Raw genomic sequence first — 71,645 nt, 5'->3', positions numbered from 1 at the left:
AATGGGCACTTAGGCTGTTTCTAAATGTTAGCTATTGTAAATTGTGCTGCTATGAACATAGGGGTGCATATATTCTTTCTGATGGTTGTTTCTGATTTCTTGGGATATATTCCTAGAAGTGGAATAACTGGGTCAGATGGGAGTTCCATATTTAAATTTTTGAGGAAACACCAAACTATTTTCCACAGAGGCTGCACTAGTTTGCATTCCCACCAGCAATGTACAAGGGTTCCCTTTTCTCCACATCCTCACCCACATTTGTTTGTTTACTTGTTGGGGATTGCCATTCTGACAGGAATGAGGTGGTACCTTATCATTTTGATTCGCATCTCTCAGATGATTAATTACTTTGAGCATTTTTTCATATGCCTGTTGGCCTTCCGTATGTCCACTTTTGAGAAGTGTATATTTAGGTCCTTTGCCCATTTTTAAAAACATAAACTTTGATAGTATAGTCAAACTTCTGAAAACTAAAGACAAAAATAAAATTTTTAAAGTGTCAAGAGAGAAATGACAGCATTCCTGTAAGGGGAAAAAAATCGAAGGACAACACCCAGAACCATGAAAGCCAGAAGCAAAGAGCACAACATTTTCCTAGTGCTGAAAGCAAAGAACTGTCAACTCAGAATTTGTCACGGGTTAAACTGCCCTCTGAGAATGGTTACAGAAAATCCTCTCAACAAAAAGGAGATTATAAAAGAAGGAATCTTAGAACATCAAGAAAGAAGAAAGAATGCAGAGAAAGTACAATGTGATCAATACAATAGGCTTTTCTTCTCCACTTGAGTTTTCTAAATTGTTTGATGGTTGCAGCAAAATTATAACATTGTATGATGTGTTTCTCAAATTATGTACTGTAAACATTTGAGATAAATAAAAATGTGGGAAAGTAAAGAGACCTAAATGAAGATAAGATTTCTACATTTCACACAAAGTGATAAAATATTTACAATAGATTCTGGGATGTTATATATGTACGTGTAATACCTAGAGCAATGATTTTTTAAAACTATACATAAAGATACACTGCAAAATTCTTGATATATCAAAATAAAATTCTAAAATATGTTCGTATAATCCACAGAGAGGCAAGATAAAGGAAATAGATGAATAGAAAACAGAGGAAACACATAAAATATTAAAATGACATATTTAAGCCCTAACATATCAATAATGACATTAAATGCCAGACTGACCTGCAGACCCTGATCGACAGATGAATGATTATTCTGACACATATGTCTGTGAAAGAGAGGCTAAGGGACTACTTAGCTGTAGCCACCAAGTAGCTTGCCTCCTTAGGCTTTTATTGTAACAACAGCTTGAACTAAAATTAACTATTAGATACTATCAGCAGGGTAAGCATCCTTGAGAAGACACATGCATCTGCAGTGTCCTTTAAGCAAGGATGCATCTAAGTAAACACCCGGGGGCTCAGACTTGTTTGGAAAAGTCAAGGCAGGGGCTGCCATCTTCGGCAAGGTTTCCGAGAGGCCTCCGACCTTTCAGAGATTCCTCCTTACAGACTTTCCAACCAAGTCCCGTGCTTCCTCACAATTAAATATAAAATGGTCTAATCACTAGTTAAAAGGCTGAGATTAGCCCAATGGCTAAAATAGTATGACCCAACTATATGCAGTCTACAAGAAATTCACTACAAATATAATGACATAGACAGGTTGAGTGTAAGAAGATACAAAAAATATCATGCAAACATTAATCAAAAGAAAGTAGGAGTGACTATATTAATACAGGTACAGTGGACTTTGGAGTAAATGAAATTACCAGAGACAAAGGAGAATATAACACACTGATTAAAAGGTCAGCCCACTAAGAAGACATAGCAATCCTAAATGTGCATGCATTGAATAACAGTGCTTTGAAATATATGAGGTAAAACTGATAGAACTAAAAGGAGAAACAGACAAATCCAAATTATAGGTAAGACACTAGCACCTCTTTCTCAACAATTGATAGAACTTCTGCTGGACAGAACATCAGCCACCAACAAGATTAAGTTGACATTTATAAACTAATCCACCAAGATGAATTCTGTGGTCCTAGATTTCAGTGAACACCATTCTTTCTGAGCTTGGCACCTTGCTTATTAGAAATCCTTTAATAAAGACTATACAAGAAGACAAACATTTTGCTAACTGCTAATTTTTTAATGATTATCTTACTTTTAAATGATTATTTCTATGGCTGTAAGAAAACAAGAAGGTATACCCCAATCAATTGGTTGAAAACCTTGGTACTGAACCATGGAAACTCCAGATGGATGCACAAGTGATTTTAAAAAAGAATAAAGCCCAGAAGCTACTCTGGCTGCCCGTGACTAATGCCAAGTGTATTAAAGGTGTACTAAAGTAAGCCTGAGGCCAAGCCCTTTGTAGAGTCAACTGCCAAGTTTATAAAGTTACATCATCAATATAAGGGACCAGATAGAGAATCTGAGAACATCAATACTAGTACTAATCTTGGTTCTAGCATATACTAGGTACTCAATAAACTTTTGTAGAAAAAAGATGAATGAATGGTTCCAACTTTGTTACTCTAACTATTGGGTGTTATCACCTTTCTGAGCTTTCTTATGTACCAGTGGAGTGAGAACTTGGATCCAATCATCTCTCCAGTCTCTTTTAGCTCTCATAGTCTATAACAGTGCCTCACATTGCAAAGCACTTTTACACATATGATACCACTCATAATGTTAGTGCCTCTCCACCACAGTGCAGAGAGTGAGCTGAGCCCATTTTAAAGATGAGAACACTTAGTGCTTAACACAGTGCCTGGCATATGCCTAATAATTGCTAGTTATGATTTGTTCTTCTTTAAAATCCTACTAGTCCTAGATGGTTAGGCTCAGTGGATAGAGCGTCAGCCTGTGGACCGAAGGCTCCTGGGTTCAATTCTTGTCAAGGGCACATGCCCGAGTTGCAAGCTCAATCCCCAGTAGGGGCCGGGCAGGAGGCAGCCGATCAAGGATTCTCTGTCATCATTGATGTTTCTATCGCTCTCTCCCTCTCGCTTCCTCTCTGAAATCAATAAAAAAAATATTTTTTTAAAAATCGTAGTAATTAGCAGAATATGTTATTTTTACTATTTTCCAGATATGGGGAATGAGAGGAATATTGCAATTTTCTCACCAAAGACAACATCCATCATTTTGTAAATCGACATGTTTTCACAGACCCCTCATTGTAAATTTTGGAGTGGCCAGTGACGGCCAAGGTGCTGATGTCCATCTTTCAGGCAAAGAATGACCTAATTACATGTTCATTGTTGTCACCTCATAAGGGTATAAGGGTACTTATTTAGCTTGACACTTTTTTTTTAAATCTAAAACAGTTATCAAGTCAGTTAACTACAGCTACAGAATCAGAAACTCAAAAGCAGATCAAAATGAATTACCCAAACTGAAGCATAAAAGGATAAAACAATGCATGAGAAAGAAAAAAACATAAAACTTCCCCCAAAATCTTGTACTAAATTGAATGTTCCATGTTCATTTTTGCACCTTCATCTGCCCCCTCCCCATGGCCACAGCACCGCATGCGGTGTAAGTCCCATCTGAGAAGCCCCTGCATTGTTATTAAGGCTCTTTCTGATGCTCGGGCTCAGCATCAGGCCAGAGTCATCTTTCAGGGAGGCATGCTTTTCAGCCTAGTGTCCATTGGATAGAAATGCATACAGGGAAGGTCTCTATGCATGTGGACAGTTCCGTTCTCTTGTTCTTATTTTTTACTGGGAAAGGGAAGGTGTAGGGAGGAAAGAGTTGACACAGGCAGAGCTCAGTTCACTTTCTATCCATAATCATGTAGGGCAGCGGTTCTCAACCTATGGGTCGCGACCCCTTTGGCGGTCAAACGATCATTTCACAGGGGTCGCCTAAGACCATCCTGCATATCAGATACTTACATTAAGATTCATAACAGTAGCAAAATTACAGTTCTGAAGTAGCAACGAAAATAATTTTATGGTTGGGTCACAACATGAGGAACTGTATTTAAAGGGCCAGAAGGTTGAGAACCACTGATGTAGGGTGTGAATACAGTCACCCAGGCCAGCAGTCCCAAAAGTTGGTCTGGCCCAGCATTTGCTGCTCAAGCTTCCCCTGTATCCCAGGCTTGACCTGGCGCTGCTGCACAGCTGTTTACTTTCATCTCCAGCCACGTAAGGAGGCAGCAGAACCCTCATTTTCAGGTACAGATACTGAAGTTCTGCAAGCCCAGGAAAGCTCACGAACCAGCGAACCTCAGGTGCTGAGCCTTCCGTCTGCCAACCTGCAATTTGCGCCACTGCTGCTCAGCTGCGAACTCAGGTGTGGACAAGCCAGGGGACAGGCCCTGCTCTGGCAAGAATGAACCCATTGTCTTCCGAGCAGACAGCATTTGAAAGGGTTTCTTTCTCAAATCAGCTCCCCAGTGGGCCCAGTGCATTGGCTGTGGTATTGAGCACCAGGGCCGGCCCTGAAGAAAGGGGTTCAAGCAGTGAGGCCTTGCCAAGTCCCTTGCTGGCCTCTTGACTAACATAATCCAAGGAGGTGGGGTTGGCCAGGCCCGGAGAACCGGCTGTGTATGCTAGAAGCACAGATGGCAGAAAGGCAGGGAGGTCCTAGTTCCCACCTGGGGAGAGAGGAGACTTCCCAGCAATTGCCCTGCACCCACCTGGAGGCAAAAGAGCAGCAGCTTAGCTCTGGCTCCACCTCCTCTCGAGTGGTGAGACCTCAGCCAAGTGGCCGCTTGCCATCTCTGAGGACATGGGGAAGTGACCTGTGATAGAGGCAAACAGAGAACCACAGATCCAGGCTCCAATCTGTGCAGCGTGGAACCTCATAACACAGCTGCACTGAGTCGGTTTCCTCACCCATCAGTCAACATAATCACACCACTTCCCCTGCCTCCCCCCTCAGTGTTGTGTTTTGTCCTGGGTTCTGCAGAGGCTTCCTCACAGGCTGGTCTTCTCTTCTGCATCTCTCCGAACTCAGCTGACCTCCTGTCATGGGTTGAATGGTGTCCCCTGAAAAGATACATGAAAATCCTAACCCCCAGACCTGTGGATGGGACCTTATTTGGAAATAGGGTCTTTGCAGAGGTAATCACATTAAGAGGAGGCCATTAGGGTGGGTCTTAATCCACTGGTATCTTTATAAGAAGAGGAAAATGCCAGGTGCAGATAGAGACACCAGGAGAAGGCCACCTGACAATAGAAGCAGAAACTTAAGTGATGCGGCTGCCAGCCACAGGCCAGCAAGGATGGCTGGCTAGCACCGAAGCTATGGAGAAGCTGGGAAGGATTCTGCCCAGAGTCTCAGAAGGAGTGTGGCCCTGCTGACACCTTCTTTTTAGGCTTCCAGCTCCAGAACTGTGAGAAAATGAAGTTCTCTTGTTTTAAGGCACTTAAGTTTGTGGTATTTTGTTATAGCAGCCCTAGGAAACTAACACACCTCCTCACAACGGAGCACACAGCTCCCCCATGGCTGCCCTCACCACACACACTGCCCAGTGTGCCACATTATGGGTGCCTGCCTCCTCCACCACTCACTGTCTCCTCCTGGTCAAAGGGGCACTGTCAGGGAACACAGCACAGATTCGGTGGAAGCAAGGAATACGCCTTCCTCTCTTCTTTCATTCATTCATTCAAAAACTAGTTTTGTGGTTTTTTAAAAATATATTTTATTGATTTTTTTACAGAGTACAGAGAGGAAGGGAGAAAGATAGTTAGAAACATCGATGAGAGAGAAACATCGATCAGCTGCCTCCCGCACATTTCCTACTGGGGATGTGCCCGCAACCCAGGTACATGCCCTTGACTGGAATCGAACCTGGGACCCTTCAGTCCACAAGCCGATGCTCTATCCACTGAGCCAAACCGGTTTTGGCCAAAAACTAGTTTTTGAGCATTGTTCTAGGCCAGTGATGGCGAGCCTTTTGAGCTCGGCGTGTCAGCATTTTGAAAAACCCTAACTTAACTCTGGTGCCGTGTCACATATAGAAATGTTTTGATATTTGCAACCATAGTAAAATGAAGACTTATATTTTTGATATTTATTGTATATATTTAAATGCCATTTTTTTTTCTTTTTTTTTTTTAATATATTTTATTGATTTTTTACAGAGAGGAAGGGAGAGAGATAGAGAGTTAGAAACATCGATGAGAGAGAAACATCGATCAGCTGCCTCCTGCACATCCCCCACTGGGGATATGCCCGCAACCCAGGCACATGCCCTTGACCGGAATCGAACCTGGAACCCTTCAGTCCGCAGGCCGACGCTCTATCCACTGAGCCAAACCAGTTTCGGCTTTAAATGCCATTTAACAAAGAAAACTCAACCAAAAAAAGGAGTTCGCGTGTCACCTCTGACACGCATGTCATAGGTTCGCCATCACTGTTCTAGGCCCACAGAATGCCATCACCAAACAAGACAAATGACACCCTTACCTTCAGGGAACTGCATTCTGGTGGCTTCTGGAGACACAGGAGCACCTCTCAACACGGCCAACAAACAAAGTCATGTTCCATGATGACAAGTCTCCGGAGGGAAATAACGGTCACGGGAAGAACCAGTCATGGAGAATGGGGAGGAATCGGGGGTCAACCAAAGGTAGGCAGCATGACAGGCTGGGACCCGAGTGACAGACACAGTCAGCCACACCCTGGCATGGAATGTGTTCTTCCTCATGAAAGGATGCACACACGGGATTTGGGATGCTGTCATTTTATTTCCAGCATCTGGCACTGACCCCCACCTAGAACAGGTGCCAGAAAAAGCCATGTTTTATTGAAGGAATGTCTGAATGGTGGATGTTGCAGAAAAATGCTAGAAACCACAGAAAGAGCCTGGTACTCCATGGGTGTTCCCTACATGCGTCCCCCATTTCTTCTCCCCACTTTTTGCAGCACAGGCGAACTTGGAGCCCATTGCCCCATACAACTTGTTCATCACCTCACCAAGGAGGCCCCTGTCCAGGAGGCTGCCAACCAGCACGACTCCCTTCTGCAACTCACACTCACAGCATAGGGCAATGGTTTCAGGCCCAGGTCCTCCCACTGTCCTACAGGCCCCACCCCCAGGCTGAGGCAGGCACGAGAAACAAGGGATGTCTGTGAGTGCCAAGCCCTGTGGCCAGAGCTGTCAGGTCCAGCACTCAGTGGATCCTCAGCAAATATTGTCATTGTTGGTGAAAGTGCTAGAAGCAGAGAAATTCCTTGCTGACTAGAAAGGTACCACTGAATTAAGGATCAGAAGCCCTGAGGGCAGAATTCTCCCAAAGCTGATTAGGTGGCCTCAGGCACATCAGGAAAAGTGTAATTTATTACTCTTTTGTTTATAAAACAAAATAACAAAACAAATTAAAACAAAAGGAAAAACAAGAATAAGTTCCCTTCCTCCTCTGACACTGGTGGCCAGTGAGGCTGGACTGCAGCTGAAAGCAGAACTCAGGTGTAAGGCGATGGTGTTGTGTACCTGGAGACTCACCGAGTACTTGACTAAAGAGAGTGTCTGTCCAACAAGGGAGAGACAGACAGACAGAGAGCTCCCCCTGAGATGAAATGTGGAGGCCGGCTGGTTCTCAAACTCTGTAGCTATAGCACCGACCTCCAGGGTTTGGTGTGTGTCTCTGTTCCTCCCTCAGCCAGGATCCACAGGCCTGGCCTCAGGGAAATGACACAGGAGTGGCTCCTCTCACTACTGTCCCTCGATCCGATCTATAGCCAGCATTTTGCTTCCCACCCCCAAAAACTTTGGGCCCCGCTGGTCAAGAGATGTTAATCCCCATGGGGGACACTTCCACGTGGAACACAGCAGGGCTCCACTGAAGTGGAAGTTGGGACTGCCACCTGGCACCCTGGGCTCCTCACTCCAGTGACAACAGGCAAGGGGGGTCACCGTACTGTTTGGGGTGACTGATCCTGACTCTCAAGAGGAAATCGGGCTGCAAACACACAGTGCAGGTCAGGAGGAGTCTGTCTGGAACACAGGCGTTTCCCTGGGCCAGCTCAGGACTCCACGTGCTGTGATAAAAGTCAGTGGAAACCAGGACAGCCAGGTCAGCCAGGCCTGCTGACGGCCAACGCTCTTCAGGACGAAAGGTTTAGGTCACATGCCAGGCAAGGGGGAACTCAGCTGAGGTGCCTGCTGAGGGCAGGTGGACTATGGGATGGGCAGTTGCAGAAGAGAATTATAAATATGAACTGCCATAAGACCAGCTGCAGAAACAAGGACTATAATATTTGTATTTTTTCCTTTTTTTAGATTATTTTTTATTTCTTAAAATTTATCTTTATTGTTGAAAGTATTACAGATATCCCCTTGTTGTTGTTTTTTTCCCCATTGACCCCCTCCTCCCCAAACCCACCCCTCTCAAGCCTTTGTCACACTATTGTCTGTGTCCATGGGCTCTGCATATATGCATATAAGTTCTCCAGTTAATCTCTCCACGCCCTAACCCCCACCTTTTCTCTGAAATTCATGAGCCTGCTCATGGTTCTGTATCTGGATCTATTTTGTATGAATATGCTGGCACATGTATTAACTAATTTTTTTTAAATCCTCACTTGAGGATATTTTTTCCAGTGATATTTTTTTAGAAATTGAAAGGGAGAGAGAGAGAGAGAGAGAGAGAGAGAGAAACATGATGTGAGAAAGACACATTGATTGGTTGCTTCTTGCATGGGCCCTGACCCAGGTATGTGCCCTTGATCAGGAATCAAATCCCCAACCCTTTGGAGCATGAGCCAACACTCCAATCACTGAGTCACATAGGCCAGGGCAGTATTAACTAATTTTTTTACCTCTTTCTTATTCTCCTACCATCTAACATAAGATGTGCTTACAGTACTAAACCTTATATCTCAGTATTTAATTGACAGGATATCAGAGGGAACATAGATGAGCTAGAACAGTGGTCGGCAAACTCATTAGTCAACAGAGCCAAATATCAACAGTACTTCAAAATAGACTCGCCCAGGCCAAAAACTGACTTCTGCGCATGGGCCACGAAGTTTCAATTGCATTGTACGCGCGCCCGCATGTGGTATTTTGTGGAAGAGCCACACTCAAGGGGCCAAAGAGCCACATGTGGCTCACGAGCCGCAGTTTGCCAACCACGGAGCTAGAAGAATGACCATCATCTAAAGATGGGAAGAAGTGTGCACGTCCCCAGTGGTGTGTGGAACAGCCACGCTGTGATGGATGGAAGCCTGACTTGTTAGGTGCGGCTGAAAGAGATGGATGAAAATGCTAAATTGACAAGGGGTGGACTATGTTGGCTTTGTATTGCGTCAGCTTGGCTAGGATGAGCTATGTTCCTCAGGTCCCCTTCCCCATGTTTTTGTTTAGGGCTGACTGCAAGAAAGGCTGTGCGTGTGTTTTGAAGGCTGAAATGCAGCAGCAGTCGCCATGTGTGTGAGGGGCAGGGCCACCAGCTGCGGTTACAGCTCACACTTGTCATTCTGCTGGCTCCTTTCACTGGTGTGGGCCGGCCTGCCCTGCAGCGGCTCCAGCCCCTTGGCTCTCCTTGGGCTTCTCCAGCTCAGGAGCTGGTCATGTTCAGCTTCATGAGAAAGGACACTAGCTGCTGTGGCAGGACATCCACACTGTGGCTGTGGGAGGCAGTAGGGCTTGTTGTGGACAAGATGTGCCCCCACCTCAATCACAAATTAATATGTTATACTAGCTTCCAGTATGACTGTGTGGGGACATGGCCTTTAAAAAGGTAATTGAGATTAGATGAGGTCATAAGGTGGGGCGCAATCCACCATGACTGATGTCCTTAAAAGATGAAGAAGAGAGAGACAGCAGGGATGTACTTGCACAGAGAAAAGGCCCCGTGAGCACACAGCCAGAGGAGGGCGGCCATCTGCAAGCCAAGGCAAGGCCTCAGGAGAAGCCAAACCTGCCAACACCTTGATCTTGGGTTTCCAGCCTCCAGAGCTGTGAGAAAATAAGTGTTGGTTCTTTAAGTCACCCTAGCAAACTATTCAAGGCCTGACCTGGGTTCCAGTGGGTGCCTCTGGCATTCAACCTGCCCTAGATGTTCCCCACTTTGCCCAACTGTCTGCCCCGTGGCCATCAAGCTCCAGCGTGAAAGACAAGTCTTCCAGACACTGCTGAGCCACTTGCACAGCTGTATGCATTCAAATCCTGTGACCAGACCTGAGCATAGCTCTCTGCTGAGGCCAGGCTCATACAGGAGGGCAGGTTCTTGCTTAAGCCTGTGGGCAGCCACTGTAGGACTGATCCCCTGCGTTGTGTGAAAGGACAGGCACTGGCCAAGTGTGCAGGCACGCTGACAACACGCCTCACGCAGGAGGTAGCCAGTCTGTCACCGGGGACCCTCCGGCAGCCTCCAGGGGAGGCAGGTGGCAGAGGTGAGGTAAGTAATGGAACCGGGCAAGCACCTAGTCCTCTGAGCAGATGCTGTGGCCCCACCAGCAAGCTGCCAGGCCCTGTGCAACTTCAAAACCCTGCAGCCCGCACCTGTGCCCCAGGCAACCTGCCCTCCTAAGGTGGACAGAGGCTGAGACAGAGCTGGGAGCCTACCGCTTCCAGGAATGAAGGTGCTCCCCTGGGGTTAAACACAGGCAGTTCACCCAAGACCCTCTCCTCTGGCTCTTTTCTCCGCCGCTCCCCTTTCTCCCAGCTATTGTGTGTACTGTGGGCTCTGGGACTGGGGCACTTGCTGGAGGGGAGGCCTTTTAACCAGGCCTCTGCTGCTTTTCGGGTTAATTTTTAAAAAACACACAGGCCTGGTAGAGAAGCAGAAATCAAAGAGAAGCTACTGCGTGCCAGACACAGGCTAACTGATTAATCAAGCTCCTACTATGCACCTGATGGTTTTATGGTTATACTCTCAGCCACTCTATGAAAGGTTTTAGCATATGCATGTCCTAGAAAATTCTGAGGCTCAGAGAAGTTAGGTGAGTTAAAGAAGGTTGTATGGAGACTAAAAAAACACACCCAGAAATGTCAAAACCCAGTTGGTCTGACTTCAAAGTCCTTTCTCATCTCACTCCCAGAGGCTGCTATTTGTTTAAATCCGCCTCTCAGCCCAGACACAGCTGGGTGTGAGAGGGGGCAGAAGTATGATGTAGTTCAGTGATTCTCCAAGTGTGGTCCAACTGGCAGCCTCTGCATCACTGGGACCTTGTTAGAAATGCAGATTCTCAGGCGGGCCTGCCTCAGCATCCCTGCATCAGACGCTGGAAGCAGGGCCCAGACATCCCCACATGAGAACCCTGCAGCTGGTTCAGAGGTGTGTTCCGGTTTGAGAACCACTGGTCCAGTGGGCTGTGGCCTGGCCTTGGGGCATCCTGGCTGCACACGTGGGGGCTCCCAGGTTGAAAGGGCTGAGCATAGACCCTGTAGCAGGGTGGTATGGCCCCTTTCATTCACAAAGCACCTCTCTACCTTCAGCTTTTTCACCCTCAAACCAGCCGCAAGGATGATGCATACCATTGCCCTACTTTTTCCTGACATTTTCTGGGAAGCACCAGGTTCAAATCCTGACTGCACCATTTCCTACCTGTGCGACCTCAGCCAAGTACATCCTTGGTCTGAGCCTTGTGGTCTACCTATAAAGTGAGATACCTGTGCCTCCACCTCCTAGGTGTGAGGGCCATGAGCTCAGTGCTGTGCCTGGCACACAGCATGTGCCTACGACAGCGGGAAGCAGTCCTGCTGTGGTTGGTCAGGGTTCTGAGAAGGGCATGAGGAGGCTGTGAGCCTCTCCAGCAGCCTGAGGTCTGACGCTCCAAGAATCCAGGAGGAGCAGTGTCCGCTGCACTCAGGAATTCCAGGGAGGACCAGGCGCTCCGAGGCCCTGCTCACGCCAATCTAGCTTGGAGATGCTGGACTAGTCATTCACCTTCTTTGCACCTAGGTTTCCTGTAAAGAGAAGGGGCAAGGTGTGCTCAGAGTCGATTCACTGATTTGAGGACTCCCTGGGCTCTGTGTGACACCAAGCGCCTAGTCTACTGCAGCAGGCCAGACTTCCTGCAGCGTGAGTCTCCCATCTGAGGAAATGTCCTTCTCCCTGGATCACTTGGCTCTCCCCTTCCAGCAGTTCTGCCCTGAGGCTCCTCAAGGAGGCAGCAGAAAAGATGGAGCCCAACCTCCTCCTGGACAGACAACTCAGGGAGGTGACCCGGGCCCCGGCCTCTAGGAGCAGGCAGTGAGGCTCACACTAAGTGTGCGATGGGACCTCACAGGTGCTTTCCTGCCACGTTCAATCACAGAATGAAAGCCTCCCTGTTTCGTAGTTATGGAGCTTTTTGGGGCTCACTGGCTCCTCAAAGCTGTTCTGAGAGCACAGTGTCACTGTTTCCATTTCCCAGAAGTTGGTGTCGCTAGAAAGCACCCCCATCCGCTTCTAACTACAGTGTGCTTTATTTTAGAACCAGAGTTCCTAAAAAGGGGACCATGAAGTTAAAATCCTTGGGCCTTCCGAGGGGCCTCCTAAAGGGGCCAGGGCTCTGCTACTGGAGGGAAGCTGCCTTGGCTGGGCTACTTTCCAGCTGCCTGTCCTTTGACAAGTCAATCAATTTCTCCAAATTAGGTGTTGAAAATGGGAACCCTAGCATTTTTATAGAAATCAGAAGCTCTTAATGGCTCTGATTTCATAAATAAAAATGAGTGGAGCTTCATTGTTTTATAATAAAAGTGGTTTACTTGGTGGTAGGGCAAAACCTTTGAGGAATAGAGCCACATAGTAGGGAGCAAATAACAGAAGGACTGCAAGCGATGGCCAGGTAGAGGACCCTGCCAGTGCACAGGTGCCAGCCAGGGCCCCCGCCCACCTTTGTGTGGAGACTGCTGGCCTCTCAGAAAAACGTGGGTCCATCCAAGTACTTCTGGTGGCAAGTTTTCCTGCAGGAAACCTCTCTGGGTGACCCCTGTGGGGTTCATCTGCCTGTCCTTGAAGGCTTCTGGCGATGGAAGCACCCCTGCCAGGATAAGCTCTTGCAGGTTGGATGGTTGGGTCTGAGCCCCTCGGCTAGGGCCCGGACCTCCTTGGGAGCTGGAAACTGGAAGAAGACACGAGCAGCCACAGGCAGATGGGACATGCTTTATTGCAAACAAAGCTTCCAGCCACCAGCTGTTCAGTAGCACCTTTTATACTAACTCAAACAAAAGAGGCTTGTTGGCAGTTAGTGACATCAGTGTTACACAAAACATGTGGTTTACATAAGAGTGCACCTGCGCAGTGCACATACTGATATTGCTGAGTCATTGCCTTCATGCATGTGTATGGCAAACAGGCCTTTAACATAGTGATACTGCTGAGTCATTGCCTTCATGTATGTGTATGGCAAATGGGCCTTTCACACCTGGTGTACTCTGGTCAGGGCCCCCCACAGATGGCTTTGATTATTATTAAGCTTCTCTGTAGAGCCCATCAAAACCAGCCTCTAGAACAGTGGTTCTCAACCTCGGCTGCACATTAGAATCACCTGGGAATCTCTTTAAAATCCTGATTTCTGGGCCTCATCCTCCGGAAATTCTGTTTCTTTGTTACTAATGTTGTGGCCCCACCCCATAACAAAAAAACAGAATTTCTGGAGGATGAGGCCCAGGAATCAGGATTTTAAAAAGATTCCCAAGTGATTCTAATGTGCAGCCAAGGTTGAGAACCACTGCTCTAGAACCTCAAGCTTTTGGCCACCTTCCAGCCTCTGAGGCCCCAGGGTAAGTCCAGGCCAAGAGCTCTCTGGATGTTTGCAGACAAGCCCTGGAGTCTCTGCCATCAAAATCTCATGTTTGTTTGGAGTCCACAGCCTGGCAGTAACCTATCATCTTACTCCCAGAATATTCCGGCATGGTTTAAAATTTAAAGTTAATTAAATTCATGTAGAGAATTTCATAACCACTCTCAGGCTTATATATCTGAAGGCTAATGAGAATACCATCACCCATTCCTCCATCTGGGTAGCTCTTCATTTTTTTCAAAGCACTCTTGCATTTTTATTTCAATTATCTCTGTAGCAATAGAGCAATGGGGATTAGTATCCTCATTTCATGGATGAGGAAACTGAGGCTCAGAGAGATCAAGTGAGGAGTCCAAGAGTGAGTGGTGAGCCATGTCATTACATTAGGGGCTCCTGAATCCAGGTTAGTGCCCTTTCTACTACAGCTCATTTTCAGAAGTAGTGCTAGGTTAAAAAACAATCTACTTCTAAGAATTTGTCCTCCAGGAATATTAATAAAAGAACAATGCACACATTTGTGTGCAAGAGTAATCCCTGTAACATTGTTGGCAAATGATTGCTTGATTTGTTTGGAAATTGTGGAACAGCCAGTACTGGAATTCCACGCAGCTTTCTTTTTTTTTTTTTTTTTAATTTCTTTATTGGTTAAGGTATTACAAATGTGTCCTCATCCTCCCATTAACCCCCAACCTCCCCCCCCCCGCCCCACTCATGCTCTCATCCCCCTGTTGTCCATGTCCATTGGTTTGGCTTATATGCATGCATACAAGTCCTTTGGTTGATCTCTTCCCCTTACCCCCACGCTCCCCTACTTTCCCTCTGGGGATTGATAGTCTGATCGCTGTTTCCCTGTCTTTGGATCTGTCCCTGTTCCACGCAGCTTTCAAAACAGAGGAGGTGACTCCATGTGTGCTCACAGGAGTGATGTATATGCCATTGGCTGAGCTGTGCAGCATTGAGTAGGGAAGAAATGCATTTTCAGAAGTGGATAAAATGTTCCATTTTTATTTCAGAAATATATATGCTTAGGGTCATAAAGGCTTGAAAGGACCCATGCCAGCTATCAACCAGGGTTATATTTTTTGTGTGGAAGGTGGGGAAAGTGAGTGATTATTGAGTAAAAAGGAGGTGTACTCTGTGCTTCTCTATTTTTTTACTTTTTAAAAACAATAAATGCAGAAAGATTAAAAAAAACATAGAAGTCTTTGACTTTTTACATTACAGATTTTTGTTTTGTAATAAAGATACTTTTTTTTGAAAATTATATATGTCCCAAAGCATTGCCAGAAAATTATTTTATTTCAAAGTAAGAAAATTTTAGAGTTGCAGACAAGTGCATGATAGCTTGGTCTTCACTGAGGCATCTGTCGCCTTCTCAGGACAGTATTTCACAGTCTCCAGGGAAGGCTCTCATATATCCATAAATAATCTTACATGTGGCAGGTGGGAACTCCATTAGGCTTGATGGTTAATGGAACTCATGGTGAATTCTTTCTAACAGGTGTTTACATTTTAAGGACAGGACAAAAACAGTTACTGATGATCTATTAGTTATAATATAATAATGGTGATATTGGTAATAACAAAAGCTATTATTATTGCCATTGTGTAATTTGAAACTCCCTGAGGCTGCCTCTGCTCTGCAGGAAGCAAGCCCATCTTGTCTCTTCCTACCTCCAGAATTTAAGACTGCCTGGAGTTCAGTAGATGCTCAATGAACATTTTTAGCAAACATCCATTGAAGGAATGAATAAAAACTATTTAGATTCTAACTGACATTTATCATAAAGATGCTTTGCCCTCGTGGTGCTGCTTCAGGAGTTCTAAAACTAAAGCTCCCTTGGTTTTCCAAAAATTAACTTTCATAATTTTCTCTAGTTATCAAAAATCTTGGCAGGTCAGTCCTTTTGATTCTGCTTCCATGGGGCAGAGCCTCCTTCTCTGCTGAGGCTGGAAGGTAAATGGCCAATCTGGAAGGGGAAGCATGTTGGCAGTCGATGCTGAGTGGTGAGCCTAGCCACCTATACAGCATCCTGCACAGCGTGGCCCCATGACAACTCTCTCCCCAAATCTCATGATGATGTTTACCAATTTGATGACTGACAAATGTTTAAACTTTTTCTATATCTACTGCATCTTTAATCTTACTGTCTTAAATTTCATAATCAAATCATTCTTTATATTCAGATGTTTGGGTGATGTTCTTTAACTTCTAGGTAGAGGTCCTAGCCCCCTGCTTCTTGCCCTTTTCAATTTCTCTAGGCTCCACTTTCTGAGGTGGTGGGACTGTCTGATCCAGGGTGGGGAGGGGTTTCTTTGAGATTAGAGGATGTCCACTGGGCAATAAGTGAGAGCAGCCTGGGAAGATGGGGAACTGTCTCAACCCCTGCCCCACATTTGGGATATTTCCCTGCTTCAGGAGCCTCAGTTCCACCCATGGGGCTGGTTTTGGCGAGGGGATAGAGCTAGATCAGGAACTGCTGCTGTCACATCAGGAGCAAGTTCCAGTCCCCAGCTATCATCTAACACCTAGCCAGACTCACCTGACTCAGCTGACTAAAGAGAGGCAAATTAGAACAGTTCACAGGATGAGCTTATACAGCATAAGCCCAAAGGAGTTTATGACCCTGGAAAAGATGGGTCAGAGAAAAGGATCCGGAGTGTGTGATTTGCATGATGGACTTTTTTTAATGGGGACCCCGTTCGATCCCTGCATGCACATGAATCACCTGGACTGTATAGATGAATAATCCATGGATCCTTCCCATGCCTGCCTGCATGGAGCAAGCTGATGCCACACTGCTTTCTTCCTACCAGACTCATTAAGCCAGGTTCTCTCATCTATCTTCAAGTGATCCATCATTTTTGGTGATGAATAGCAAGGATCTACAATCAAGATTACTCTACCCAGCAAAGCTATCATTTAGAATTGAAGGACAGATAAAGAGCTTCACAGACAAGAAAAAGCTAAAGGAGTACATCACCACCAAACCAGTATTACATGAAATGTTGAAGGGTCTTCTTTATGAAGAAAAAAAAATAACAAATATGAACAATAAATGGCAATAAATACATATCTATCAACAATTGAGTCTAAAATAAAAATAAACGAACAAGGAATCTAATGAACAAAATAAACTGATAAATAAAATAGAACCAGAGGCATGGAAACATGAAACAGACTGACAAATATCAGAGCTAGGGAAGAGATGGGTGCAGGAAGAGATCAACCAAAGAAAGAACTTATATGCATATATGCATTAACCATGGGCAGACAATAGGGTGGTGAAGGCCTGGGGTGGGGCAGGATCTGGGTGGAGGTAGGCAATAGGGTTGGGGGGGGGGAGTGGGGCATCTGTAATAATCTCAATAATAAAGATTTTTAAAAAGAGAGAGAAAATAAAGAAATTTTGTGTGTTGAAAATTAGGGAAAAGGGAATGATTGTTTTTCCTAAATGAAATAACTTTCTTCTTTCCCCTATCCAAATTCTTTTCTGAAGTTGCTGGCACTTGGGTCAAAGTTTTATTAACAGCTACATGTTATAACACTAGCACAAAGAAAAGTAAGTCACTCACTCAAGGGAGGGATTCCATAAAGACATGAAAACCAGCGTGACTCATGGGGCCATTTAGTCTGTCGACCACAGGGGTCAGCAAATTTCTGTGAAAGGCTCACAAGCGTACATTTTAGGCCTGCAATAGTGCTGGCTTTTGTCACAACTACTCATCTGTGACACTGGAGTGTAGAGCCAGCCTCAGACAGTGCACAGACAAAGGAGCATGTTCCAGTAGAGCTTCATTGATGGACACTAAAATCTGAGTTCATATAAGTTTTCCATGTACTGTTTATCTTTTGATTTTCCAACTATTTAAAATGTAAAAAACCATTTTTAACTTGCAGGCCATGCAAATCAGGCTCTACGCCAGATTTGGCCTGTGGGCCGTAGTTTGCCAACCCCTGCTCTAATTTAAATTAAATTTTTCCATATCCAGTTTTCTAAGTGTGAGTAATTCCCAAGTTGGAGGCCTCAGGGCAGCCTTTGTGAGTGGAGTAAATTTCGGCTGTAGCATTTTAGAGACTGTTCAGTTAGACACTCTGTCCCAAACCAGTGAAGCTCAGTTCCCTTCTCACTTCCATTTTGGTGGGTCGGGCAGGAGGAATGCACATTTGTCCTGAACTGATTGTTCTGAGACTAGAAAGCACCCTCTGACCAGAACACTGGGCCATAGACAAGGACATCCAAGCCCAGGGGGACAGAGTTGCTGCTCTCCTTCCATAGCTGCGATTGCACCCCATTTCTTGTCTTCCAGTCCATCACCTTCCTGTCTCCCACATCAGTTCACAGTGGTCTCTTTGCCTCCCTGCCTAACCCGCCCCAGTCCCTCCAGCAGACTGGAGCTTCCTGAGGTCTGGTAGAGTACCCCTCTCTTCCATCTGTCCAGCTCCCCTCCTCCTCTCACCCCTGCCACTGATGGGGAGGATGCACAGTGAGCAGGGGAGGAGGGCAGCAAGTCCTCATGGAGTCCACGTGAAGGCCAATGAGGTACCTTTAAAGAAAGTGTTTCGGACTTGCTGAAATACTTGCTGAGCCACTGGCTTTGAAGCTGCAAAAAATGTTTGACGCATATATTTTCCAGGGATGCCCATTTGACTGCAGGAGGCAACAAAGGCGGTTAGCGTTCAATTCTCATTCAAGGGCTTGTGAATAAAGAGTGAAATTATACCCAGGGGTTTAAAATAGAGTTTGGCTCTAGACTCTGGAGTCATCTTCTAAAGTGTTAATGGCATCACGCTTAGTATCTTGCTTAGTATCTTTAGAATAAAGTTCAACTCCTCCTTGCATCTCCCAGGCCCTGCTTGATCTGGTCCTGCTGATTCTTCCACCACTCCTCCCCCTGCCTCCTTTTGCTGGAGGCCCCTTTGTTCCCCCAACAACAAGGCACATGCCCATCTCAGGGTAGCTGCATTTGCTGTTCCTTCTGCCTGGTAGGTTCTTCTCCGGAGCCCTTGAAAGAGTCAAGTCCTCCTCATTCAGGTCCTCATTAAATGTTGCCTCCTCCAGGGGTCCCCACCAAGCTAGTCTGGAGAAGCCCCATGCAGTGCACTGTGCCAGTCCATTTATTTTCTTCAGATCCCTATCAATCCTGCAATCACCCTTTGTTTACAGGGTTGTCTTTCTCTTCTTTATTGCTATGTCACCAGTACTTACTGTAGAACCAGATGAATGGGGCAACTCCATAAATATTTATTGAATGGACCAATAAATGCTTCTTTTAAAAAAAAAATAAAGAAAATTGCAACCCAAAATGTCCAGTGGGTGAGTGGTGAAACAAACCATGGTACAGCCACACTGTCAATACCCCTCAGAAAACAAAAGATATGAACTATATGGCAGTGCAGCAACCTGCATGGACTTCAGGGCAAGTAAGTGAGTGGAAAAAGCCACTTTCAAAAGGCCACATACTCTTTGATTCCATTTATGTAACATTCATGAAATATCAAAACTGTAGTGATAGGGAGCAGAGTAGTGGTTGCCAGGGGTTGGGTTGAGTGGAGGGCAGCAGGAGGGAGCCCTGTGGTGACGGGGCATTCCGGGTTTTGATAGTGGACATGGTTACACAAAACTGCATGTGTGATAGAATATCGCAGGACTGTACACACATACACAAACGAGTATATGGGAGGCTGGTTACATGTGAACAGGTTCCTGGTTGGCCGGTGTGTTGCAATCATGGGAGGGAGGCTGTGGGAAGGTGCACAGACCTTCCTGCACATTTCATTTCTGCATCTTCCTCTGAATCTATGGCTGTTTCAAAATAAAAAGTCAAGAAACCACTCTGCACCATTAGAAAAAAACAAGTCAAAAGATTGTAATATTAAATCTATTTCTATTGTTATTGCCATGTGATAGAAAGCATATTGAGTTCAACTAATAGCCTTTTTCAAAAATAATTGTGAAACATGTTTGCTTCTCACGTCAATAAAGGATTCTTTTGCCTTATTTTAGGATTGGTGTTTCTCCCTGATTAACCCTGAGCATGGAGACTGCTTCACAGACTGCATGGGCCTTTCACAGGCGTCGGTCATTGAAGATTCTGGCACTGAGGCATTGGTTTGATTGGTATCTCCATTTTATCAGTGAGGAAGCCAAGGCTCAGGTATAAAAATTACACAATCTTAACCAAGAGATAGAGTATGAGTGATTTAAGACTGGAGTCTCTAACTCTACTTTTCCCCTCTTCCCCTTTTCCTCCGACATTCGTTTGAGCGACTGGAAATCCTAACTTAATCTAAATCTATGCTGATATTTAGACTCTGAAGCCTGTACCCATTCTCTCCTCTGGAGGGGTGACGGCCTCCCAGCCCCAACCAACTCCCAAAGGCTAATTAACACAGCTTTTAATAAACTCAGGTGGACTAAGAGAGAAAAAAGACTGTTGGTTGTTGCTCATTTGCAGATGTTTTTCTTGCAAAACCACATCAAAGCAAGGAAGCCCACCATGGACTTGGCCAGAAACCAAAGCTCACTGGCCAATCTGAGAAGCGGCAAGTTCCATCAGGCAGGAAACATTTTATCTTCTGGGCCCAGATTCCTCACTTAGAACTGATGGCGGTAGAGTGCCCCCCAAGCAGCAAAGCTCTCCCTGAGCCCCAGCTGGCTCAGGATGCCCCACATGAGGAGCCCCACCCTGCACAGGCCTAAGTGGGATGGAGCTGAGCCTCTGCACAAACCCCACAGATGGTCCTCACAGCGCCTACAGAGTGCTCGCCAGGAGCAGGGCCCATGGTAAGTGTGACTCTGGAGAGCCATCTCATCACTTCAGGCACTGAAGAATAAAAACGTGCTTTCACCTTCCTGAAAGGCATCACCAAATGTATGTTGACTTTTTTGGAAGACAAGTCAGAGGAGTCATCCTGTTAGACACTAAGAATGTGTTCTGGGCATTGCAGGACACACAGTAAAAATGCTGTGGCTCCCACCTTCTCCTTTTACAGCTCTCCAGGAGATTCCAGCATTCAGAACACACAGAGAAGCACCTAAGGTCTCCCAGGGAGGAGTCTAGATTAGATTTGAAGGAGGCAAAGGAGTTACAGGGTACAGGAATGGGAGGCGGGTGGGGTGGGGCTGCTGTGCTGGGGAGGACATTTTAGCAAAAGACCCCATGGAGACAGAGCCACATGCACTCCCACCTTCCAGATGTGAGCATGCTCATGCCCTTTCCTTGGCTACAACCTGAGTTCCTGGGGGCTGGGCCCATGGCTTTTATCGTTACAGCTCAAGTGCCTAGCACTGTACCTACCACATAATAGGCACTAATACACTTGAGTGAGTGAATGAATGAATGAATGAATGAATGAATGGGTTAGTCTCTGAGTAATAAAGATTAATTAATGATTTCTGAGCTGTGGAGGTGACAATTTTGCATTTGTTTTAGGAATATCACCTTGACAGTCCTGGGTAAGCCCTAACAGTAGGATGGCAGTTTGGGAATTTAGGCTGAGCATTCTGAATCTGAAAGGCTAAGGTAAGTCACTTTAATCCTTCCTTACTCTCCAGTTTGACCTCTAGTCTTGTAAATAAAGAGCACAGTTATGGCTTGGTGTATGCAGGAACCAAAAGACCTTGATCTCTTTAGAGATCGGAGTATGTTCTTTTTCTTTAATTGATGAGAGAGAGAGAGGAAGAGGGAGAGAGAGAGAGAGAGAGAGAGAGAGAGAGAGAGAGAGAGAGAGAGAATATAAATTTGTTCTACTTATCTATGCATTCATTGCTTGTCTCTTGTGTGTGCCCTGACTGGAGATCAAATGCACAACGTTGGCTTATTGGGACAGTGCTCTAACCAACTGGACTACCGGGCCAGGGCTGGAGATCTTAGTTTTAACTAAATGTGACATCATTTTCCATTGACTATGCCTTACAGTGACCTTACACTTGATAAATGTGTGTTGATTCAATAAATGAAAAGACCTGGGGAATTTCATAACTATGGAGGCATGGACACTTTTCAATGCATTGCACTTAATCTCTCTTTCTAGTTGGATGAACTCCCCACCTCTTGGTGAGAAGAAAAGTCCATACCACCGTAAGAAAGCAGCAACTCATGAATTGCTCCCCTCTCCCCACACCCACCTTCCTTACAGTCAGAACACTGATGTGGCACCAAAGCTAGCTTACCAGAAGCCCCTACCTCCTTTGGCTTTAATGCGGTGCCAATGACCCTATCCCATACCTCAGTCATGAACTTCCTGTCAGGAAAATCTCACCCAGGTGGATGGGAGATAGGAGCAGATACCAGTGATGACCTCAGGCATTCAGCAGACCCAAGAACTCTGCCCTGCCACCCAAGGCCATAGCAAGCTGCTCTGATGCCCTGCCCCTGCGCCTCACAGATGCCTCTTTAAAGGAGAATCTATCCAACTCAGGGGCAGGGCCTTTGATTGGCAAGTGAAGACTCGTCGACTGAATACTTCAGATTCCAGATGATACTTCATTGTCAAAGTATGAGGGGTACTTAAAATTTTCCCCCATCCTGGTTGTTCCTGAATGTTCTAAAGAGACAACACTTTGAGATTTGTTTCATACTAGGTGGGAGGGTAAAATCATAAAGTAGAAGCTAGATACCTAGACCCCAGAATCAGACAAACCAGCATTTGGCTGTAGAATTCTCCAGCTGTGTGACTGTGGCATCTGGCATGTGGTGAGTTCCTTGACTTGTGGCCGTGATTATCGTTACTATTGGGGAGACTATTTGAGGAGTCAGGATTAGACTGGCTGACCCTGTGAATTCCACCCAAGGCCCTGAGCCCAGGCAGACAGTGGGAGGGGCTTAAACGTGTTCAGTGTAGCACTGAAGACAGTGAAAGAACCAGGTGGAGGTTAGAAGATGACATGGTTGGCCTCCATGTAAGATTTTCTAATACTAATCTGAAGGTGTGCCAGGGCCACTCAGCAGGTGTGAATCTCTGGAATGGAAAGTGTTTAAGCCCAAATTGGAGAAATGCTTGGTGAGCTAATGGAGAGGGGATTTAAGAGACATTAGATTTGATCAAAAGTTTAACAATGAAACTTCCTTTTCAAATGAAATGTTCTGTGAACCCCAGTCAATGCCGTGATTACCCAAAAGGCATATAAACACATCCTCTGAACACCAGTAAAGTATGAAAAGGGAGAGAGAAGAGTTCCACTTAAATGAACACAGCTACTATTTTTCTATTAGCAATGCTAAAAATGAGCTACTTAAATGCCAGTAATTACAAACAAGGCGTGTGTAAGGATGGAGGCATTATGATCTCTTCAATATTCAGGCCTTTAAAGCCTTCATCTGGTCCTGAGCACATTATAACAGAGATCAAAGCAGAGTTGCTTTAGAGGCAGCAGGAGCAAGAGCTGGGAGCCTCCTCCCACAGTACCCCCACACCCCCCCACCCCCTGTTCCCTCGCCACCCCCCAGGCTTCTGCAGGACTGAAACCCCTGGAGAGTGCGAGAGCCAGCCTGGAAACCCAGAGTCCTTCTTGGAATTAGGGAAAATTCTTCCTGTCTTTACCACTGGCTCAAGTCAAGCCCTCTTCAGAGTTTTATCTATGATATTATTTAATTTTAAATTCTTAGTAATTTTAACTTTTCAATGCTTTTTCCATACCGATTATTTTAGTTTACTCTCTCAACATTCCCTGAGGTAAGTTGCAGGATGTCTCTTTTATCCTATTTTATAAGTTAGGAAACAGGTCTAGATCAGACAACTTTTTTTTTTAAGTGGAGAATTTCTAGTATATAAAAGTAGACAGGAGACAATAAACCCGCAAGTATCCATTATCCAACCCCAATAACCATCAGCCTACAGCCAGTCAACCTTATCTAAACCTCATTCAGACCTCCTCTGGTTTTATTTGAAACAAATACCAACCATCATATCATTTCATCCATAAATATTTAGATATATATGTATTTTAAAGGTTAGGATTCTTTTTTTTCTCCCTTTTAAAAACATAACCACAATACCATCATCATATCCAAAAAAATAAATATATTTAATATCATGGCATATCTGTTTGTCATTTACATTTCCAAATGTTTGATGAATGTCAGGGTGTTTTTTTCCCCCATTAAAAATATTACAATCCAAGTAAAGGCCATAGTTTGCAATTTGTTAAATTTTAGAATACTCTTTCAGTCTATACTCTCATCTTGCAGCTTTACTTATTGAGGACATTCAGGCATGTAGTAGAGTCCCTCACAGTTGGGGTTTTGCTGATTGCACCGCTCTGGTGTGACGATGTTTTCTTCTCTCCTATCGCTTCTGTGTGTCATGTAAATTAGTATTTGGATCTAAAGGCTTGATCAGATTTAGGTCATGCAGCTATTTATGGAAAGCGGGAAATAGCCCTGGTGTGATTGAGTCCATGAATCCATGAGCCCCATGCCTGACCTCAAGCTCCACCACCCAGGGTTACTCTGTTCAGGAGCCATCGGCAAACACTGGGGTGCTGAGTACAGAGGTGGGCTGAGCCGATTGGCTGAGTCATCCTAAGCCCTCAGGTGCTTGTTCCCTCTTCTGCAGTAGATGTTCTCTGATGGCATTAATAGGTCAATAGAAGATTCTCACACTTGGCGCTCATTCCCAGAGGTCTAGCCGCAGGCCTCTTTTCCAACGTCTTTGTCTTTGGTCTTTTAATTTTGCTCCTTTCAGGCCCCTGACAAATCAGCTAAGCCATTCGCCACAGCCTACCATTCTATGTTGTCTCTTTCCTCACACAACTCTATCTACACAAAGAGGATGCCTCCTTCCTGCTGCCTTTTAGAGCCACCGCTGGGCAAGGCTGTGCCATGGCAGCAGTCCACTTAGAGCTGCACTTGCCACTTAACTGGCCCATCTATGAACCATACTCTTTTCTTGCTATGCTAGTGGGTCATAGGGAGCACCCCTCCCCTGCATAAGCAGGAGCTGAGGGAGCTGTGTTAGAGCAATAGTGATAAGTGCTACCAGTGTCTGGATCACCCATCTGTGCAGCTCACTTGTTCCCCTGGACTTGCCTAAGCCAAGTTCCCAATGCATCACTTCCATTACAGACTAGGGGCCCGGTGCATAAAATTCATGCATGGGGGTGGAGGTGTCTTTTAGCCTGGTCTGCACCCTCTCACAACCTGGGACCCCTCGGGGGATGTCCAACAGCTGGTTTTAGGCCTGATCTCGCAAGGTTATGGGCCTAAACTGGCAGTTAGACATCCCTCTCACGATCCAGGACCTCTGGCTCCTAACCGCTCACCTGCCTGCCTGCTTGATTGCCCCTAACCACTTTCCTGCCTGCCTGATCACCCCTAACTGCCTCTGCCTGTCCCCCGCTGCTGCAGCTTTGTCTGGAAGGTTGTCCAGAAGGATGTCTGGAATGATGTCTGGAAGGTCATTTGGCTGTCTGGTCTTATTAGCATATTAAGCTTTTATTATTATAGATTCTATGGCTCCCTCCCCAGCCTATGACTGGTGACTCTAACAGTATCCTTCTCATGGCCTTATGGCCACCTGACTTTTCACAGTCATAGGATAAGTTTCTGTAAGGGCCCAGTAACATATCAGGAGTTGTTTTTGCAATAACAGTACAGAGTTCTCTGCTGCTGATGCCTTTATCTTGTTCTAGAACACTAAGGATTGCCTTCTTCCTTCATCATTGGGATGTGTAGGAGATTTACCTGGCTTCTTTCTCTACCACAGACAGGTCCAATGCCATGTGAGTTCCCAGGTTGTATGAGCCAAGAGGCAGGGCTGCTTGTATTATAGTGTAGACCTGCTGCAGTACCTTCTTTTGCTCTGGGCCCCACTCAAAGCTAGCAACTTTCTGCATCACCAATGAATGGATCACAGTGGGATTGCTAAGTGTAGGATATGTAGCTTCCAAAACTCAACAAAGCCAAGTGCTATTTCTTTCTCAGTAGTAGGCATTTTAAGGAGCAATAAACTCTTTTACATTGGAGGAGGGATCTGGACCCCTCAAAACTTTATCAAGATTACAAGTCTCTGAATATGATGATTCTCTAGAACGCATGTCCAGAACATGTCTTTCATCAAGGCATCCAAAATATTTGCAACTTTGTTGAGCATTGGGTCAAATTAGCATGATTTCACCAACTTATCATGGAGAAAGGTGCAGCCTATGAACTGTGAGATGTAAGAGATGTTTCACAAAAAAAGCTCACAGTGCTATATTTTTGCTCTAAAATATTTAAAGTATGAACTTAAGTTGCCATTCATATATAAAGAGCCAGAGTCTGTAACGTCCAAAATGACTGAAGGGATGACTGAACGCCAGGCTGCATGCACAGCTTGGGGGGGGGGGGGGGGCTGGCGAGTGGGCTGAACTGCTGACCTCTCAGAGAGAGAGAGAGAGAGAGAGAGAGAGAGAGAGAGAGAGAGAGAGGCGGGGCTGATCAGCAGCTGCCATGGCTGCTGGTGAGGCCCAGAGAGAGAAGCAGGGTCTGATCTGCAGCCTCTGTGGCAGCTGCTGATCAGCCCTTGCCTCTCTCTCTCTCTGAGAGGTCAGGAGGTCAGCCTGCTTGCCAGCAGCCTGGGGCAGCTGCTGATCAGCCTTACCTCTATGATCAGGCCTGAAGATAGACCCAGAGATGCTGACTGGCATAGAAACTGACCAATCAGAACCTAATCTGAGTGAACTATGAAGGCAGAACCTAAGATGGGGGCTGAGAAGGGGTTTTAAAGGCAACAGCTCTTTGGTGTAAGGTGTAGAAAGAGGTTCAACTTTTTAATGATTGGTTTGGCAGTATAGTGCATATGGCTGGCTATCAGTCCAGATATAGGGATTATGTATTTTTGTCTGCAAAGAGCATCTCCTCCTGCTGAAAAAGGGCCCCCCCCCCCACGATTTAAGTAATCCTATCCTATATAATCTATCTATACTACTAAAAGGGTAATATGCTAATTAGACCAGTTCGACCGGCCATCTTCCGGATGTCTGACTTCCTTCTGAACAAAGCCATGGTGGTGGAGGCTGAGGCAGAGGCAGTTAGGGGCACTCAGGCCGTCAGAGAAGGGCCGTTAGGGGTGAGATCAGGCCTGCAGGGGAGGGCAGTTGGAGGTGAGATCAGGTCGGCAGGGGAGGGCAGTTAGGGGTGATTAGGCAGGCAGGCAGAGGCAGTTAGGGGAAATCAGGCAGGCAGGCAGAGGCAGTTAGAAGTGACCAGGCAGGCAGGCAGGTGAGTGCTTAGGAGCCAGTGTCCCAGATTGTGAGAGGGATGTCTGACTGCCAGTTTAGGCCCGATCCCCCAAAGGGTCCCCGATTAGAGAGGGTGCAGGCTGGGCTGAGGGACCCCTCCCCTCAAGCACTGGGCCACTAGTATATGATAATTTGCCTTTTAAAAAATGATGTGCCTTATTGAAGAACACAGGGAGTTCCCTGATCACACACACCTGACAGCTAAAATAGCCTCCTTCAATGTGTTTAACAACTGGCCTTTGTGCTGTGTGATTCATTCAATGACCACTATCAGCCTATGTTATATGTTCAAAGTTATAAGGTCCAAATATATTCGTGATGTGAGTTAATATTTTTGTATCCTAAACATACCTACTACCCCTAGTCATCTAAATGAATTCAGAAGGAAGAAGTTTCCAGTTAAAAGCAGAATCCTGTGCTTCCAGCAGGTTTGAATCATACAACCACAAACCAGGCAGCTCCCAAACAGAGAGAAGCCCTTTTGCTTCTAAGAAGTTGGGGGAAGAGTTGTTCAAATGAAATAATTAATAATAATTATTGCCAATACTAATAGCTCCAATAAAACACTCTACAAATTCTACAAAAAATGGATCATCTCTTCTTTGTGACATTGGACTGGTGACAGAAATAGGATATGGAATAGACTTGATGTTGAACCTTGATAACAAAGAGCCAGCCAAGCACCTGCTCCCAATAGTATGCAAAGCAGCCGTTTTTAAGTAATGCAAAGATAATTGCTTCAATTGAAAAAATTTTAGTCACATCCTATCTAATAAAAGAGAAACATGGTAATTAGCCGTAACTTTGCTACCCTTCCCATTAGCTAATCAGCGAGATATGCACATTAACTGCCAACCAAGATGGCGGCCGGCAGCCAGGCAGCTGACTGACGCGAACATGGAGGCTTGCTTGCCCCAGTGACGGAGGAAGCCAGGTTCCCTGCCTGCCTGCTGGGCTCTGAGCTGCTCTCTAAGAAACATTGTTACAAATATAGAAGCTAAACAAAACCCCAGAAACCTGCTTTAAGCAGCCGAGGTCTCAGAGCTGGAGCTGAGCCTCAGAGCTAAAGATGGCTCTCAGCTCCAGTGACAGCCATAGAAGGTAAATAAAATCCCAGAATAAAAAAGAAAAAAGAAATAAAAGAGAGGTTGGGAACTTCAGTCACCTGCCAGCCTGAAAACAGCCCTCAGCCCCTCATCCAGGCTGGCCAGGCACCCAAGCGGGACCCCCACCCTGATCCAGGACACCCCTCAGGGCAAACCAGCAGGCCCCCACACGTGCACCAGGCCTCTATCCTATATAGTAAAATGGTAATATGCCTCCCAGCACCAGGATCAGCAAAGCAGCGAGGCCTCCCAGCACCAGGATCAACGGAGCCACAAGGCCTCCCAGCACCGGGATCAGCAGAGCCGCGAGGCCTCACTGCCCCTGTGTCAAGTGGAGCTGCAAGGCCTCCCAGCACCGGGATCAGTGGAGCCATGAGGCCTCCCGGCACCGGGATCAGCAGAGCCGCGAGGCCTTTTGGCACTGGAATCAGCAGAGCAGTGAGGCCTCACTGCTCTGGTGTCAAGCAGAGCCACGAGGCCTCCCAGCACTGGGATCAGAGGAGCCACGAGGCCTCCTAGCACTGGGATCAGAGGAGCCGCGAGGCCTCCTGGACCCTGGAGCAGCATGACAGGAGGCAGCGCCCAAACCCCCTGATCACCCTACGGCTCTGTGTGTGACAGGGGAAGGCGCCCCAACCCCCTGATCGGCCCTGCCTTGAGTGTGACATGGGGTGGCGCCCCAACCCCTCAGTCAGCCCTACCCTGAGCGTGACTTAGGGTGGCATCACAACTTCCTGATCCGCCCTGCTCTGTGCATGGCAGGGGGATCTCCCCAACCCCCTGATCAGCCCTGCTCTGGGGGTGACAGGGGGGAGCTCCCCAACCCCTTGATCGACCCTGCTCTGTGTGTGACAGGGGGGAGCGCCCCAACCCCCCTGATCCGCCCTGCTCTGTGCATGACAGGGGGCGGCGCCCCAACTCCCCAATCGGCCCTGCTCTGAGCCCAACCAGGGGCTGCAGGACAGGTACCTAGGGATTGGGCCTGCCCTCTGCCACCCGGGAGTGGGCCTAAGCCAGCAGGTCGTTATCTCCCGAGGGGTCCCAGACTGTGAGAGGGCACAAGTGGGGCTGAGGGATGCCCCCCCTCCCGGCCAGTGCACAAATTTTTGTGCACTGGGCCTCTAGTTTTATAATAAAAATATAAAATAGCCCTAACTGGTTTGGCTCAGTGGATAGAGCACCTGCCCCTCAGGCTAAAGGGTCCCAGATTGACTCTGGTCAAGGGCATATACCTTTGTTGCAGGCTTGATTCCCCAGTAGGGGGCATGCAGGAGGCAGCTGATCTATGTTTCTCATTGAATGTTTCTAACTCTCTATCCCTGTCCCTTCCTCTCAGTAAAATCAATAAAAATATACTTAAAATATATATATAAAATACATATTTAAAATCTTGATCTATTTAATTATTAACAAAATAAAGATGACTTAAGTTCTAGAATTTGCCATTTCTGTTTGAAATTAAAAATATAAATCTCCTTTTGGTACTTTCTTGCTACAGTTAGTTAATATGTTCTGCTGTCTGTTGTGATCCAAGCACCTTAATGCCTTTTCATTATCCTGGTGTCCACTCTATCATTATTCTTCAAAAAGCCTTTCGTGATGACGGGAGTGGAGAAGCAGGGTCTCAGGAGCTGGTGGGTGTGTGGAGGACACCTGGGTTGGAACCTCCTTTTTACCATTTTCTCCCAGTGAGTCTGGGCAAGTTCCTCAACCTCCCTTAGTGTCCACTTTCTAGGTTTAGTACAGGGGCAGAGCCCTAGTTTCTTGGGGGATAAGGCGGCCATGCTAAATTAATGGGAGCCATTCATGTTTGCCAGGTATCTGCCAAGCCTGTGAGAGGAAAGACCCCGTCCAGGAGCGGAGCGGCGGGGTGTGGAGCCCTGGCCTCTGCTCCCCCGGAACATCTTGCTCTGGACTCCATCCTCACTCTGCCTGATGGTGCTTCATTCCCCTGTCCCCACGCTGCTCCATTGTGCCATGGCTGTGGTGCTGTCTCCATGAGCGGCAGGACAGCCAGCTATTGTCTCTTCCCTGCATTTGTCTTCACAGCTGCACCTTCCAACTGCCTGGCAAGTGCTCAAGTGTCTCCAGAGCAGCTGCCTTTACTGGTTTTAGATTTTTGACTCAGTGATTGCCAGCAAACCTCTCTCTCTCTCTCTCTCTCTCTCTCTCTCTCTCCCCTGCACCCTCCCCAGGACTGAAAGCCATCCCCCCTTCGACCCCCCCCCCCCACACACACACACACACACTGCTGCAGGTAGCCTGAGCCCTAGCCCTAGCCCTATGTGGACATTTTCTCAGCTGAGGAGTCACATAAGGCCCAGTGATCCTGGGCTAGACCGCATTCAGTGACTGGCTGGTGTGCGGGGGAAGGCCATGCTAGAATTACTCTTCTCTGTTACCCTTCTCACCCCACTCCCTCCCCAACCAGGATTTCCCTACTCTGAGCCCCTTTTATGAAGCTGCCCTGCCAGCATTATTTTTGGAAATGTTCTTGGGCCAAAATCTCTGTTCCTGATCTTCATATGTCAAAGCTCCATCCTGCCTGTTTCGTTTTCCATGGGGAAGGAAAGAGCGAGAGCAAGAAACTCCCAAAGAGAAGGGGGAAAGGGAAGGGTAGGGAGCAGGAGAAGAATCAACCTGTGGCTTGCAAAGCCCATCCCTTGTCTCAGAGAGGGAATGCACTCCCACCTTCAGGCAGGGGATCCAGGTCAGCTTTGTCTGCTTGTTTGCTTTCCTATATTTTTAGCATGTTTTTTTCTGCAACAAAACTAATGAAGCAGAGGAGGAAGACCCAGGGCTGGCAGGCTGATCTCCTCTCCCTTCTCCCTTCCCAAGCGCGGCACAGTCCGAGGGTGGCTGTGGGCAGAGGAAGTGAGACTGAACCTCGCAGAGGAGCTCAAAGCCAGGATTTCTGGCAGAGCAGATTCCCCTATTCTTTGCTTCCAGCCCCAAATCCCACGCTTACTCACTTCACAGCACCTACTTTTAACCTGCCAAATGCCACTAAACCTGCAAATTAAACCTCTGATTACAGATTTCCTTTTGATGTAAAAAAATGTGGGGATTTTTAAAATGTAATTATTCATACACTAAGATTTTAATTGTGCTGCCTTTCTCCCTCTCACTGTTGTTTTTCTGTTGTTCCCCATCCCCTCCCCCCCCAGGGCAGGGTGATTCCCCCATGTGGGCCTGCCCAGGCAGTGCCAAGCGGCCTGGCGGGCGGGGCACAGAGAGGACCCAGCAAGAGCTGTCTGCAAATCTGGATGCTGGGGGAAGCGTCTAGGGCAGCCATGGGCAAACTACGGCCCGCAGGCCGGATCCGGCCGGTTTGAAATGAATAAAACTAAAAAAAAAAAGACCGTACCCTTTTATGTAATGATGTTTACTTTGAATTTATATTAGTTCACACAAACACTCCATCCATGCTTTTGTTCCGGCCCTCCGGTCCAGTTTAAGAACCCATTGTGGCCCTCAAGTCAAAAAGTTTGCCCACCCCTGGTAGGGTCTGGGCAGCAGCTGGCCCTGGGCCTCCACCTGCAGCCTCCCCACCTCAGCAACAAAATGACAACCAAATGCCAGGCCACAGTGTGATTCCCCAAGTCATGGCCTCTGGGCGCTGGATGCCCATGGCACTGGGGCTCGGAAAGCTCTTAGGGTGGAAGGTCCCGAACCTCCTGAAAGGGCGCAGGGACCCGGCCCGGCTGCCCCCTGTCTTCTAGCCTGCTCTGGCCTTCCCTCCTGAGCTACAGTGAGACTGGCCTTTTTTTGAAATTTACCATTTTAAACATCTTTAAGGCCATAATTCAGTGGCCTTAAGTACATTCACCATGTTATGCGACTTCACCATTATGCATTTTCAGAATTTTCCATAATCTCAAACTAAAATCCTGGACTCATTAAACACTAACTCCCCATTCTCTCCTCCCTTGACCACCCCCCCCCCCATTCTCCCCCAGGCAACCACTACTGCCTTTTTGTCTCTGTGATCTATGATATGTACCTCATGAAAGTAGAATCATATGACATTTGTCCTTTGGTGTCTGCCTCTGTCGCTGAGCATAATGTCTTCAAGGCTTGTCTAATGTTCTGATGTCTATCAAGATTTCCTTCCTTTTTAGGTTGGTTAATAGTCCATTGTATGGATATACCATATCTTGTTTATCTATTCATCTGTCCACAGACACTTGGGTAATTTCCTCCGTTTGACTACTATGAACATGGGTGTGCAAATAGCTGTTGAAGTTTCTGCTTTTAATTGTTTGGGGTATGTACTTAGAAGTGAAATTGCTGGATCGTATAGTACAGACTACTCTTTTAAACATGCAAACTACCATTTTGTCCCAAGCTTCTATTGGGACCCTGAAGGGTCTGCATGATGGGGTCCCTGCCACACACGGGTTGTTCATCTCATCACACTGTCCCCTTGCACACCCCACCACAACCACATTTACCTCCTCGGGGTTCTCAAACATCCAAGCACATCGCACCTCCTAGCTTCTGCTCTGGCTTGTGCCTTCCCCCTTGGAATGCTCTTGAGCTTGGCTATTCTTGGGGTGGCAGCTCCTCAGAGAGCCTTCCCTGACCACCCCACCTGTGCCTGGTCCTCCCCCTCCCATCTCCACCACATCTTCACCCTTTGCTTGTTTTCTTCCACAGCCTATCACAGTCTGGAATTACCTTGCTTATTTATTACCTGTCCCTGCCTTCCCCAAAATGAAAGCTCCAAAGACACAGGTACTTTATCTGTTATCTCTCTGAGCCTAAAACCAAACCTGACTTATAGCCTGTGATCCTTAAAAGAGTGTTAAATGAGTAGAACTAAGTCCATGCCTTTCCATGTCTGTAGAGTGGGCTGCACATGGACTTTGGGCCTTAGACTAAGCATGGCTATCTTCCAGGAACATAACATTATTTCAAGACTTGAGGGGAAAATGTTATATTTATATTTACTAAGACAAAAAAGGTACTTTAAGGAATATATTAATTTCCTGGGGCTGCCATAACTATCACTAACTGTGGCTCAAACAATAGAAATTTATTGTCTCCCAGTTCTGGAGGCTGGAAGTCTGAGATCATGGTGGGCGGGGCTGACTTCCCTGTGTCCTCACATGGCTTTCCACTATACGTTGGCTGTGTCCTAATCTCTTCTCATAACCACACCCGTCTCATATTGGATTAGGGTCAACCCTAATTATCCCTTTTTATTTTAATTACCTTTTAAAAGACCTTATCTCCAAATACAGTTACATTCTCAGGTATTGGGGTTTTGAACTTTAACATAGGTATAGTTGGGGAGAGCACCCTATTTGGTCCATAACAGTTGAGAAGTATTCTCTTAGCCAACCACCCTTTGGCAATGTACTTGGGTCACTGCCTCTAGGTAGCCTTCGTTAACTGCCCCATACTGCACCAGTGACTCCCCTCCCCAACCACCAAGAAAATTACCGAGTGCTCCCACCAATTCACGTGTGTGTGTGTGTGTGGATGTGTGCGTGTGTACATGTGCGCACGTGTGTGTACACAGGCCTTCTGGCAACTACTGGGGCGCAGGGCTACCTTCTTCAGCAGGACGCCTCCTCGTGCCTGGGTAGTACCTAGTACATGGTAGGGGCTTTATAAATACTAAATGTTCAGCTGGCCACTGACACTGAACCTGAAACTGAGAACAAAATGCTTTTCTCTGAGGAACCCACTCCTGCCCCTGAAGGACCAGTGTCTGTGCAGGATGCAGCCCAACATGCCCTCCCCTGACAGAGCTGTCAGAGCTCCGGGTGTGAGGACCAGGACAAACACAGAGAACGTGGGCCAACCCCACTAGCACAGATCAGGGCCCTGCAGGGACGGGGAGAGGGATGTCTGAGGGCACCAGTGAAAGAGCAGCAGGACCAGAAATGGGGCCTCCTGACACACAGGCCATGCCTCTGCCCCAAGCACTGGTCTCAAGGCCCAGAGCCATCTGCTCCACCCCTGGGCTGACTGTGGCCCAGACCCACATACCAGCTTGCTTAGGGGCATGCTGGCTTGCTGAGAGAATCCTCCATGTCATAAGAAGGTGATCAATTCTCAAAGAATTTGCAGTGTAAGGGAGGATTCCTGGTCCTAGCTGGCCAGAGCCAGGCCAATCCTTTCCTGGGTGGAGCTGCCAGATGGCTGGTTCTGGCAGGGCCTCGTCGTCACCATGGTGAACATCGTCCCCACAGCCTGTCCTCGGGGAGGCCCAGGAGGTTGGATATACTTAGAGGTTTTCCCTGAAAGTGGAACGTTGAACTTCAATATGCTTACATATTCCATTTCTCTTTTCATCAGGCTGAGACTAGATTCAAGCTCATCCAATTTGCTTATTTACAATATTTGCATTGCCTTACCATTTTATTTATTAACCACTTGCACTGTCCCATCCTCCACATTGTCACCAAAGTATTCTAGAGCATCAATCCATCACTTCAGCCCCTTTCCCCATCATTTAACCTCCCGCCCCGCCAACCACGCCACCACCTCTAGGGATAAACCACAGACTCCCTAGAAAAACAGTGAGGAAGTACTTCCTGACATGGCCTGCCTTCCTCCTCACACACACTCTCTCATAAGGACACCTCTACCTGCAGGTACAGAAAACTCAACTAACAGGTATTTAGATAAAACTCTCCCGTTGTCATGGAGGGAGCTCAGCGCTGCTCAGGTCAGAGGGTCATAGCATCGCTGAGTCCCAGGGCCTTGCTCATACTCTACTCTGCCATCCTCCTGGGAACAAGATGGCTGCAGTGGCTCCAGGTGGCTCTGCTTCCCATGCCAATGTCAAGAGGCAAAGCCAGTCCTGATGAGCTTTCCCTTGTGCTTCATGGGCCAGGAGCAGGTTACAGGCCCTTCCAGAGACTGGCATGAGGAATGGAGAACCATGATTGGTCTATACCAGCCTGCATTTCCCCACAGCCCAGGGCTCATCCCAACCCTCACATTTCCTTGGGAACATCCCCCACCCCTAACAGGGCTTCATGCTTGCTTCTCATCTAGTCATTCACTGAGCATCTGGAGGTGCTGGGCACAGGAGACACGGCAGTAAACAAACAGGCACTGTGCTGCCTTCATTCTGTTCTGTTTCTATGATAGTACTGCACATACTTACTTAGTATATTTTGTGGAGTATATGATACTAGGTACCTCTCTGAGCCTCAGTTTCTTCATGTATAAAAGGGGGTAATAATGTCCACTTTACTGTTGCAAAATTTAAAGATAGTGAGCATACAGCACCCAGGATGTGCCCAGTTGATGCCCAAGAAATGGTAGCTCTTGAAATATTTGTTTTCCCCATTTGAGGGATGATTTTCTTGTGCTGTGAACTACTTTAATAGTCTGGAGTATTTTCAAGTACATTAAATAAAATACATGGGATAAGAAATGCAACCAATTATATCAAAAGACTATTATCAAAATATTTAAAAATATTTATAATATAGAACAGTGATGGCGAACCTTTTGAGCTTGGCGTGTCAGCATTTTGAAAAAAACCTAACTTAACTCTGGTGCCGTGTCACATATAGAAGTTTTTTGATATTTGCAACCATAGTAAAACAAAGATTTATATTTTGATATTTATTTTATATATTTAAATGCAATTTAACAAAGAAAATCAACCAAAAAAATGAGTTCGCGTGTTACCTCTGACACGCGTGTCATAGGTTCGCCATCACTGATATAGAAGTATGTTCCTTATTGATAAATGACAACATAGCATCAGATCTAATATTATTTCAAAGGCATGATGGTGGAGACCTGCAGCTGCTACAGCCCCAGGGCAAGTGCCTGCCTCCACACTGCTGACCACGTCCCCGGCTGCTGGGAGCAAGTTGTTTGTCGCCAACATTCATATTTTAAGCAAGTGCTAGGCTAGGAAAAGTAAAGATGCAGTATTTCCTAGTCAGGTCTCAGCCCCACCCCTACTCCAATTCTTTCCATGGACCCTTTGGGAGCTAAGGGGCCTCAAATTAAAAACCTTCCCTAGAGTTGGGGCAGAGATGGCCTATTTTCCCCAGGCCCTAAAAAGAGCATCCAATAAGATCTCCATACCCGAAAGACCTACGGAGTGAGTGTGTGTTCTCATTTCCGGATACATATTGGAAACCATGTACGCACACAGGGAGGTGCAGGCTGGGCATTCTTTTCAGACCACAGAGTCTGGCAGGGCTTTAGACAAGTTCTTCCTGTCAGTGGCAGTGGCTGTGTATATCCAGTCTCTCTTCTATTCCAAGCTGAAATACGTGGAATCTTCAGGAAGCTCTACTCAGATGGCAGTGGCTGATCCCTAAAAGAATCCGGATTCCTTTCCTTGGGCCAGGCCTAAGGGCTGCCTGGGGGTGTTGACGGGAGGCAGTGCCTAGCGAAGTGGGAGTCCAGAGTTCTCAAACTGCACCACCAGATAAGCTGTGTGACCTTAGCTAGGCGGACCTTCTCTCTGAGCTTGTTTGCACATCTATAAAAAGCAAAGGTTGGGGGAGATATTTGTCAGATCGGACTCCAGACATGCATTCTTGGAGTTTAAGAATTTTCGACAAATGGTGTGCTTCTCTTTCTGTGTGTGATTTCATCTGGATAATTTTTAAAAGACATTTTCGGTACACCTTCCAACTAAGTCTTATATATTTCAGCATCTGAATTTGCATTGGTATTTACAATTGTAGGCAACAATACTATCTCAATTGTCACAAGCCAGTAAGGAGAGGCAGCAGGCAGGTATGGCACACATAGGATGAGCTGGTACCAAATAAAGGCCACATGACATCACAGTGTGCTGTGCTTGGGATGTTTCCCTGTGGTTAGAATATAAAAAGTGATGGGAGAGCAGTTATTCCACACATGGAAAATAAATATATTCAACGAGCAATGACAACAAAAACCATGCCTTGGAATGAAGTGCCACAGTTCTATGTGCTGGAGATTTGCATGGGCACACGATGTATCACATATATTAACTGGATGACTTTGAATTGTATTGATTTTGTTTGCTGACTCGTTCTCATTTAATTTGAATTTTTATTTCTGTTTATCCTTGTATGGCAGTTATCAGTATAAGGAGCTTATAGGTAGTTTTATGTTTGCATGTTTAAGTAGCATTACCAGAAAACAGAAAAGCTATTTAAAACAACATTGGGTATATTCCTAGAAGTGGGATCACTGGGTCAAATGGCAGTTCGACTTTTAATTTTTTGAGACAACTCCATACTGCTTTCCACAGTGGCTGCACCAGTCTGCATTCCCATCAGCAGTGCACGAGGGTTTCCTTTTCTCCACATTCTTGCCAGCACTTATTTGTTGATGGTAGACAATCTGGCAGAGAGCTTTTCAAACTCTCTAAAGAGTTCCCAATGTTACATTCAAGAAGCAATGAACTAATAAAAATATTTGGAGCTTGTCTCTGCCTCTGACCTTCAGGGACTCAAATTCCCAGAGAACAAAGTCAGCCCAGAGTGCTTTCAAAGTATGGGAGGGGGAGAACTTTGGGTGTGCTCTGCTGCTCTCTGCTGGCCATGAGGATCATTGGCTGGGCTCATCTGGGCTCCAAAAGTTTGGAAGGATGCATTTACTAGTATTTGCCCACAGGTGGTGGGGACAGAAGGAAGGTGGGGTGATTACAGCTCCAAATAACCTTTATTTAGCTGGGCCTCTACTCTTCTCAACCCTTAAGATCTACATTGAATAAATTTCACAAGCAAGTATTTTTCCTGTGTGTGGCTGAGGCCTGGGTAAGGCATGGTAGAAAGAAGCAAGTGATGAAAGGGAGACCCCAGAGGTGACACGCCTGTGTCCCCCTAGCGGCCAATCATGGGGAGGCGGGTTTGAGACTCAGGGCACTGCCTCAGGCCTCGGTTCTGTACCTGTTACAGGGCCTTGTCCTGAGCTTCTGCTCAGAGCTGAGGAGCCTGGCCCTACGCACACGCTGTTCTGTTCCAGGAGGTCCCACCTCCTCTAGGGCACTGGTTTACGAGAGACCTCTGTGATGACCAGACCATCGGGAAACAGTGCTGAACCTGGGACCCAGGCACCCAGCGGACCCTTGGAGACCCAGTCTGGCCTTCTTCCCCCACCACTTCCCCCTCGCCCAATTAGCTTTCCTCCCGGCAGCTCCTCTGCCAGCTCCGTCCCAGTCAACCATTCTCAGGGGCCACACTCACTGAAGGCTGGGTTTCCTGGCTAGATGCTGGGATGGGGGGCATTCGACAGCAGACTTTAAGGAATGTGTAAGGAATGGGAAAGCAGACCCCTAAACTGAACACAAGGACTCTGTGGGTCAGTGCTGAAGTGGGGCGGGGACGAGGGGTCAAAGGAGGGCTTACTGGGCTCTTGCATTCAAGAACCAGTTGCTTAGAGTCCTAGAGCAGCGCCAGGGTGTTGCCCAGACATTTACCCTTCTCATCAACTACAGCCACATCTTCCCCTACTTTTTTATCTATTCCTTGGTATACAATGTAGTGCCCAGCACTTGGTAGGAAGTCACCACACTGCTCCTCAGCATTTGCCCAGGCCCTGGCACCCAGGAGGCACCCAGGTTGTGGAATTGATCGCCTGAGATCTTGGAAGATGCTTTTTTGGGCAAAGGCAACAGGAAGGACAGCAAAAGGTCCTCTTCTCTTTCCAGGAGGCTAATGGCCCAGCCCTGTCTGTGTTGCTCTCCCTTTGTTTATTCGGGGACACAGAAGATGCAGTCAAATCTTCCTGGTTCATCCAGCTGCAATCTGCGTCTTCCCAGTGGGGCTGACCGGGCTCAGCCTCCTTGTCAGCAGCTGGAATCCCACAGAACAGCTCTAACTCCACTCTGTACTCTAACACCCACTCCGCGCAGCAGACACCTGTGCCCAGCCAGGCCCAGTGAGGAACCCAGCTCCAAGGGAGAGCCCGAGCCAGAGAAAAACCCCCCGCAAAGGTACCAGCTCTGTGCCCCTACAGAGCAACTGGTCCACCTCCTGATGTTGGGCCCTCTTCTCCCCCCTCTACCTCAGACATGGCCAGCTCCCTGCCTCACCTGCAGACTCTGATTGGAAGACTTGGAGGCCATCTGAACCAAAGCGCCTCTCCTAGTCTAGTCGTGATTAAGCTCAGAGACCCTACACCCAGCCTCGTATATCTCCTCCATCACCACTGCCTGGGTGACCTTGGGCACGTTACTTAACGTCTCCGACTCCCTTTCCTCATCTCTAAAATGGGGATCTAGTCATATTTTTCATACAGTCCTCATGGGGATTGAAGGCATCTATGTCTGAAGAGTGCTTTAAAGGGCTCAGCACATTAGTGCTCAAGAAAGGGAACCGTTCCGCCATCTTCCTTGCAATGAACAAGGCCTGTTACCTCTGGCAGAGCCACCACTGACTAACCCATGACCCCCACCCCCAGCAGCCCTTGCAGAGCCTGTTGCCGGGTTCGAGGGCTCCGTGATGGCCCCTCCAGCCCTGCGCCAGGCTGTGCTGGCACTCTGAGGCCACACACAACTGTCTTCTGGGAAGTGGCAATCTCACTAGCAAGATAAGACTAATTCTTGAAGCAATTAGTAAAATATACAAGATAGCTTAAAAGTACTAAACTGATTGGTGCAGACTATAATTGTGCTAATAATCAGAACCATTTGTATGGCATTTTAGCATTTACCCAGCACTTGGAAATGCATTACCTTATGTAATTCTCAGAACAAACCAGCAGGGTTAAGTATTGTACTGTAATTAGTAGGCGGGAAAACAGGCTCGTGGAGGTGAAATGCTGGTCTGTAATAGCACCAGCAGTGAGTGAATGAGAGGACAACTTCAACCTGGTTCTGACTTCAGTTGTATGAGGCTTCTTCCTTCTTCTACTGAGTGGGACGTGTGTGTGCGCCTGGGTGTATGTTTACACAGACGGGTACTTCTTCAGGCTTCATCTCACTCCTCTCCTTCTTCCACACTTGGCCCCAAGACCGCTGTGGCCAGAATATCCTATAGTTCACGTTTCATGTCTATTTGTGCTGTGTCCAATGGCTCTGTTCTGGGCCCCTTTCACAGGTGTCAGGGGTGGCCTCTCAGAGCTACTAGGTTTCTGAACTACAAAGAGGACAGGGCATTTGGTAACCCTGTGGCCCTCACACTGACCTGAGGCCCTCAGAAAACGGAGCAAAGGAGCAGGTGGCTTGGGTGCAGGTCACAGAGCCCCGGAAGGCAGGGCTGCAGCAGCCATCCGGTGGGGCTCCCGGAGAAGCACTGCCAGGCTCCCAGGTCCACCCACAGAAAGGGCCACGGCCTGGGGAAGGATGCCGAGTGCAGACCGCAGCAGAAGGTGGCCAGCTCCCTATAATGTGGTGTGATGAAAACTACACTTTGGGTTTGAAGTCACATGCTTGGCTCAAGTCCAGTCTCTGCTCCCTGGTGGTGCCACCCTGGCCAGTCCCCTTACTTCAGCTCCTTAGTCTCCCCTTTCTAAAATGCAGACAATAGTAACGCCTACTCCACAGGTTGCTGTCAGAATTAAAGTAAATTTTGTCAAGTATTGCTTGGCACATAGTAGGTGCTCTCAGTGCCACATCATTACATCTGTGGGCCCTAGGCACTTCTGCTTTTCCTTTCAAAGAAATGACACTTTTATGCCCTCAAACTGCACCATGACACAAAGCTCCAGGCCTCTTGCGCTGATGGGTTTATCATGCATGCTCTTGTGGATGTTCAAGTATCTTGGGGACCAACAAGTGCTGTGCTGTAGGGTCACAGTCATCCCTTCAGGGATGCTCCCCATCCTCCCATGTATCCAGCATCATTATATTGAATGCCATGCTGTGACACCAAATTTCCCAGCACAAGAGTAGTCTCTGGCCTCTCCCTTCCATCCCTGGGCACACAGGGATGCAGGGTGGCATGTTCAATGTGGAGATGGCATGCAGAGATTAGCCTGGGTGACTGACTCATTTAGACCTCAGGGCAGGGGAAAGGGCCTCTGGAGGCCAGATACCCACTGGGTCCTTTCACAGCGACCCTCAGAGTGGTAGTAACAGTAGCTTCTAATGGCCCCAAATCTCCCTCCACGCGGTGCCAGCCTCACCTGCCTCCCAGGGGGCCCCCAGAGTCCAGGGCATGACTGAGGCTTGTGCTGACATTCACGTATTTGTGTTTGCATAAATCCCCCTCAATCAACACAGGATTTGAATCCAGTAACAGAACTAAACCCACAACTATGTGCGGTGTGTTCATGTGTGCACAAAGCCAAGGCTATGCTCCAGATCACTGCTGGCCATAAATACAGGGTGAGCCACAAGATGAGCCACATGTATAACTTCAAATGACCTTGTAAGTGAAACCCGATGAAATTGATTTAATGTTTTATTTAATCCAAAACATCAAAATATTATCCTCTACATGCGATCAATATAAAATTATTAATGAAAAATTTTCAATATTTTTCATTCAGAGTCTTTGAAGTTCCATATGTATTTGATAATGTGGCATATCTCAGTTCTAATGTAGTGTTCCAACTAATTTCATTGGAAATATCATCTGTACTTTTTGTACTTCATAAAATTTACAGCTGAAAAGCAGATTCACATACCAGCATTTCCCAACCGCACTGCAAAGTTTTCCAATAACCAATTCAAGTAATAGTTTTGAAATTTAAATGCAAATTAATTAAACATTAAATAAAATTTAAAATTCAGTTCCTTAGTTATACTTATTCCCATTTCAAGTACTCAACAGCCACATGTGGCTAGTGGTTACTGAACTGGACAACGCAGGCTAGATGGTAAAACAGCAGAGGAATCAAGCACGCCTTTGTGAGAGGGAGCACTCTGCACGTGGAAGAACACTATTTGTCAGCAAAGTCCTCACTTTCAGGTACAGGAGTCATTTCCAGCTGGGCTGACAGATGGACAGGACACAGGACGGAGCCTCCAGCAGCCTGAGGAGGGTCTGTGGCCTCATCCAAGGACGGGCTGCCGGAGGCCAGTGCAGCGTCAGAGGCATGCGGAGGGGAGAGCAGTCATGTGCTCAGAGGAGGATCTGACTTCTCTGGCGCTGTGACCATGGCACCATGGAAATGCAGGCGTCTGGACTCCTCTTAGTGCTCAATGAGGGATCCCTGCTTCTTGCTGCTCTGACACCTGCCCTGGGTTAATAAAGCAGGTGAACCAGTACTTGTACTGGTTCTCAGTCTGCACCGTGAGGAGCATTTCCCACACGCTTCCACCTGGTGATCCCACATCTCAACCTTGCCCCCCACCTGTGCCACCTGCCCACTGACTGCTCTGCTGCCCCTCCATGCTGGGCCAATGGAAAGCAGCTGAAGGATGTAGCACATACCATGCATCACTACCACCCCTGGCAGCCACTGTCCTCGGCCGCAGGCCAGCACAGTGACCATCACGCTGGGCATGCACTTGTATTCTCAGGGTTCCGACACTGCAGCAGGGTGGGAAGGCCAGCCGATGCCTCTGGATAAACAGGTGCCGACAGCGGAGCCCCAGGCCTGTGCTTCTGGAGTGTGCAGCCCTGCCTGCACAGACTTAGGGTCTGAGGTCCCAGACCCTGGGGCCAAGGTCAGCTCTGTGCCCAGGATCTTCATTTGCAGGCCCTGCGCTGTCCAGCGGTGGGGGTGCACCTCCAGGAGCCCAGGAAGGCAGGGCTGCAGCAGCCTCCCGGTGGGGCCCCCGGAGAAGCACTACCAGGCTCCCAGGTCCACCCACAGAAAGGGCCACGGCCTGGGGAAGGATGCCAAGTGCAGACCGCAGCAGAAGGTGGCCAGCTCCCTATAATGTGGTGTGGTTGGTGGCCAACACTCCCAGTGTTGTGTGGTTGGTGCACCCTGGTCCTGTGGGCATGAGACCACAGCACCATGGCGAGAGCACAGAGCAGCTGTGGGAATGAGCAAAGCCAGCTGGCTCCAGACCCCACTGAGCAGCCTCCTGAGAACCTCCCACATCAACTCTTAACAGAGAGAAGGTGCTCAAGGTAGCTCCGAGGGCACCCCACCCCCCACCCTGGGGTCTGAAGCTTAAAGGGAGCCAGCTGCAGCTAGGATACTTGGGAGCACTCAGGACATGGCCCTCCACCGCCGGCCCATGTTCTCAATTGTGTCCCGGAGCATCACTGTCCAGTCGTCACTCTTCCGCATTGGGGTGCAGCGCGTCTCCTTTCCCTCCAGGGCTAGTATCTCCATGGGAGTTTCTGGACTCAATCCAGCAGCCATGACAGCTTCTGGAAACTTGGCTGCAGAGGCAGGGGCCAGACAACACCGGGGAGGGCTGTGGGAGTGGGGCAGGTGGAAACAAGTATGTGGGAGACAACAGATGGAGGGACAGGTACAGAAAGGGGAGGGGGAGGAGAAGGAACAGGGATGGTTAGGGGTAGTGTGGGGCATGGAGAAGAAAGAGAGAGGCAGACCTTAAACTTGTCTTTACAATGACTGCTAAGCAAATTGCTTCTTCCTGTGGAAGGCCCAGCTCACCCACCACCTCCCATGTGGGCTGTCCTGGGACACCTATCATGTACCCTCTTCTGGGACCACGGTTCTTGAGGTACAGTTCCACAGAGCACCCATTATGCTCATTCAAGCCATTTGTTCACATTCCTGTGTTCCCTGCTTGGGGAAGAAGAGGGTCCCTGAAAGCCAAAGTCGCCCCCCACCCCTGCCCAGTGACCCAGGTGCCTACGGCCATACCTGGGGGTCTGCCTGAGCATCTGCTGGTAATGGTAGCTCACGGCCACAGCCGTGTGAGGGCACAGCAAGGACTGGTTCTCTTGCCAGCAGCGGGCCATGGTCTGCATGATGGCCTCATCTGACACTGACTCAGATGTCACTGCCGCTGAAAGCTGATGGTCCCAGGGCCAGGGGGGTGGTAATCATGGTTGGGGAAAGCAGGGAGAAAGGTGACAAAAAACACAGTAAATAACAAGAGACTCAGTTCGGATGGAATAGCTTAGATTTAGCTCAGAGGAAAATCTGTTTTCCCACATTTCCCAGTTGTAAGCTGACTCACTCAACTTGAGGAAAGGATGCATTTGACTTCCAGGTCAATAAACTTAGGATTTAGCTCATGAATCGGCAAATATAGAGTCTGGTTCAACAACCTCAAGAACACAGAAGGTTAAGGGCATTCAAACACTCCCAGTGTTGTGTGGATGGTGCACCCTGGTCCTGTGGGCATGAGACCCCTTCATGTCTGTTTCCACCTGGCTCAGCAGCAGCTCCTCAGGGAAACCTCCCTGCCACCCCAGCAGAGAACACCTCCCTTCTCGGTGTGCCCTGGTGCAGATGGCTTATTTGATCATACTCTGAAAAGCTATTGCATGCCTACCATGTGCCAAACACCCTGCATACACTCGATGGCAACAGAAGTCAGAGGGTGTTATAAGCCTCTTCCATTAGGGCTCATGGAAGACAATGAGTGCATTCTATTTGTATTGTTATCTCCAGCACCACGCACAGTCTCTGGCTCAAAATATATATGGAATGAATGAATGAATGCTATTCTAGCGATGAAGTGTCTTCTACATGCATAGACAGGGAGAGAACAAAGAACAGGTGGATACTGTGTCTGTGCTCCTGCAGCACCTCATTCACACAAGGAGAAGGAAAGTGGAGGTCAAAACAAACCATTAACCTAACAAGCTTATCTGTGCTTGTGTTACGGTCTGAATGTGTGTCACCCCAATTTCATATGCTAAAAATGTGATGGCCTTAGGGGGTGGGCTTTTGGGAAGTATTTAGGTCACAAGGGTAGAGTCCCCATGAATGGAATTAGTGACTTGATAAAAAGAGGGCAGAGATCTGGCTAAGTCTCTTTTCTCCTGTGTGAGAGTACAAGGTACCACGTGCAACCTGGCAGAAGGCTCAGCAGAACCCATCTACACTGACCCAGACTTTCAGCCTCTCCCCATAACTGTCAGAAATGAATTGGCTTTGTTTATAAGCCACACAGTCCATGGCACTTCGATATAGCAGCCCAGGTTAAGACAGATTACATCAAAAGCAGCATAGATTCTGAAGACAGAAATTCCACTCTGCTCTGCATGGGTGGCTAAGCCCAGAGAGCTGTGTCTAGTTCTGGGACCAATCCTTTAAGATGGACAGTGACCACTCAAAGCTATGTCACATAAGACACAGTGAAAGGAACCAGGAAGGCTTAGTGGGTGAATAAAGATCTTTCTCAAATATGGGAATCGGACTGCCCGCTGGTGTGCAAGCTAGGAGCAGCTTCCACTCAACATGAAGAACTGTGCAATGCTTGAAATGGTGGGAGGTGGTGAGGCCCTGATCCCTGGGGATAGAGTCCAGATGACCACTCAGTGGGAATGTGGTAGAGAAAACTAAATGCAGCTTCAACATATAAAATCCTATTTTTTTTATATTAAACTAGAGGCCCAGTGCACGAAATTCGTAGATGGGGGGTTCCCTCAGCCCAGCCTGCACCCTCTCCAATCAGGAACCCCTTGGGAATGTCCAACTGCCACACGGATTAGGCCTAAACCAGCAGTCGGACATCCCTTTTGCAATCTGGGACCGCTGGCTCCTAACTGCTCACCAGCCTGCCTGCATGATAGCCCCTAATCACTCTGCCTGCCTGCCTGATTGCCTCTAACTGCCTCTGCCTGCCTGCCTGATCACCCCCAACTGCCCTCCCCTGCCGGCCTGGTCACTCCCAACAACCCTCCCCTGCAAGCCTGATCTCGCCCCCAACTGCTGGCCTGATCACCCCTAACTGCCTCTGCCTTGGCCCCCGCCACCATGGCTTTATCTGGAAGGAAGATGGACGTCCGGAAGATGGCTGGTCGACCCGGTATAATTAGCATATTACCCTTTTATTAGTATAGATAGATTATATAGGATAGGATTACTTAAATGTGGCGGGGGGTGGGGGGGAGACTTTTTCAGCAGGAGGAGATACTCTTGGCAGACAAAACTACATAATCCCTATATCTGGACTGATAGTCAGCCATATGCACTATACTGCCGAACTGGTTATTAAAAAATTGAACTGCTTTCTTACACCTTACACCAAATAGCTGTTGTCCTTAAAAGCCCTCCTCAGGCCCCACTTTAGGTTCTGCCTTCTCAGTTCACCCAGATTAGGTTCTGATTAGTCGGTTTCTATGCCAGTCAGCATCAAAAGCTCCGCCTCCTAGGCAGCCATTGGCTCCTTGCAGTTCACCCAGGTTTGGTTCTGATCAGTCAGTTTCTATGCCAGTCAGTGTCAAAAGTTCTGCCTCCTAGGCAGCGATTGGCTCTTCTTGGAAATCCAGAATGGCCCCACTGACAGCTCTCTCTCTCTCTCGGGGCCTATCCCCAGGCCTGATCTGCAGCCTCCTCAGTGGCTGCTGATCAGGCCCTGCCTTTCTCTCCAGGCCTATCTCTGGGACTGATCCACAGCCTCTGCAGCAGCTGCAGATAAGGCCCTGCCTCTCTCTCTCTCTGGGACTCAACAGCAGCCGCAGCAGCTGCTGATCAGGCCCTGCCTCTCTCTCTGGGCCTCTCTCTGGGCCTGATCTGCAGTTGCAGCGCCTGCCTTGTCCCGCCCTCTTCAGTCCCCCCCCCCCCACCACCACCCTGCCCACTGGCCTGCCGCCATCCTTGCTGTGATAGGAGCCTGGGGGCCATGGGGGAGGGACCGAGAGGTGCTTCATGCACTTCCTGGTCGTCCATCTGGTCATTTAGGTCGTGATGGCCCTTGGCTATTATTAATATAGATAAGTGACCATCACCAAGGTGGCATTAAAATGAAAGCAATCACTCCCAACTAGATTCCTATCACTCTGAGGAGATAAAATTGCACCTCCTTTTAAAATAAAGCTAACAGGACAGTGGTCTCTGCTCATACTGGATGGACAAAGTGACTTCCAGTTGTGACTACTGGAAATCAACAATGATAAAAATTAAAATAATAACAGTTAATATATCAAGCCCTATATTGCCTGGAAGTATTAAAAATGCTTCATAAATATTATTTGTCTTAAATTTTCAAGGCTGTAGCATAGGCATTCTTATTATCCCCAATGTACAGATAAGAAAATCAAAGCACTGAGTTTGAGTAACTGGGCCCTATCTGACTCCAAGCCAGCACGCTCTGTTGCCTCTCCACATTCAATAAACACGTCCATATAAAGTGACTGAAAAGTGCCAGGCTCAGAGCAGATGCTCAAGAAACAGGTGTCTCCATCCCTTAAACAGATTTTCAAACCCCAAGTTTTAGTGGTGTTTTGGGGCTGCACTCTTTCCTTTCTCGGTGGTGTGTGGGTGGTGACTGACCTTGCTTTGCAGTTCCTCAGGCAGACTCACACTTTGGGTCCTTTCAAACTGCTCCATGAGGCCTCTTGTCATCTGGCTGTCAAAGCCAGATAGCAGCCAGAAAATCCTCTCCATGTTGTAGGGCACCTGCACAGAAAGGAGGAACCGGGGGCAGGGGTTACTCTGATCTCAGCCCTGTCCATCCCACCCACCCAACACCTGACTGCATGCCTCCCCACAGGTCCCACCTGGATGTCCATAGCTGATGCTAAGGTTGGCTTGACAGTCTCAGACAGAGAGAAGTCTCCTCGCTGGACAGTCCTATGGATGATATCATTGCAGTTCACCGCTGCGACCAGGTGGATGGGCAGGCCCATCTTCTGAGCAATGCACCCAGCTTAAGACAAGAGAGGAGAACAACAATGGCTTCTTAGGCATGACTTTAAGAGCACACTCACACACAAAAAAATGATAAATTGTACTTTATCAAAATTATGAAACTTCTGGTGTTTTTTGGAGCTTTAATGCTTCAGAGGACACTATTAAGAAAATGAAAAGGCAACCCTGAATGGGAAAACTATTTGCAAATCATCCCGCTAATAAGAGATTTATGTCTAGAATATATAAAAAACACTTACAACCCAACATTTAAAACACAAATAACCCAATTTAAAAATGGGCAAAGGACTTGAAAAGACATTTCTCCAAAGATATACAAATGGCAAATGAACACATGTAAAGTCACTCAATATCATTGGTCACCAGAAAAGTGCAAAACAACACTACAATGACATACCACTTCATACCCACTAGGATGGCTAGAAGAGAACAAAACAGATAATTCCAAGTCTTACTCAGGATGTGAATTAACTGCAGCCCTCATATACTGCTAGTGAGAATGTAAAATGGTGCAGCCACTTTGGAAAACAGTCTGGCAGTTCCTTAAAAATTAAGCATAGAGTTGCCATATGACCCAGAAATTCACTCCTACATATATACACTCAAAAATAAAAACAAGTTTATACAAAAACTTTTACACAAATGTTCATAGCAGCATTATTAATAATAGCTAAAAAAAATGAAACTATCCAAATGTCTATTAATTGATAAATGGATAAATAAATTGTGGCCTATCCATACAACGTGGTATTATCCTATATAATAAAAGCCTAATATGCAAATTGCCCCCTCGATTGGGTGTTTGACTGCGAGTTCCACTGCTTGCTATGACATGCCCTGACCACCAGGGGGTGGCGCAGAACATGGTGGGCGTTGGTTACGCGGCATTGGCAGTGGGTGGCAGCGGAGGTGCTGCTGGCCCTGATGGGCCCTGAGAAGAGCAGGACCGCAGCAGGATGGTGGAGCAGTTGAGTGGGCAGCACTAGGCCAAGGCGGATGCGAGTGAGAGCCAATCGCCCCACCGACTGCTCCACAGATGGTGACCAGTGGGCAGCAGGCCCTGATGGCCTGATGTGGGGGGGGGGGGGTGGTCTCTGGGCTGGGAGTGGGTGGCGGCGACCAACCTCCTGCAACACCTGGGCGAGGGCGGGGTGATGGGGATAGAGGTGCAGTGAGAATGTGGGGTGTCCACCAAGCTTGCTCTCACTCTGCCTGCTACCCTCTCCCAGGATGCTAGGGCTTGTGCACTGGGGAAGCCCCCACACTCAGGTTCCAGGCACCTGCGAGGAGCCCACCCTGCACCTGGGCAGCCTCTTCTGGGTAAGCCAGGCCGCAGTCGCAGGGACCGCAGGGGCTGGTTAGGCCCCCTGTGGGTTTGCACAGGGGCTGGTCTTTGAGGCCAGCTGGGAGAAAGCACACTGCCTGCATGGCTTCTATGTGGCGCCACTGGGTGGTCCAGAGGCCCACTGGCTCTGCCATGGACCCATGTAGAAGCAGGGGCGAGCCAACTAACTTCTCTGTGCCTGGTGACAACCCAAAACGGAAGCAACAGTATCAACCTTCTCATGGGCACACGTGAATATCAAATGAGTTAATAAGCAAAAGGCACTTATAGCAATGCCTGCTACAGCCGGTGCTTGATGTTAATTATTATTGAAAATGATTTTAATATCATGCAGCTGTACAAAGGTCATGTGCACACAAACCAATCTCACCATCCTCACAGCCGTCCTGAGACATGAGTGACCCGTTGTCCCTTTCACACCTGAGAAGCCAGGTCTGAAGGGCCACCCGTGGCTGTTCAACTAGCAAAGGAATGATCAGCCAGAACCCAAGTCTGGAACTCCCCCCTGCCCCCTAGCAGCAATTCCAGGGGGGGCAGCCCAGTGCCAGTGGAGCTGCTTGCCCTACAGCAGGCAACACCAAGGCCAGGAGGAAAGCCCACATTTCTGGAAGAGGGCACCACGAGCCAGTATGGTGGCTGAATCTTGACCTCATCTGCCCACACTCTGCCAAGTTTGGGCATCAGGTCAGTTGGCCAGAGGATGTCAGGATCAACCTATCACTCTTCCTCTGCAGCAAGGGCCGATGTCCCCCAGGGTGTTGGGGGAAGTGTTTTGGAAGCTCCTTCTGCAGTTTCCCATCCCCTTCAGAGCCAGGACTCAATCTTTCTCAGGGCTGCAGGCAAAGGGCATTTGAAAGGGGTGGGGCCACAGATGATTTCTGCAAAGCCCATTTGCACCCAGGGTCTCCTTACCTGCAAGGTTACCAGCAGCCCCTGTTGGCACAACCACTTCCACAGCAGGGAGCGGGTGCAAATCTAAGGATGGCACACACTGGAAGTAAGCAAAGAAGTGGTGAGCCATTTGCACGAGGACCCGGGACCAGTTGATTGAATTCAGACTCATCAGATTGTGCTTCTTGACAAAAGCCACATCAGCAAACACGGCCTTGATGGGTTCATCAAGCTCATCGCTGTTTCCCTCCACTGTTGGGAGAGGAGAGAGTAGCTGTCAAAAGCACAGAGCACCCCAGGCAGTCAGCACTGCCACAGGCCCTCCCAGGCTGAGCCTGCCAGCTGGGACTTTGGCTCGACCTTCGTTTCTCTACTCTAATGTGCTTTGGCCTGGCTTTCTACACTCAAAATTAAGCTCCTCAAGGCTAGAAACCATGTCTCATGTTCTTGTGGTCATATTTCTGATGTTCCTACCATTATATAAACTGAGATATAAAATACCAACTTCAGGGATATTGGAAAAAGAATTCCCATTGGTATTCTGTGCCCACCTCCCCTAGGGGAAGAAGGAATGGCTTATCAAGTAGTGAGATAGTGACAGGCTGATCCTCTATCAGGAGTTCAAAGGGGAAGAGTCACTGGCCCATGTGCTTGCCCTTCCTCCCTCATCTAATCACAGGTGGGTGTTCTCCTCTCTGCTCCTACTTAGTAGGTAAGCCGGCATGGGCAGGACTCCTCCCTGCGATGGGTATGTACAGAGGTTAATTTATGGATGAACTATTGGGTGAATTTATGAATGAATTGGCTACTAGTCCAAGTTGCTTTCTCCAATCCAGGCAGGCCAATATTGATCTCGTATCTGAAACCCCCTGGGTCTATTTCTCCATTGGATCCTAACTTGAAGGACATTGGGAGAAGTGCCATGGCTCGCACTGAGGTTATTATCCATCCTCCCTTCATCATTGTGCCACAGCAGTGAGGTCTGGGGATGACTTAACCAGGTGCAAGATTTCAGGAAAAGATCCACTGCTTTTAAGAGCAAGTCACAGGAAGAGAGAGACTTGCTTACCTCAAGTAGTCATCAAAGGCCACAAGAATGGGCCTTAAGATTGGGGAAAGTAGAACAGAGAATGCAAAGAACCTGGGTCCCTGAGGGTACTGCTGAGTCAATGAATCAACCAATCAGGAAACCACCCCCACTCCGGACTTCCAGTTACATCAGCTGGGAAACCTTGCTCAAGCTGGTCTGAGTTAGATTCCCTGTTTCTTCCAGGCAAAACCATCCCAAATAATATATAACTAGCTCAGGCTGATTACTCTGTGCTTAAGAAGGACCACATACATAATGTATATGGAAACTAACGACTTACAAAAGTGTCCAACACATAACAATCCAGGTGACCCACCCCTATTATGAGAAAATGAGTATTTACTGCTCCCGAACTACACACATTTTCCTGGAAACCAAATCAGCAGATTCTAGAAAGGCAAGGAAGAACTTGAACAGTGGTGTCTAGAAATGAAAACTAATTTAAAGTCTGATGCCTTATATTATGAAAGCTCAGAACATGTACATAACAGAAAGCCCCTTTGGCTCCAGCAGTAACACTTTCTGCCTCTCTTCTGCAATGAGCACCTTCTCTAACTCACAGCAGGAATGAAGCTTCCATGCACATCCTCAGGGCAAAGCCTTCCAGCATCTGTACCAAGTGAGGGGGAGCAGGTGGCAGGACAGAGTTACTAAAAGCTCTTCTCCTCTTTGCTTTGATTCTAGGAAAAGATGGTCCTAGTTCTACAACTAGCAATTTTGGTACTTGGGGTACAACAGGGACCCTCGAGAACCTGAGTCTTGTGCACTAAAATCTTGCAATGACTGCAGGAAAATGCAGCTAAATACGGGCAATCACCAAGACTAATGTGTAAGATTTTGCCAATATCTGCACTGGCTGAACCATGAATTTCTCTCTTGACTGTGGATGCACTTGTTAAAGAGAGCGCACAGGGGATTTTTCCTTGCTCTTGAACAAATAGACAGAGGATAGTCACGCTACTCCCATGGGTAAGGTTTGTTTTCACTGTGCTTTTGCTTTTTAAAAACTTGGTGTTATATAAAAACATCCTTTGTGGGATTATGCCAGGAGGCGAGGCCAGCCGGAGAAGGAATGTCACATTTGCTGCTCTGCCAGGTAAGTGGCCAAACCAAGCCAGGATGCCTAGACAGCTGGCCCAAGGCCGCAACACACAAAACCTCACCAAGACCCCCACCATAGGCTGCCTGGAATCTTGTGGGGTATGAGAGATGAAAATAAAAGCTCACCCCCTCTTACTCCACAAAGATGAAACCTATTGAAACTAGAAGGCCTGATAATAGAGGCCTGATATTAGATTTGTGTCTTTTTCAAAATGCTACAGTTTGTGATGTGGCTTCAGGACATCACCAGTGATGCGTGCAGCTGAGTGGGCTGCCTACTTTAAATCCTCAGACCTGCTAACCAAGTGCATGGCTTAGTTATTTCCACACTATAAGGAGGGCATAAGCTATCAACTAGTAATGACACTTTTAAAATAATTATTTAACACGTTTTTGCCCTCTAAACTTCAGTGTCCTGGGGAAAAGAAAACCCTCGGCCACCTGCTTAGGGTACGGCTCTGGTTGCTGCACATACACATGGCCGCATGGCCCTGGCAGGCTGAACTGCATGGAGGCGGTGCTCTTGGGGGTATGATTTCAAACCTGCACTTCCTAGCCTGACTGTGAATGTTGCCTTATGCATCTGTCACCTCCAACAGTTTATGAGACTGTAGCCAAGAACCTGCCCAGAGCTAAGCCAAATCATATTACCAACCTCAAAAGATGACTGATCAAGGAAGGGAGGGAGGGAGGAAGAGGAAGGATGGTCAGCTAGTCAACAACCAGCTTTGTTCCAACCCATCTCCCCAAACAGGCCACTCCCCTGGAGCCGTCCCAGCACTCCCCTCCAAACACATGGACGTTCTCCTCCAGCACCGTGGTCATCTGCAGCTCCTGGATCTTCGTGCAGTGACCCTGGGGCAGGAGAACAATAATGCTCACATTCTTTGCCCCTCGAACACTCTCAATGGCAGCACTCCCTGTGTCTCCAGAAGTTCCTGGATGGGAAGGGAAAGAATATCCCCTTTAGAACAAGGGAGACAAAAGAGGGGGAAATGCCCCTAAAGCACTGTTGCCAAATGAGGCAATATCTACCATCAATACTCGAAGGGTAGCAAACCATGAACCACCAAGAGACCCACGGAGAGAACTCAAGGCCTCTGTGCACTTAAACCACATAATCTTATGCAGTCTATATCTTTAAAAATACCCTTCTGAGAAGGTTCCATAGCCTCCACCAGACCGTGAAAGGGAACTGTGGCATGAGGGAAGGTTGAGAACCCTGCTCTAGAAGACCCACGACACATGCCCTGAGAGGCATCAGAGGAGGACACACGGTGGGTGGACACCGGCAAGCTGGGGCACTCGGGCTGCAGGGCTCACGCGGACGCGCACCTACAACCACAGTGACGTGCTTCCCCCTCTTCTGCAGGAAGTACTGCAGGAACTGGGCCGTGCAGCTCAGGGACAGGTCCTTAAACGCATATGTGGCTCCGTGCCACAGCTCCAGCACATTCAGCCCGTCCCGCAGCCTGGAAAGACGGACCACTTCTCTGTGGCGGAACCTGCGGAAGGCCCGGTGGATCAGATCTGCAGGTACAGCAGGCAGAGGGCATTGTTATGTCTTCCCTCCAGTTCTCTCTCAGTCTCTTTACACTTTTGAATTTGAAGTTTTTATCTCTGCTACAGGATAAAAAGAGCAGAAATTTTTATCCTAAATGATACCACACATGAATATAATTGTGTAATTCTAGAGAAAGTCTGGAAAGACAGGCACCACACTGCTGACGAGTCCCCATAGGATCCCCCCAGAGAGCAGAGATGGTAGTGCAAGACTTTCATTGTCTGTTTTATAAACATCTTCATCATTTGGATTTCTTGTGAATGTATTCCAATAGAACATTCAATTAAAGTTATGTGACAAACAAATCAATGTCTCGTCTCTTCCCATTTTTCTTCCTAAAGACAGCACACTGTTTGCTGCATTATTAAATCACACTGGGAAGCCAGAACCTTGGGAGGCTGTTCATACAAGCCCACCTGAGGCAAGGCCGTCTGAACACATCTGAGTTTCATTGGCAAACCGATCACCTGGGATCTTAAAATGCAGACTCTGGTTCGGCAGGTCTGAGGGAATCTGAGAATTCTAATACGCGCCCAGGCAATGTTATCGGCGCTGGTTGTCGAACCACCTTCTGAGTGGCCCTCTTCTCCTAAACTCTCAACATGAAGTATGGATATCGTATACCTGGTCCACGGAACAGCAGCACTGGCATTATCTGGACACTGGATAGGAAGGCTCACCCAGACCTCCTGAACCAGAGTGTGCATTTCAATGAGCCCCTGAGGGGAATCCACAGCACTTTATAGTTTGAGACCAGCTGGTCCAAGACACACTGAGTCCCTTCTGGAAATAAAACCGCAAGCTGTGTGCCTTATGTGCAGGAAGGAAAATCTCAACATTCAAACTCTGAGTCTTGAAAAAGTGTTTTAAAAATAAACTAAAGGAAAAAAATTTCTCTGCAGATCATTTTGGCGGGTGGGAGGAGCTGGATATTTCCAATTCTGGAATCCCAAAGTCTGAAAGAAACACGACATTTTGGGAAATGTGACTAAAGATCTCCTAGGGATGAAGTGATAGATTTTCAACTCGGTGGGGGGCTGGGCTGGCAGAGGTAGGAGAGTAGAAGTGGGATGAGGGTGCTTACCATTTAAGTCATCTCTTGGGATGAGCTCTGGGCCAATGAAAAGGGCACACAGCTCCACGACCAGGCTTGGGTAGGAGAGTGCACTCCACTGATGTAGGGTCTCCCTGCTCAGCTGTGGGAGCTCCTCAGGCATGAAGAGGCCCCCATCGGGCGCATAGCCAGAGAAGAGGGCACCCTCAAAGTCGACACGGGGGGCCATCCCCCTGGTGCTGACGTACCACATGACCCTGGAGGCCTGCAGAGGGGATAGTCCAGAAGCACCGGTCTCGTTCCCAGCATGCCTGAGCTGTGATGCACATACACATGGCCGCATGGCCCTGGCAGGCTGAACTGCATGGAGGCGGTGCTCTTGGGGGTATGATTTCAAACCTGCACTTCCTAGCCTGACTGTGAATGTTGCCTTATGCATCTGTCACCTCCAACAGTTTATGAGACTGTAGCCAAGAACCTGCCCAGAGCTAAGCCAAATCATATTACCAACCTCAAAAGATGATTGATCAAGGAAGGGAGGGAGGAAGAAGAAGGATGGGCAAAGCTAAAGTGGACACTGTCCCCTCAGTTAGCTCCCAGATCACTACTCATAGGGGTAAGTGTTTCAGGCCAGAATACTGGAGCCCTGCCCCATGGCTCATGCCAGCTTCATCTGAGACTAAGCAAATCATGAACCCTCCCATCAAAATGAGGCAATTCCATGACTTACTAAGGGGAACCAGAGCATAATGGGAAAGACAGCGTGGTCCTCACTGGTGAGGAAGAAGGCCATGGGTGGGGAAAGATAATAGCATTAAGAGTGACTGCCACTTGACATCCCTTTTGATAGGAGAGGGCCGCCACACTTGGTCACCACCCTTTCGAGAGATGTTTGTGCCCACTTCTGCTCAAAAATAACCACATTCAATGGTCATTTAGTCATGTTGCCTATAACCTAGTGGTTCTCAACTCTGGTAGATTGTTAGAATCAACTTGGGAGTCAAAAAATATACGTCTACGTGAGGCCCTACCTGGATTAATTCAACTAGAATCTCCAAATGAGAGGCTTCTTGTGTGAGGCTCAAATGCAGCCAGAGTTAAGAGTAGGGTGACTAACTCACCTCAGTCTTCCTGGGACTTTCCTGATTTTAAAACTGAAAGTCCTACATCCCAGGTAACCCCTCAGTACCAGGCAAACGAGGACAGCTGGTCGCCCTCATTGAAACCAGTGCCCCACCTCTCAGCCTAATCCGAGAAGAGTAGTTGGAAATGCTGTCAGGCTGCCCTTAATACTCCGGCCACGGCCAACCGCTCCAGGGTGAACTCAGAGGTCTTGGACGGGTGGGTGGGTGTCCAAAAGAACCTCAGGCCTCATTTTGGTCACACACCCACATCAATTTGATTCCCAGGTGCCAGGGCCAGAGGGGAACCCCTGCCCTCAGGGGGCAAAGCCACCTAAAGCTTCCCATCTAGAAGAAAGGGTACAAGCTAGCATTGGCCGGGAGGAACTCTGGTTTTCTAGATTGTGGATACAATACCTCTGAGCTCTGGGTGCATCCCATAAGGGCTGCTGTGTGCCACCCCCTTGACATGGCACCCAGCTCCAGGGAATCCAACTGATGTGGCAGTATGACCAAAGTGAGGCTGGAGGTACCCTTAGACACCTTCCCACCCACCCCAGTCAGAGACCTCTAGTCCACACAGGGCCAGCTAGCCATGCCAAAGTATTAAGGGTAGCCCATCAGTACTTCCAACTACTCTTCTCGGATTAGGCTGAGAGGTGGGGCACTGGTTTCAAATACAGATGCATCCAACTTACAGACAGAGACAAGTTCAATCATCCAAATCATGAATCTTTTGAAAGTGAAAGTGGATATTACTAATAGTTATGCCAGGGCAATGGGTATAAGCACAACTGTCTCAGGCAAACTGGAGCATATGGTACAGGGAGGCATGTCAAGGATATGAAATCGGGGTAACTCCAAAAGGCAACTGCAGCAGGGAAGCAAAGCAGGCCCCGTGTTTTACAAACAGAACCAGGGAAGGGACCTGGGACTAGCAGTGCCTTCAATAGGGGGAGGAGTTTCTGTAACAGTGGCAATGGTTAGAGTTACTGCAAACTTCCCAAGACCCTGGGGTGACGAGGGAGATCCTGCCTGGCCACTTCACAGGACCAGTCTGAAGGGCACTGCCAAAGAAGCTGCCACAGGCAGAGGTCTGCCGGGGGGTGGGGGGGGGGGGGAGACAAGCAGAGCTATAAGGACAGGCTACATCATGCCTGGCCACTGGGCTCTGCATTTCCTTTTCTTTTTTAAAAATATATTTTTATTGATTTCAGAGAGGAAGGGAGATGGAGAGAGAGATAGAAACATCAATGATGAGAATCACTGATCAGCTGCCCCTTGCATGCCCCACACCGGGGATCAACCCTGCAAACAGGTACATGCAGTGACTGTTCCCAGACCAGGAATTGAACTGTGACTTCCTGGTTCATAGGTCGACACTCAACCACTGAGCCACATAGGCTGGGCTGGGCTCTGCGTTTTCTGAAATATGTGGACAAATGCCCAGGAACAAAGGAGAGGGCCTGACAGCAGGCTCAGCACATGTCAGGGTTGGGAGCTGGCCTGATTAGCCTGGGGCAGACTATTCTGTCCTATGACCCCCAAGGGCAGCACTCTCAGACCACACAGAGAAAATATATCATTAGGTTCAACGTCAGATAAACCAAACAGAGAAGCCCAGAAGTCCAAGGAGCTGCCACAGGGAGTGAAGTTGTGGAAGAAAATCAAACAATTCTGTCCCACCGGTGTGTGGGCGCTCCAAGCACAGAGGTGGGGACTGGACTAAGGGGCCTCTGAAACACAAGATGTTATAATTGACTAGAGGCCTGATGCACAAAATTCGTGCATGGGGGCGGGGGAGGGGAGGGTTCCCTCAGCCCAGCCTGCACCCTCTCCAATCCAGGACCCTCGATCGGACCTAAACCGGCAGTCGGACATCCCTCTCACAATCCTGGACCGCTGGCTCCTAACCACTCACCTGCCTGCCTGCCTGATCACCCCTAACTGCCCCCTGCCAGCCTGATTGCCCTCAACAGCCCCCTCCGCCCCCCCCACCCCCCCCACCCCACCACCACCCCCACCCCTCCCACCCACCCCCAACCCATGTAGCCTGTTTGGTGGTCCATTCCGTTGCGATGGTTGCTTAGGCTTTTATATAGATAGATCCTTGTGACTCTGATCTTATTCCAGAGTGGAGATGGGCCAGATGAATACCAGGGAAACAGGCTGCCCTGGCTGGGGACCATTTGGGGAAAAGCTCCTCTGAGAGGTGGAGAGGTTTTTCAGAGAAGGGGTGAGGCAGAGCAGAGACATGGACCCCAGCAGCAGAACCCCGGGCCACTGTGGGCAGATCGCAGGCTGTCTCCCTGGGGTGGAGGTCCCTGCAGGTCACTGGCCTCCAGCTAGCCAGGTCCTGGGCCAAGAAGGCTCTGGGAGGTCTGCAGACAGGGCTCCACTCCCAGCTCGGAGCCACCGCGGAAACCCTGCAGAGGGAGCGCAGCATGGGAAACCCGCAACCTCCGGGCTTCCAACAAGTTGCAGCGCAAGAACCAGAGGTTAGTTACAGAAAGAGGCGGGCGCGACGCCGTCCCACTTAAGCTGGGGTTGAAAGAAACTTCAAGAAGTTCATTCAAGAGCCCAGAAATGCAGACAAACCCACATTCCGGGGAAGGTGCTCCCTCCGCAGGGAGGGGACGCGAGGAGGGGACGGGCGGAGGGGAACGAGGCCGCGGGGTGCCGGCTCCGGGCGGGGTGTGCGGGCACCGCCAGGAGCGATCGGGAACCCCGGCGCCCGGATCGGATGGGTGGCTTGGGCCCGCCGGCGGCGGGCTGCCCAGTGGTCCCGAATGGTTACCCGTCCAGGCGCTGGAGGCTGCGGGGTCCGGGCTCCGGCTCTGACGGACACTGCCCGGCTGCGGCCTCGGCTTCCGGTGAAGGACGAGAAGGGGCGGAGGAGGGAGGCGGGGCGGAGAGCGGAGGCGGGGCGGAGGGGGAGGGCGGAGGGCGGAGTGGGAGGGGAGGAAAGGGGAGAGAGGGGGAGGGAGGAGGGAGGAGGGAGGGACCGAAAGGGAAAGGTAATGCGTACAACCATTCCTCACATGGCAAGTCTATAAGGCACTTGGCGAAGTGTTTTGTTCAGTTTCTTAATCTACATCGCAGCCTCAGAAATACACATAACCTCATTTTTCAGATTAGAAAACGGAGGGCAAGGTGGAAAGGAGAAAGGCCCTGTCTTTGGCTTCATCCTCTCACCTGTGAAATCAGACGCCTGACAAATTCTTTTTTTCTCAAAGTGGGGCTAGTAAATCAGGAATCCAGAATCCGAGGGGACACGGTTTTAGCTCGAAAATTTTGTAGGAAAACACTTTTTATTAAGCATAGACCTATTCTAAGGTAAAATGCTTCTGCAATTAATTTTTTTAAAAAGGCAAAACGCCTAAAAAATATTCCCCAGACATGCCCAAGTGCCCCTGGATCCTGGGGTACTCCTGGGTCCCCCCACTTAGGTAGCAAAGTCGGAGGAGCTGGATAGGACAGATGTCCTTTATGGTTCGTCCCGCATCTGGGCTGGGCCTGGTCACTGCAGCAGGCCCAGCTGGCATTATGGGGAAGGTAGGCATGGACGTTGCCCTTTGCTTATTTTCCTTTCTTTCTACTTCTGACTTTCTCCTGAACCCAGCGTTTCTGCTCACTCAGGTTACCTGCTCTCCAAACCCTGGCCCACACATGGTGGCCATTTGACATATCCATACAAGTCCATGTACAAGGCATTGAGTGACAGCAGTTTGGGTAGATCTCCAGATTCCAGAAAGAGAGAGTCTGATTGGTCACTGCTCAGCTAATGAATTGTGGGCATGGAAGACACACAGAAGCCAGGCAGGTGGTTCATTCCCTGAGAGGGTTATAGGCCAGCCAGGGACTCCCAAATGGTTTTCATCCCTGCATCAGGTGTACTTAATCACTCAACGGCCAGGGAAACTGAGGGCCCTCGACAAAAAAAAAAAAAAAAAAGTAGCCATATGGGGCAGCAGTGTTTTTACAGTGCTCATAACCAACCAGGATGGTTGTGAAACCAGTGCCTTCAACAGAGCTCTCCCACCAGCCCCTGACAGTCCCAGAGACCTGCAGAACTTCTTCATGATTCCCAGAGCAGGAAGCTCATCTGCAAATTGTACTCTGACTCCCTGAGAAAGGACAGTAGCAAAAGGCTCAGTGTATAGAGGTTTAATTCGCTAGGAATCCTTGCCTAGGACACTTAGAACACTGCAGCCACAGAAAATAAAAACTGCATTGTCCATGAGTCCCAAGCAGCAGTGGGAATGTGAAGTTCTCTGACATTCCTACATGGATCAACATTTAGTTTTTATACGATTAAAAACTGCTATTATCTATTTATTTTGCCTTTTGCCCTTATGGATTAGAGTGCTTAACTGTCTGTGACTTAGAAGCCAGCAATTTTTGAATCAGAGCCCAGGGTCCTTGCAATGCTGTTTCTTCCAAGTGTCCCTGCAAAGCTCTCTGATGGGAGGGGAGGCTTCTGCTAGAGTGTGTGCACAGAAGATTTACAGGGTCTCTGAGCACTGGGATGTAGGACTTAGGGACCCTCTCAAGATCTGAGAGCACACAGGGCCTGGACTGCTGGAGAAGAAAGTGACCTGCCGGAGTCCCCCAGCCATTTGCACAGACCCCAGGCCAGGACTCAGGCTTCTGCTAGAGTCCAAGCTGGCAAGGACAGCAAGGCAGAAGGAATAGAAGGTGACAGTCGAGTCAGGACATTCCTGGTCTCTCTGAGCAATTTGACCTCCTAAATTGATTACCCATCATTACTGTGCCTGGTGGTTGTTTGAAGAGATGGGGTAATATTTAAGCTTAAGTACTCTGAATTACCCTCAGATCACTGAGTTCCTAACTCTGTAACTAAGGGCTCCTAATAAATAGTCTCCAATTATTGAGCAAAAACTGACTGACATATGTCACTGCTTTTTTTTTTTTAGGCTTTATTCTTCTTTTTTTACAGAAACAGCCAAGTTGATCCTAAAGTTTATATAGAAATGCAAAGGATCCAGAATAGCCAAAGCAATCTTGAAAAAGAAGAATAAAGTTGGAAGACTTACACTCCTGGGTTTAAGACCTAGGACAAAGCTACTGTAATCAAGACAGTGTGGTACCTGTGTAAGAACAGACATACAGACTAATAGAATAGAATGGAGAATTCAGAAATAAACATATGGTCAACTGATCTTTAACAAGTGTGCCCAGACCATTCCATGGGAAAAGAATAGGCTTTTAATAAATGATGGTGGGACAACTGGACATACACATGCATGACTGAATTTGGATCCTTACCCCACACCATAGGCAAAAGTTAGCTCAAGATGGACCAAAGACCTAAATGTAAGAACTAAAACACTTGAAGAAGCCCTAACCAGTTTGGCTCAGTGGATAGAGTGTCGGCCTGTGGACTAAAGGGTCCCAGGTTCGATTCCAGTCAAGGGCATGTAGCTTGGTTGCAGGCACGTCCCCAGTGGAGGGTGTACAGGAGGCAGCTTGTCAAAGTTTCTCTCTCATTGATGTTTCTGGCTCTCTATCCCTCTCCCTTTATCTCTGTAAAAAAATCAATGAAACATATATATTTTTAAAAAATAATAATAAAAAATAAAACACTTGAAGAAAATATAGGTATAAATCTTCATGACCTTGGTATCATATCACATGCAACAAAAGAAAAAAAATAGATTATTTGTATTTCATAAAAATTAAAATCTTTTGACTGGATGAAAGAAGGTGAAAGGATTAACCAAAGAACATATGTGCATAACCATGAACACAGACGACAATGTGGTGATGGCCAGAGGGACGTGGGGGGTGGGGGTGAGGGGATGGGGACATCTACAATAGTCAACAATAAATAAAGTTAAAATATTAACAACTTTTGTGCACCAAAGTACACTATTAAGAAAGAAAAAAGTAAATTAAAAAATTGGAGAAAATATTTGCGAATCATATATCTGATAAGAGTATAATATCCAGAATATATAAAAAACTCTTACAAGTCAATAATAAAAAGACAACCTAATTTAATTTTTTTGTTAATCCTCACCCAAGGGTATTTTTCTGTGTTTTTGTTGTTGTTGTTGTTTGTTTGTTTGTTTGTTTTTTTAAAGAGAAAGTGGAAGGGAGGGAGGATGAAAGAGAAAAGAGAGAGAGAAAGATCAATGTGAGAGAGATACATCGATTGGTTGCCTCTCCTATGTGTCCCTACAGGGATCAGGGGTTGAACCTGCAACCCAGGTACATGCCTTTGACTGGAATTGAACCTACGACCTTTTGGTAAGGGGGCCAATGATCTAACCACTGGGAAACAAAGGCCAGGGTGACAACCTTATTTAAAAATGGACAAAGGATTAAACAGACATCTCCAACCAAGATATGCAAGTGGCCAATAAGCACTTAAAAAAAGGCTCAACATCATTAGTCATTAGGGAAATGCAAATTGAAACTGTAAGATACCTCTTCACACCCACTAAGATGGCTAGAATAAAAAAGACACATACAAGTGTTGGTGAGGATGTGCAGTAATGAAACCCTCACATATATACTGGGACTCATTGAGGTTGGGAATATAAACTAGTCAGCCACTTTGGAAGACACTTTACCAGTTCCTCCGATGTTAAACAGTTTTACTGATAACACAGCAATTCTGTTCCTAGGTGCGTACCCAAAAGAACTGAAAATATATCTTCATATAAAACCTGTACACAAATGTTCATAGCAGCATATTCATAATAGCAAAAAAGTGGAAACAACCAAAATGTCCATCAACTAATGAATGGATACACAAAATCCAGTAGATTCATACAATGGAATATCATTCAGCCATAAAAGGAACACTGGAGAATGGGTGAACACACTATGACATGGATAAACATACTATGACATGGATGAACTTTGAAAACATTATGCTGAGTGAAAGAAGACAAACACAAAAGCCCACATATCATTTCATTCTACTTATATGAAATATACAGAATAGGCGGAAGTAGATTACAGGTAGAGACAGAAAGTAGATTAGTGTTTGCAAGGAGCCAGGTGAGAGGGAAATGAGGAGAGACTGCTAAGGAGGATGGGGTTTCATTTGTAGATAATTAAAATATTCTGGGATTGGTGCTGGTGGTTGCACAGATTTGTAATATACTAAAAATACTGAATTGTACACTTTAAAGGTGATTTTTATGTTCACTGAGTTAAGTTGTAATAAAAAATTGCAAAAAAAATAGAACAAATGATTGGCCAGGAGCCAGGACACATTATGCAATCAGCTTCCCAGAGAGGAAAGCTTTGAAGGCCTGAAGGGCAGACTGAGTCCTGGGAAGAAGCAGGTGCTACCACTGGAGGCACAAAACAATCAGACAATTGTTTTGATTCAGACACAATCTAATTCATCAGTAAATAACTTTAAAAATAATGTATAAAATTTCAGAAAAGAACAACCAAGCATCTTCCATTGCTGGAAGCTTCTTTATATGTATTAATTATGCACTCTTTATTTGGAATAGCGGTGAATGGTAGATAATTAATACAAATCAATGATGCCTTTTAACATTCTGATCTCTGATTTGCTCAATAAATTTCGAGAAAGCTGCAGAATACATTTGAGAAGGGTACAAATGGTCCTGTAGATATTGGGACTTCAGTCCCATCCGAGCAGAGCATGGGTTTATAGGAGAGGCTTGTGGTAAAGACTGGATGCTGATTCCTCAGTCGTGTTTTCCTTCTCCTGGTCCATGCTGAGCATTGCTCTGTATGCATGGAAGCTTCTGTGCCAAGTTGAAAGTACTTTTGTTTATGCAAATAGGAAAACATGCAACCCAATTATTTCCACTAAAGCTGCAGTAAGTGAAAGCCCAGACTCATGTTCCGCTATTTTGAGGCCATGGTCCACACTGACCCTCTGCATATTTCCCTGGAGTGGAGTGGTAATAACTGCCCGTTGCTTGTGCGGTTCAGGAGTCCTGGGTGTCGTTGGCTGTCAGGACATACGGTCTTGTGCTGACCTTGTGTTAACTTGGACGTGGAACGTCACTGAAGCAGACTCTTGTTTTGTTCTGAAAGGTGACTTGGCTCCATGCTGCCAACAAGTGCTGGACTTTCCCTTCACTTTCCACCCTCTCAGCTGGGATTCATATTTACTACAAATCTTCGCATGTATTGACACATTTTTCCCTCCTCGTCACCATGTCGGGAATTTTTTAAATCATCATTTTCAATTTTCAGGAGCTGAGACTAAGCAAGAAATGTGCCTAAGGGCACACCATTACTAAACAGCACACTAGGATTCAGACCCACGCCTACCAATGCCCTACCCAACAACTGTAGGTTGTTTGAAACTTGAAAAATATTTCCACTGATAGGAAACTGTGAGAAGCTGGGAAAGATAGCTGTGGAACGGCAGGGTTACAAACACCCTGGGACAGGCGCTGTTAGCTGCGTCACTGACACCCACTCCCACCTTATTCCTTGGTATCAGACTCTAAGGTAGTCTGGGGTGGCAAGGCATGCAGCTAGAAATCTCACATGTACCCTCAAACTTCTTTGCCTTGCAGAGTGCTAAGTTGCCAAGTTCTGGCCAATTGTATAAGCTAAAGGTTCTAAGACTGCTTTTACAAGAACAGCCTCAGCCTGTGCACCTGAGACTTAGATTTGTTGTCAGAAACAGAAGGGCTGAGACATTGCCTTACTTGAAGTTAACGAGTTAGCCTACCCTAGTTTATATACTGTCAGGCGGCAGGAGGCGCTCTGAGTCAGAGAAACAGGTGATTACACATGGCAAAAGCAGCCAGAGCAGGTTTCTCAATCCCAGGGGGAGGACACAGTGAGAACCAGAATCTACCTGCCCATTGTGTTTGCATCACAGTAAAGGAATCCCAAAATTAGGAGGCTCATAAACTATTGGTACATTTGCCTCTTGAGATTACTCATTACTCAAATTTCCTTCAGGAAAGAGAGGGAAGGCATCACTAGGTTATAAACGTGGAGAGTAGAAATGTCGCTAGGATGGAGAAGGAGAGAGTTCTAACTCTCCAAATCCCCCTGGAGGTTCTCTACCTTTAGGGAGACACTCTCTCAGTTTCCAAAGATTTGCTATTGAAATGTGCCTTTGCTCAGAAAGACTGGACCACGCAAAAATGAACTATTCTTGGAGAATTTTCTTCCAACACCGAGGGTTCAGCAGTCATCTCACACCACAAGGAAAGCCCCAGACTGAGGCTGGAGGAACAAAAACAAAAAGGGGCTGGGACCTTGAGAAGCTGACCTAGTCTGGCTCCTGTTCATATGTTGCTTCCCCTGGGCCCCCTTGCTAGGAGCAAAACAATATTCTAATGGCTAAGAGAAGAAAAAAAAGTGGGTTGGGGAGAGACAATCATTAAAAAAACAGAGTATGGCAAGAAGTGCCCATTTCATTTTCAATGCAACATGCCCTCTGGCTCCTCATGCTCTCCCACTCTCCCCTGACTCAGTAAACAGCACCTCTATCAGCTCATTGCTCACACTTCCAAGTTGGCATTTTTTATTTTTCCCTTTTCCTTATCTCTCATATTCAGTTAATCAGCAAGCCATGAATTGTACCCCCAAAATATATCTCCTTGGTCCACTGGCCACCATGTCACCTTCCCATAAACCTCACCTCCTATCTACCACGCTCCCTACTGCCTCTACATTTCCACCCACCATCCTCCCATTTTCCAGTTCAAGAGCAGAGGTTCCCTCATTGAGACACCTGGTCCTTTTGACAGCTGGAGAAGGATGGGGCACTACAGGATAGTACTTCCCTATAAGGAGGAACTAGCTTCAGGTTGCAGGGGCGGGGCGGGGGGGCGCCCTTCACCCCTTGGGGTTGTGTGGGTGGTTGGGGAACACCCCTAGCTTTTCTGCCTGGAGGGAACAGGCCGCTAGAAGCAGGCTGACAGAATGCATACTGCGCATGCCTGTGCTCCTGCAGGCCAGTCTAACCTGCACCAGGAACAGGAAGCAGGTGTGGAAGAGGCTGAAGGTCCCAGGTGCTGGCTCTTCCATTACAAGGTGGATGCCTAATTAAAAACACCAACTTATTGCCCTAACCGGTTTGGCCCAGTGGATAGAGCATCAGCCTATGGACGCAAGGGTCCCAGGTTCAATTCCGGCCAAGGGCATGTACCTTGATTGTGGGCACATCCCCAGTAGGGAGTGTGCAGGAGGCAGCTGATTGATGTTTCTCTCTCGTCGATGTTTCCAACTCTCTATCCCTCTCCCTTCCTCTCTGTAAAAAATCAATAAAATATATATTTTTAAAAAACACTAACTTATTCAAATACACATATTTTTCTAAAGGCTGGACTGGAAAAAGCCAGACATTTTTGCAATGCCAGAGTGGGGCCAGTCGGCTTGTCGGCTCCATTTCTCCTGATAAGAAACACTTTCTTGATGGCTGGAGAAGCCTGGGGTGCCAGTGGGCAGCCCAGTAGATGGGGACTGACTGTCACCAGCGAGGGGGGCTCCTCCACCTCTGAAGGCTGTTCAGGTCGTTGGGACCGCCTTGAGCTATCCTGGCCATGAGGGCAACATCTGCCAGGGGTCAGCTGATGGGGTGCTTGCTGTGCATGTGCCTTTCACATGCCAAGTGGACCCAGTAACAAGAGACAGGTGTCTGGAGAGTCCAGGGGTCTTAGGCGCTCGCTCATGGAGCACAAGGCAGATAAAAGCCCTAACTTACTCAATTCATGTATTTCCTCCAAAGGCTCTGCTGGAAAAAGCTAAACTGCCCTGCCTTGCCAGGGTGGAGCCCATTGGGCTGGCCAGACATGGTTCCCTGGAATAAGACACCTGGATATGTTGACAGTGGAGAAGCCCAGGATACCACTGGGCAGAAGGCCCAAGTGTGGACAGACTATTGCCAGGATGGGGTGGGATTCCTCAACACCTGGAGTCTAGCAGGTGGTTAGGGACAGCTCCCGGATCCCCTGTCTTGAATGCACAGGCTGCCAGAGGTTGGTCACGAGGTGCCTATGCCCATGCATGTATGGAGCTGATAAGAGTAGCCAGGGTTCTGAAAATGGAAGAGCCAGGAGAGGTCGAGTCACAGGATGGGTCCTTGGGGGACAAGGTTTATGCCATGTTGCAAGCTTTAAGCTATCCAATGAACAATATTTAAACTGAACGCAGGATTTCAGAAGTCTGGGACCTCTTGAGGCACTAAGTACAGTGGGACTAACTGTGGCTGATTTGCTGCTGCAGCTAGAGGGAGCTTGCCATTGGGTGGCCCTCTCCAAATGGGAAACCATGCAGGTGGTTGAAAACAGGCACCAGCTGGACAGGCCAGGAGGGCCAGCTGCCAAAGCCCACTGTGCACTCACCAGCAGCCCAACCCAGGGTGGCCAGGAACCTGGAAGAGCCCATGAGTTGGGAGAGGCTGGGTCACAGGAATAGGATCTTGTGGACACAAGCATTTGTGCAAATCCAGTCACTGCACTACACAAATTCAGATATTTCCCCTGGAAAGGAGAGCTGGAGGACATAGGTCTGCCTTGCAAGGGTGGGGCCAGGCCAACTGACTGAGCAATCTTCTATACAGGCAGTCCTCAGGTTACATCAGACTCAACTTACATCATTTCGTGGTTATGTCGCCATCTCCCATTTACAGTATTTATAAAAAAGAAAAAGTTCCATCATTTCAATGTATGTACATATGTGCTTAATGTTTTTTATTATTTATTTACCACAAGTAAAGGTCAGGAGTTATCTTTCCTTTAATTTTTTTACTGTTTTACTTCATTATTGCTGTGTATGCGCTCCATGTGAGTGATGTAGGTGCTTATATGTGTGGGTTCCGATTTACGGAGAAAATCGAGTTACATCATGCCGTAGGAACAGATCTCCAACATAACCTGAGGACTGCCTGTAATAATAAAAGTGTAATATGCAAATTGACCGAACGGCAGAACAGCAGAACAACTGTCCGGACAACCATGCTATGACATGCACTGGTGCCAGGCCAGCCAAGGCGTGTGTGAGGTGATTTGTCAGAGGGGCCCTGCCATCACTTCATGATCACCCCAAAGAGGGAGGCCCAGGCAACCAACCTGAGGGCTGAAGTGGGTGGGCGGGGCCTCCCTCTGTGGGGCAGGGCTCCTGGACTGCAAGAGGGCACAGGCTGGGCTGAGGAACCCCCTCCCCCAAGTGCATGAATTTCATGCGCTGGGCCTCTAGTCACTTAATAAAAGCAGCTGGGACCACTGGTTGCTGGAGAAGCCCACCAGGACCCTCAAGAGTCAGGTTTCCATAGAGACTGACTGTGGCCAATTTTAGCTGCCACCTTAAGGTTATTTTTAGAAGTTAGGCCATCTCCTCACTAAAGATCCCAGGTGGTTAGGTTGGGCCCCAGCTGCCCCAGGTTGGCTGAAGGGATGCCTACTGCCCAACCAATGTGTGAAGCAGATCAGAATAGCCAAGGATCTGGAACTGACAAGGGTTGGGAGGGCTTGGGTCACAAGATGAGTTCTTGAAGAACAAGGTGATGTCACCTTGAAATCCCTATAATACCCAATGAGTAATATTCAGACTGAGTGCAGAGTGCTGGGTTACTCCATTGCCTTGCTAGGGTGGGGCTGGGAGGACGAGTTGGGGTGTGCTCTATAACATACACCTGGGAGCCAGAGAAGCTCTCCACCCGGGAGGCAGCGAGTCCAAATGAGAATGACTGTCTCCAATATGCAGCTGCTTCCCCAGGGTTGTTTTGAGAAGGTGGTCTCTCTCCACACTTGAGAGTATACAGGTGGGTGAGGCTGCGCCCCAGCTCCTCGGGTCTGAAGGGCCCTGCTGCCCACAGCCCGCGGAAGGAATGCAAACTGTGCATGCGTGGACCTGGCCGTAGGGATGCCAGGGACCTAAGCTAAGGAATAGTTTGGGAGAGGACTGGTCACAGGAGCAGAATCCCTGTAATACAAGACAGCTGCCTACTTCTAAGCCTCAAATTAGACAATTTACTGCTGTGGCTAGAGGGTGAGCACATTCTCCCTGAAGGCAGAGCTGGAGGGTACTAGCTTGTTTGTCAGGGCAGGGCCAGCCAGGCTGGCTGACAGGGAATCATCTCAAAAGAGACACCTGAGACCTTGATTGATGGGAAAGTGCAGGACTTCTCATGCTGAGAGTCCACATAGGGCTGGCTGTCTCTAATCTGTAGCTACCACTTCAGGGTGATTTCTAGAGGTGGTCCGCATAGTCATTGAGGACTATCCAGGCCCCAGCTCTACAGGTTTAAACGACAGCTGCTGCCCAAAGCATGGCAAAGGGTGCATTCTACAGCAAGCATGTGCAGAGCAGTTCAGGGCAGCTAGGGATCTACAGCTAGGCACAGTCAGGAGAGGGTGGATCATAGGTGGAGGCAGGGGGTGGAGGGAAGCATATCCCTCCTTAAGCCCTAAAATATTCACTAAGAAAATTCTTACAAAACACAGAACTCCAGGTTTTGGACTGCCTTGCTAGGGCTGAGTGGTAAGTGAAGCTGTGGTAACTACTGGTAAGACACCCGAGAGCCCATAAGGCAAATAGGATTGACTGTGGTCATTTTGCAGGTAATACTCCAGGGTAGACTTCTGGAGGAGGCCCCTGTGGGCGAGGCTGCTTCATAGAAGACTATCTGGTGGTTGGGGCTGAAGGGATGCCTACTGCACAAGTCCCGAGGAATGAGGAAAACTAGAGAAAAAGCAAAATGCTATCATTTTAACCAAGCTGCTAAATTATTAACATTATGAAGGTTGAGGCTTGAGTAAAGGATTCTTATCTTAACTACCCTGGTAACTTAAACTTTTGAACTTTGCAGTCCTGTCAATACTTAGATATATACTAGTTCATTGTGCATCAAGCCTGGACATAAATTAAACCTACAGATAGCCCTCTGACTATCCCCTAAACCAGTGATGGCAAACCTTTTGAGCTTGGCGTGTCAGCATTTTGAAAAACCCTAACTTAACTCTGGTGCCATGTCACATATAGAAATTTTTGATATTTGCAACCATAGTAAAACAAAGATTTATATTTTTGATATTTATTTTATATATTTAAATGCCATTTAACAAAGAAAAATCAACCAAAAATGAGTTCGCGTGTCACCTCTGACACGCGTGTCATAGGTTCGCCATCACTGCCCTAAACTAAGGTCTCAGGACATGACCAGACCTCCTGGTGCCCATCCTCAGACCAGCTGGCAGCCATCATCCAGACCTTCTGACATGTGACTAATAATAGTCCTAGATCAATCCAAGGGCTAAGAATGCAGGACTGAATATTCTCAAGGATATAATTTTTACAATAAAACTGTTAACTTTTATTTCTTCTTGGGAACACTTATAGGCTTTTGCCTAGCTGTTTCTAGTTTGCAACTCTAAGACCTTTGAATAAAATTTTATCATTTATTTCTGGCCAAAGCCTCCTGACTCTTTGAACTCAGTCGACATTTGTGGTGTCAGCATTGTGGAATCCAAAAAGTTCTCTGCTTTAATTTCAGCACTGTTGGATTTGAGCAAGGTAGCTGCTCAATTTTTGTGCTCTGGGGTTCCAGTGGTGACTTTTCTTGTTCCTAGTCTCCCTCCTCAAGTTGAGGCTCAGAGCTTTTATTCATGAGTTCTCTGATACCAGTTTTTTGTCTAAATCAGCTACAGAATGACAACCCCCATCTGCAACACCAGCTGGATTTATGTTTAAACATTATAGTCAATCCTCTGTTAATTATCTATTTTGATGGACCTTTGTTACAAAAGACAATTTGGAGTGACAGTGGCCACTTGGGGATCTTTTGAAATTCCAAAATTAGTGTATTTACATATACAATTAGAAACTTTTAGAAATAAGAAGCTGAATAAGAAGCATTTTCAATTAGTACTTAAAGGACTTTAAGTAATTAAATGGTTCAAAGATAGCCTTACTCTTTTGTCATTTTGTCTGGCCATGATAGCTTTCAGGGGAATTTATCTTTACATGAGACCTTCATCCTCTAAAACAGTGGTTATCAACCTTGGCTGCACATTAGAATCACCTGGGAATCTTTTTAAAATCCTGATTTCTGGGCCTCATCCTCCGGAAATTCTGTTTCTTTGTTATGGGATGGGGCCACAACATTAGTAACAAAGAAACAGAATTTCCGGAGGATGAGGTCCAGAAATCAGGATTTTAAAAAGATTCATTACTAATGTTGTGGCCCCACCCCATAACAAAGAAACAGAATTTCCGGAGGATGAGGCCCAGAAATCAGGATTTTTAAAAAGATTCCCAGGTGATTCTAATGTGCAGCCAAAGTTGAGAACCACTGCTCTAAAAGTTCCCTGAAAATTCCTACCTCAGGAATTCTACTAGTTTTATGTACAAACACATTGGTTTCTCCACTTGAGCTGTTTAAATAAAATAGACCAACTTAGTCAAAGTAATTTAAAACTCTAATGGCCATTTAAAAAAACCCTTTGTTCTAAGTCTACCTGGAGAGCCCACCCCCTTTAAAGAAAAGGAATCCAAACATATCAATGCATTCTGTGATTGATATGCAGAAGCTTCTAAAAGGCAAAATGACTTTTTAAAAAAAGCTTCAAAAGGATCCCCAAAGAAACTCTGGGCATCTGAGCAGGTGCTTTAATTTTTCTTAAAGTGTAAATTGCTGCTATTGCTCCAAGGCTCCTTTCCAAGGGCAAACATAAATCTTAATTGTCTTCTCCACAAATATTAATAGGAAAAAACCTTAGCCATCTGAAATAATACACTTAACTTACCTCAACTGCTATAAATGATTGGGTTTTTTGCCTTATTGTACCATTCTCATGGCTGACATCTTAAAACTAGAGGCCT

General features: G+C 47.4%; 1 protein-coding gene across 3 annotated transcripts; it reads right to left on the bottom strand.

The window, feature by feature from the left end:
* Nucleotides 1–41,356: 41,356 nt before the first annotated feature.
* THNSL2 (threonine synthase like 2) lies at nucleotides 41,357–58,729 on the bottom strand. 3 transcript variants are annotated; one of them, XM_059688368.1, is made up of 9 exons: nucleotides 58,633–58,729; nucleotides 54,745–54,979; nucleotides 53,432–53,626; nucleotides 52,884–53,034; nucleotides 49,927–50,159; nucleotides 47,519–47,667; nucleotides 47,292–47,417; nucleotides 43,707–43,858; nucleotides 41,357–43,290 (listed from the first exon to the last, which is right to left on the bottom strand). In XM_059688368.1, exons 2-9 carry the CDS (start codon nucleotides 54,965–54,967, stop codon nucleotides 43,080–43,082), a joined length of 1,440 nt encoding a protein of 479 aa, XP_059544351.1. In that variant the 5' UTR covers nucleotides 54,968–54,979; nucleotides 58,633–58,729; the 3' UTR covers nucleotides 41,357–43,079. The 3 variants fall into 3 exon arrangements, with proteins under 3 accessions (XP_059544351.1, XP_059544350.1, XP_059544352.1); XM_059688367.1 differs by lacking the exon at nucleotides 58,633–58,729 and adding an exon at nucleotides 58,438–58,626; XM_059688369.1 differs by lacking the exons at nucleotides 53,432–53,626; nucleotides 58,633–58,729 and adding an exon at nucleotides 58,438–58,626.
* Between the last annotated feature and the right edge of the window lie 12,916 nt (nucleotides 58,730–71,645).

Source organism: Myotis daubentonii, chromosome 3, assembly GCF_963259705.1.
Source record: "Myotis daubentonii chromosome 3, mMyoDau2.1, whole genome shotgun sequence".
NCBI lineage: Eukaryota > Metazoa > Chordata > Mammalia > Chiroptera > Vespertilionidae > Myotis > Myotis daubentonii.
Note: the sequence above shows the minus strand (reverse complement) of the source record. Positions and strands in the feature narration are given on the sequence as shown.

Excerpts from the sequence above, each read along its gene's own strand:
- THNSL2 (XM_059688368.1), bottom strand. The coding sequence starts at position 54,967 with ATGTGGTACGTCAGCACCAGGGGGATGGCCCCCCGTGTCGACTTTGAG. Across the intron at positions 50,160-52,883 it reads GAGAACGTCCATGTGTTTGG|AGTGGAGGGAAACAGCGATG; the intron begins AGGGGAGTGCTG and ends TCCTCTCCCAAC. Across the intron at positions 43,291-43,706 it reads ATGCTCAGGCAGACCCCCAG|CCCTCCCCGGTGTTGTCTGG; the intron begins GTATGGCCGTAG and ends CCACTCCCACAG.